This window comes from Triticum urartu, chromosome 2A (genome assembly GCF_056163025.1).
Source record: "Triticum urartu cultivar PI428250 chromosome 2A, HENAU_Tu73, whole genome shotgun sequence".
Taxonomy (NCBI): Eukaryota; Viridiplantae; Streptophyta; class Magnoliopsida; order Poales; family Poaceae; genus Triticum; species Triticum urartu.
In genome coordinates this window covers 245,554,697-245,626,785 of record NC_141874.1, presented here as the reverse complement: position 1 = coordinate 245,626,785, position 72,089 = coordinate 245,554,697, and the positions used below count along the sequence as shown (strand labels likewise).

At 47.4% G+C, this 72,089-nt stretch overlaps 1 pseudogene; it reads right to left on the bottom strand.

Moving 5' to 3' along the window:
- Nucleotides 1–31,924: 31,924 nt before the first annotated feature.
- On the bottom strand, nucleotides 31,925–32,939 carry LOC147984707 (uncharacterized; annotated as a pseudogene).
- Between the last annotated feature and the right edge of the window lie 39,150 nt (nucleotides 32,940–72,089).

Here is a 72,089-nt window from a genome sequence, read left to right as displayed (position 1 = left end):
TATAAAGCTTATTTTCTCCACACTAATAGATCGTACATATTTAGATATCAATTTTTATTGCTTGCAACAATGACAACTTACTTGAAGGATCTTACTCAATCCATCGGTAGATATGGTGGACTCTCATGGCAAAACTGGGTTTAAGGATATTTGGAAGCACAAGTAGTATCTCTACTTGGTGCAAAGAATTTGGCTAACATGAGGGGGGAAAGGCAAGCTCAACATGTTGGATGATCCATGACAATATAATTTATTCTGGATATAAGAAAACATAACCCATTACATTGTCTTCCTTGTCCAACATCAAATTTTTAGCATGTCATATTTTAATGAGTGCTCACAATCATAAAAGATGTCCAAAATAGTATATTTATATGTGAAAACCTCTCTTTCTTTATTACTTCCTATTAATTGCAACGATGACCAGAACTAGGTTTGTCAACTCTCAACAACTATTATTCATCATACTTTTTATATGTGAAGTCATTACTCTCCATAAGATGAATATGATCTCTTTATTTCTTTTTATTCTTTCTTTTATTCCCTCAATATCATAGCAAGGTAACCAAGCCCTCGACTCAAAACTAATCTTTATTATATATAGCTCACGGACTCGATTACATAGAAGGATCATAAAGAAAAACTCAAAACTAGATCATACTAAAACTTTATTCTACTAGATCAAGATATTACCAACAGGATCAAACTAAGAAAAACTATAAAGATAAAAGTGTGATGGTGATACGATACCGGGGCACTCCCCCAAGCTTGGCAGTTGCCAAGGGGAGTGCCCATACCCGATACTCAGTTCGCCTTTGGTGGTGAAGAAGAGATCGTTGATGATGTAGGCTTGTCGTCCAACATCGAGCGCAGGAGGTGCTCCAACTTATGAATAATGCCCTTGAGTGCGGTGATATGCTCTTGCAACAGAATATTCTCATGAGTTCGATACTTGTTCTGCACCCGAACTATTTCAATCATCTTGAAAGCTTTAATTTCAGTAGGGGTAAGAAGATTGTAATGAGGTTGAAGGATTTCTTCTTCTGCTACCGGAGCTTGATCCTCTGTGGTCTTCTTGATCGCATCATCCTTGTTGATCTCCACGGGTTCTTCTCTCTTCAGCTCTATCTTCATTAGCCAAGCATCGTCGCCCTCATTGTTGGAGCAGGGGGATGACATGATGCCTGGCCTTGACAACGCTGGCATAAAATAGCTCGAAAAAAACAAAGGATAATTGTGTGGTATGGTGGTCAAAACCTTCGGGAGATTATATAATGAATTTTTACCAACCAAAAGAAGTACCGTGCAAGAAAACGGAGTCTGGAGGGCACACGAGGTGCCCTGAGGCAGGGGGCGCGCCCAGGGGGTAGGGCACGCCCTCCACCCTCGTGGATGCCTCGTGTCCTTTCCAGACTACTCTAACTTTCCTATTTTCTTAAATATTCCAAAACGGAGAAAAAATGCTATTAGAACTATTTTGGAGTCGGTTTACTTACCGTACCACATACCTCTTGCTTTTCGGAGGCTGAAACATTATGGAAGGTGTCCCTTATATACTCCTCTGGGGTTACGATTTCAATAACATTAGTTTCGACATTTATAAGATTACCTGAGATATAATGTTTGATTCTTTGACCGTTCACCACCCTCGGATTTGCGCCTTTGAAGTTGTTGATTTTTATGGCACCAGAATGATAGACCTCCTCGATAACGTAAGGACCTTCCCATTTAGAGAGGAGTTTTCCTGCAAAGAAACTTAAAACAAGAGTTGTATAACAATACATAATCGCCTACATTAAACTCACATTTTTCTTTAAACAGTTTGGCATTTTCATAGGCCTGGGTTCTCCACTCATCAAGTGAGCTAATGTCAAATAGTCTCTTCTCACCGGCAAGTTTGAAATCGTAATTGAGCTCTTTAATAGCCCAATATGCCTTATGTTCTAGTTCGAGAGGTAAGTGACATGCTTTTCCACAAACCATCTTATACGGAGACATACCCATAGGATTTTTATATGCAGTTCTATAGGCCCATAATGCATCATCAAGTTTCTTGGACCAATTCTTTCTAGATCTATTAACAGTCTTTTGCAAAATTAATTTAAGCTCTCTATTACTCAGTTCTACTTGACCACTAGATTGTGGATGATATGGAGATGGAATTCTATGATTAACATCATACTTAACAAGCATTTTATGAAAGGCACCACGAATAAAATGTGAACCACCATCAGTTATTAAATATCCAAGGACTCCAAACCTTGGAAAAGTAACTTCTTTAAGCATCTTAATAGCGGTGTTATGATCAACACTACTAGTTGGAATAGCTTCTACCCACTTAGTAATGTAATCAATAGCAACTAAAATATGTGTATTCCCATTAGAGGAAGGAAACGGTCCCATATAATCAAAGCCCAAAACATCAAATGGTTCAATAACAAGTGAATAAGTCATAGGCATTTCTTGACATCTACTAATATTACCAATTCTTTGACATTCATCACAAGACAAGACGAACTTACGGGCATCCTTGAAGAGAGTAGGCCAATAAAAACCGGATTGCAATACCTTATGTGCAGTTCTATCTCCATCATGGTGTCCTCCATAAACCTTGGAGAGACACTTGCATAGGATCTATTCCTGTTCATGCTCAGGTACACAACGTCTAATAACACCATCTACTCATTCTTTATAAAGGGGTGGGTCATCCCAGAAGTAATGTCTTAAATCATAGAAAAACCTTTTCTTTTGCTGGTATGTGAAACTAGGTGGTATAAATTTAGCAACAATGTAATTAGCATAATTAGCATACCATGGAGTAGCACGAGAAGCATTTATGACAGCTAATTGTTCATCAGGAAAGCTATCATCTATAGGTGGTCATCAAGAACATTCTTTAACCTAGACAAGTTGTCTGCAAAGGGGTTCTCAGCCCCCTTTCTATCAATAATATGCAAATTAAATTCTTGTAGTAGGAGAACCCATCTAATAAGTCTAGGTTTAGCATATTTCTTTTCCATAAGGTCTGAACTTATCACAAGCAAACACAACTGCTAAAAATTCTTTTTCAGTAGTAGCATAATTTCTTTGGGCACTATCTAGAGTTTTACTAGCATATTTGATAACATTTAATTTCTTATCAACTCTTTGTCCTAGAACAGCACCTACAGCATAATCACTAGCATCACACATAATTTCAAAGGGTAAATTCCAATCAGGAGGCTGAACAATAGGTGCAGAAATCAAGGCTTTCTTAAGTATTTCAAATGCTTCTACACAATCATCATCAAAGACAAAAGGAACATCTTTTTGTAGAAGTTTAGTCAGAGGCCTAGAGATTTTTGATATGTCTTTAGTGAACCTCCTATAAAAACCGGCATGACCAAGGGAACTTCTTATACCTTTAGTGTCCATAGGACACGACATCTTTTCTATAGCATCAACTTTAGCTTTATCAACTTCAATACCTCTTTCAGAAATTTTATGCCCCAAGACAATACCTTCATTAACCATAAAGTGGCACTTCTCCCAATTCAAGACAAGATTAGTTTCTTCACATCTTTGAAAAACTCGATCAAGGTTGATTAAGCAATCATCAAAAGAAGTTCCATATACGGAAAAATCATCCATGAAAACCTCAACAATCTTTTCAGAAAAGTCAGAGAATATAGCAGTCATACATCTTTGAAAGGTAGCAGGTGCATTACATAAACCAAAAGGCATACGTCTATAAGCAAAGGTACCAAAAGGGCAAGTAAAGGTGGTCTTTTCTTGATCCTCTTTTGACACATGTATTTGAGAGAAACTAGAATAACTGTCTAGAAAGCAAAAATGCGTATGTTTTGATAATCTTTCTAGCATTTGATCGATAAAAGGTAGATGGTAATGATCCTTTTTAGTAGCTTTATTTAGTTTGCGGAAATCAATTACCGTTCTATAACCTATAACAATTCTTTGTGGGATCAATTCATCTTTATCATTAGGAACAACAATAATACCTCCTTTCTTAGGGACAGAATGGACAGGACTTACCCACTGACTATCAGCAACAGGATAAATTATACCTGCCTCCAAAAGCTTTAGTATTTCTTCTCTTACCACTTCTTTCATCTTAGGATTTAGCCGTCGTTGGTGATCAACAACCGGTTTAGCGTCTTTCTCCAATTTTATTTTGTGCTGGCATAGAGTGGGACTAATGCCCTTAAGATCATCAAGAGTATATCCAATAGCAGCACGGTGCTTCTTTAGAGTTTTCAATAATTTCTCTTCTTCTTGCTCTGAAAGGTTAGCACTAATAATAACAGGATATATATTCTTTTCATCAAGATAAGCATATTTAAGAGTATCAGGTAATGGTTTAAGCTCAAACACGGGATCACCCTTGGGTGGAGGAGGATCCCCTAGAATTTTGACAGGCAAGTTGTGTTTCAAAATAGGTCCCTGTTTAAAGAATACTTCATCTATTTCCCTTCTTTCATTCATAAACATATCATTTTCATGGTCTAGCAAATATTGTTCTAAAGGATCATTAGGAGGCACGACAATAGAAGCAAGACCAATAGTTTCACCTTTACTAGGCAATTCTTTATCATGGGGTTGTCTACGAAATTTAGCAAAATTAAAATCATGAGACATATCCCCTAAACCAACAGAAACAATATCCTTTTTGCAGTCTATCTTAGCATTAACAGTATTCAAGAAGGGTCTACCAATAATGGGAAAAAGTTTTCTTGCGGGGAAGCAGGAACAAGAAAATCAGTATGATATTTAACCTTCCCACACAAGACTTCAACCTCTCTAACAATCCCAATCGGTGAAATAATATCTCTATTGGCAAGCTTAATTGTAACATCAATACCTTCTAACTCAGCAGGTGCAATATCATGCATAATTTCTTCATATAAAGAATGAGTTATTGCACTCGCACTAGCACCCATATCACATAAGCCATGATAGCAATGATATCCTATTTTAACAGAAATAACAGGCATGCCTACAACATGTCTATGTTTATTTTTAGTATCGGGTCTAGCAATTCTAGAAGCTTCATCACAGAAGTAAATAACATGCCCATCAATATTATCAACCAAGAGATCTTTAACCATAGCAATACTAGGTTCAACTTTAATTTTCTCGGATGGTTTGGGTGTTCTAATATTACTCTTACGAACCACAGTTGAAGCTTTAGCATGATCCTTTATTCTAGCAGGGAAAGGTGGTTCCTCAATATAAAAAGTAGGAACAATAGGATCAACATTATAAGTGATAGTCTTTTCTTCAATAGGTTCAACTACTTTTACTTCAATGGGAGGATGATATTTAAGCCACTCCTCCTTAGGGAGATCAGCATGAGTAGCGAATGATTCACAGAAAGAAGCTACTATCTCAGAGTCAAGTCCATATTTAGTGCTAAATTCACGGAAAACATTGGTATCCTTAAAAGATTTAACACAATCAAACTTAGGTGTTATACCTGACTCCTTACCTTCGTCGAGTTCCCAATCTTCAGAGTTGCGTTTAATTCTTTCCAATAACTCCCATCTGAATTCAATAGTCTTCATCATAAAAGAACCAGTACAAGAAGTATCGAGCATGGAGTGATTATTAAGAGAAAGCCGAGCATAAATTTTTTGAATAATAATTTCTCTTGAGAGCTCATAATTGGGGCAAGAATATAACATTGAATTAAGCCTCCCCCAAGCTTGAGCGATGCTTTCTTCTTTGCGAGGCCAAAAATTATATATATAATTACGATCACGATGAACCAGATGCATAGGATAAAACTTCTAATGAAATTCCAATTTCAATCGGTTGTAGTTCCATGATCCAATATCATCACATAGCCTAAACCATGTCAATGTCTTTCACTTCAAAGATAAAGGGAAGACCTTCTTCTTGATAACATCCTTGGGCATACCTGCAAGCTTAAATAATCCACAAACTTCATCCACATAGATTAGGTGCAAATCGGGATGCAATGTTCCATCTCCTGTAAAAGGATTGCTAGTAGTTTCTCTATCATACCCAAAGGAATTTCAAAGTAAACATTTTCAGTAGGTTGAGGAGAAACTCTTTGCTCTACTGGTCGGGTTGAAGATATCCCGAACAAGCCCCTCAAAGGATTACTTTCCATAGTAACAAGTGACAGTAAATTTCAGCACACTATAAATTTTTCCTTACCAAATTCCACCTACCAAAGGCTCTTCACTACCCGGCAATGGCGCCATAAAAGAGTCTTGATGACCCACAAGTATAGGGGATCTATCATAGTCCTTTTGATAAGTAAGAGTGTCGTACCCAACGAGGAGCAGAAGGAAATGATAAGCACTTTTCAGTAAGGTATTCTCTGCCAGCACTGACATTATCGGTAACAGATAGTTTTGTGATAACATAATTTGTAATGGGTAACAAGTAATAAAAGTAAATAAGGTGCAGCAAGATGGTCCAATCCTTTTTGTAGCAAAGGACAAGCCTGGATAAACTCTTATATAAAGGAAAGCACTCCCGAGGACACATGGGAATTATCGTCAAGCTAATTTTCATCACGCTCATATGATTCACGTTCGTTACTTTGATTATTTGATATGTGGGTGGACCGGTGCTTGGGTACTGCCCTTCCTTGGACAAGTATTAAGGTAAACCTAACCATAGCATGAAACATGTGGATCCAAATCAGCCCCTTATGAAGCAACACATAAACTAGGGTTTAAGCTTCTGTCACTCTAGCAACCCATAATATACTTATTACTTGCCAATGCCTTCCCCCTAGGATGAAATAATGGTGAAGTGTCATGTAGTCGACTTTCACATGATACCACTAGAGGAGAGACAACATACATCTGATCAAAATATCGAACGAATACCAAATTCACATGACTACTTATAGCAAGACTTCTCCCATGTCCTCAGGAACAAACGTAACTACTCACAAATCATATTCACGTTCATAATTAGAGGGGCATTAATATGCATAAAGGATCTGAACATATGATCTTCCACAAAATAAACCAACTAGCATCAACTACAGGGAGTAATCAACACTACTAGCAACCCACAGGTACCAATCTAAGGATTTGAAACAAAGATCGGATACAAGAGATGAACTAGGGTTTGAGAGGAGATAGTGTTGGTGAAGATGTTGATGGAGATTGATCCCCTCCCGATGAGAGGATCTATGGTGATGACGATGGTGACAATTTCCCCCTCCCGGAGGGATGTTTCCCCGGCAGAACAGCTCTGTCGGTGCCCTAGATTGGTTATGCGAAGGTTCCGCCTCAAGACGGCGGTGCTTCGCCCCGAAAGCTTCCTTCCTATTTTTCCAGGATGAAAGACTTCATATAGCAAAATATGGGCACCGGAGGCCTACCTGGGGCCCACGAGACAGGGGGCGCGCCCAGGGGGGTAGAGCGCGCCCCCACCCTCGTGGATGGTGGTTGGCCCCCCTCTGGTGCTTTCTTCATCCAATATTTTTTATATATTCTAAAACAGACTTCCGTGGAGTTTCAGGACTTTTGTAGTTGGGCAGAATAGGTCTCTAATATTTGCTCCTTTTCAAGCCCAGAATTCCAGCTGCCAACATTCTCCCTCTTCGTGCAAACCTTGTAAAATAAGAGAGAATAGGCATAAGTATTGTGACATAATGTGTAATAACAGCCCATAATGCAATAAATATCGATATAAAAGCATGATGCAAAATGGACGTATCAAACATACCCTTTGAAATTATGTGTGATGCTAGTGATTAAGTTGTTGGTGATGTTCTTGGACAAAGATTTGATAAGAAATTAAATGTTATCCATTATGCTAGTAAAACTCTAGACAATGCTCAAAGAAATTATGCTACTACTGAAAAATATTTTTTAGCACTTGTGTTTGCTTGTGATAAATTCAGATCTTATATTGTTGATTCCAAAGTGATTGTTCACACCGATCATGCTTCTATTAAATACCTCATGGAAAATAAAGATGCTAAACCTAGACTCATTAGGTGGGTTCTCTTGCTACAATAATTTGATTGGCATATTACTGATAGGAATGGAGTTGTGAACCCTATAGCAGTTAACTTGTCTAGTTTAGAAAATATTCTTGATGACCCACTAGCTATTGATGATAGCTTTCCTGATGAACAGTTAGTTGTTGTAAATGCTTCGCGTAGTACTCCTTGGTATGCCGAATATGCAAATTATATTGTTGCTAAATTTATACCACCTAGTTTTACGTACCAACAAAAGAAAAAGTTTTTCTATGACTTAGGACATTACTTTTGGGATGACCCACACCGTTATAAAGGAGTAGATGGTGATATTAGGCGCTGTGTACCTGAGCATGAACATGGACAAATCCTACACAAGTGTTACTCTGAGGCTTACGGAGTACACCATGCTGGAGATAGAACTACACATAAGGTATTGCAATCTGGTTTTATTGGCCTACTCTCTTCAAAGATGCTCGCAAGTTTGTCTTGTCTTGTGATGAATGTCAAAGAATTGGTAATACAAGTAGACATCGGGAAATGCCTATGAATTATTCACTTGTTATTGAACCATTTGATGTTTGGGGATTTGATTATATGGTACCTTTTCCATCCTCTAATGGGTATACTCATATTTTAGTTGCTGTTGATTACGTTACTAAGTGGGTAGAAGCTATTCCAACTAGTAGTGCTGATCACGACACTTCTATTAAAATAGTTAAAAATTTATATTTCCAAGGTTTGGAGTCCCTAGATATTTGATGACTGATGGTGGTTCACACTTTATTCATGGCGCTTTCCGTAAATTGATTGCTAAGTATGTGTTAACCATAGAATTGCATATCCACATCATCCTCACTCTAGTGTTCAAGTAGAAATGAGTAACAAAGAAATAAAATTGATCTTGCAAAAGACTGTTAATAGATCTAGGAAGAATTGGTCTAAGAAACTTGATGATGCACTATGGGCTTATAGAACTGCTTATAAAAATCCTATGGGTATGTCCTCCATATAAAATGGTTTATGGGAAAACATGTCACTTACCTCTTGATTTAGAACATAAAGCTTATTGGGCAATCAAGGAACTCAACTATGATTTCAAGCTTGTCGGTGAGAAGAGGTTATTTGACATTAGCTCACTCGATGAATGGAGAACCCAAGCCTATGAAAATGCCAAATTATCCAAAGAAAAAGTGAAAAGATGGCATGATAAAAGGATACAAATGCATGAACTAAATGTAGGTGATCATGTCTTGTCATACAATTCTCGTTTAAGATTTTTTGTAGGAAAACTTCTCTCTAAATAGGAAGGGCCTTACATTATCAAGGAAGTTTATCGTTCTAGTGCAATCAAGATCAACAATGCCGAGGGCAACAACCCGAAGGTGGTGAATGGGTAAAGAATCAAACATTATATCTTAGGTACTCCCATAAATGTTGAAACTAATATAATTCATACCATAACACCAGAGGAGTACATAAGGGAAACCTTCCAGAATTCTCCGTAACCATGAAAAGGAATAGGTACGTGATACGGTAAGTAAACCGACTCCAAAAGTTTTCCAATGGCAATTTTACTTTGTTTTGGAATATTTAAAAAATTAGAAAAATAAGAAGTAGTCCGAATAGCGCATGAGGAGGCGACAAGCCGTGGGGGAACGCCCTACGCCCTAGGCGCGCCTCTGAGGCTTGTGGCCACCTCGTGTGCCCTCCGGAATCCATTTTCTCCCAGATTACTTGTTTTGCACGGTAAAAATTCATTATATAATCTCCCAAAGGTTTTGACCACCGTATCACAACAATATCCTCTGTTCTTGTTTCGAGTTGTTTTTCTGACATATCTAGATCGCCATGACATCTCCAAGCGCTCCCTAGGACAAGTTCTACGAGAAGGTCATCAACCCATACCTTTCGGAGGTGCTACAACACCATCAAACCATTGAGATGCGTGAGGGGATGCTTGACATCCGGGGTGTTCAACGGCCAAGGAGGACCGGAAGCATGGAGGCCAGGCTCGAAGCGATGGAGCAGGAAGTCTTCAAGTGCCAAGGGATGGTGGAATGCGGACTCAAGCCAACCACTCCATGATCACATAATTCACCCGTGACCACAAGCTGGACACTAAGGATATTCGAGAGGCCACCTTCAAGCTTTATGAAAAAAACGAGCATCTCCAAGCCCAGATCTATGACCTGCAAAACCAAAACTGTGAGTATGAATACTGATTTAAGAGGATGAGTTTGGCAGTAGATTTGAGGATTCCGGAGACTCGTTCATCCTTTTACGATGGTGAGCCTATGCCTTGGAAGACGGAGTACAAGCCTTCCACATCATCAACCTCATCATCACCACCTCCGAACAAGGAGACTTAACTACATGTGTATGGGACTCCCATTGTCTTGTGCCAAGCTTGGGGGAGGTGCCCCAATATCGTATCACCATAACATCTTTATCTTTACCGTTTATCTTAGTTCGATCCTTTTGGTTTTATCATCATCTAGTAGAATAAAAGTTTTAGTATGATTAGTCTTTGAGTTTTGCTTTTTGATCTATCTATGTAACCGAGTCCGAGAGTTATATAATAAATAGTAGTTTTGAGTTGAGGGATTTGCTTTCTTGCCTTGATCTTGGAAAATAAAAGAATAAAGAAGTAAAAATATTATATAATGATCTTATGGAGAGTGATGACTTCACATATAAAGAGTATGCTGAATAAAATTTGTTGAGAGTTGACAAACATATAGTATTGGTCATTGTTGCAATTAATAGGAAGTAGTAAAGAAAGAGAGGTTTCACATATAAATACACTACCTTGGACATCTTTCATGATTGTGAGAACTCATGAAATATTATATGCTAATAAGTTGATGCTGGACAAGGAAGACAACATAATGAGTTATGTTTTCTTATATCCGAATAGAAGTTATATTGTCATGTATCCTCCAACATGTTGAGCTTGCTTCTCATCTCATGCTAGCCAAATCTTTTGCACCAAGTACAGATACTACTTGTGCATCCAACATCCATTAACCTAGTTTTGCCATGCGAGTCCAATATATCTACCTATTGATTGAGCAAGATCCTTCAAGTAAGTTGCCATCGGTGCAAGCAATAAAAATTGTTCTCTAAATATGTATGATATTTTAGTGTGAAGAAAATAAACTTTATACGAACTTGTGATATGGAAGAAATAAAAGCGATGAAGTGCATAATAAAGTTCTTTATCACAGGCGGCAATATAAAGTGACGTTCTTGTGCACTAAGATTTCGTGCATCCAACCATAAAAGAACATGACAACCTCTACTTCCCTCTGCGAAGGGCCTATCTTTTATTTTTATCTCCTACCTTTATACAAGAGTCATGGTGATCTTCACCCTTCCTTTTTACAATTTTCATTTTTGGTAAGCACTATGTGTTGGGGAAAGATCCAGACATGTATATCCAATCGGATGTAGGTGATCATAAACTATTATTGTTGATGTTACCCCTGAGGTAAAAGGTTGGGAGGTGAAACTATAAGCCCCTATCTTTCTCTGTGTTCGATTCAGGCTTTGATCTCATAAATACCGCGTGAGTGTTAGCAATTATGAAAGACTAAAAGATGGTTGAGTATGTGGACTTGCTACATGAAAGCTATTACATTGACTCTTTCCGATATCATGATAAATTGCAATTGCTTTAATGACTGAGATAATAGTTTGTTAGTTTTCAATAAAGCTAATGCTTCATACTTTACCTTGTGAATGATTTATCACTTCATGTTGTTTTTCTAAAGACGATCATGATTCCCTCATGTCTGTATTTTATTTTTATCGACACCTCTATCTCTAAACATGTGGTCATGATTATCGATTTTGGCTTTCGCTTGAGGACAAGAGAGGCCTAAGCTTGGGGGAGTTGATACGTCCATTTTTCATCATGCTTTTATCTTGATATTTATTGCATTATGGGTTGTTATTTCACATTATGGTACAATACTTATGCCTTTTCTCTCTTATTTTACAAGATTTACATGAAGAGGGAGAATGCCAGCAGCTGGAATTCTGGACCGGAAAGGGGCAAATATGAGAGACCTATTATACAAAACTCCAAATATCTACTTAATGAAACATAAGTCTGAAACATTTGAAAAGTTCAAAGGATTTCAGAGTGAAGTGGAAAATCATCGTAACAAGAAAACAAAGTTTCTATGATCTGATCATGGAGGTGAATATTTGAGTTATGGGGTTGGTCTTCATTTGAAACAATGTGGAATAGTTTCGCAACTCATGCCACCTAGAACATCATAGCGTAATAGTGTGCCCCAACGTCGTAACCATACTTTATTAGATATGGGGCGATCTATGATGTCTCTTACTGATTTACCGCTATCATTTTTGGGTTATGCTTTATAGACGGCTACATTCACGTTAAATAGGGCACCATCTAAATCCGTTGAGACGATACCATATGAACTGTGGTTTGGCAAGAAACCTAAGCTGTCATTTTTTCTAGTTTGGGGCTGCGATACTTATGTGAAAAAGCTTCAACCTGATAAGCTCGAACCCAAATCGGAGAAATGTGTCTTCATAGGATACCCAAAGGAGACTGTTGGGTACACCTTCTATCAAAGATCCAAAGGCAAGATATTCGTTGCTAAGAATGGATCCTTTCTAGAGAAGGAGTTTCTCTCGAAAGAAGTGAGTGGGAGGAAAGTAGAACTCGATGAGGTAATTGTACATTCTCCCTTATTGGAAAGTAGTCCATCATAGAAATCAGTTCTATTGATTCCTACACCAATCAGTGAGGAAGCTAATGATGATGATCATGAAACTTCTGATCAAGTTATTACTGAACCTCGTAGGTCAACCAGAGTACGATCCGCACCAGAGTGGTATGGTAATCCTGTTCTGGAGGTCATGTTACTTGAACATGACGAACCTACGAACTATGAGGAAGCGATGATGAGCCCAGATTCTGCAAAATGGGTTGAGGCCATGAAATCTGAGACGAGATCCATGTATGAGAACAAAGTGTGGACTTTGGTTGACTTGCCTGTTGATGGGCAAGCCATAGAGAATAAATGGATCTTCAAGAAGAAGACTGACGCTGATGGTAATTTTACTATCTACAAAGCTCGACTTGTTGAGAAAGCTTTTCGACATGTTCAAGGATTTGACTACGGTGATACCTTCTCACCCATAGTGATGCTTAAGTTTGTCCGAATCATGTTAGCAATTGCCACATTTTATGATTATAAAATTTGGCAAATGGATGCCAAAACTGCATGCCTTAATGGATATATTAAAGAAGAGTTGTATATGATGCAACCACAAGGTTTTGTCGATCCTAAAGGTGCTAACAAAGTGTGTAAGCTCTAGTGATCCATTTATGGATTGGTGCAAGCCTCTCAGAGTTGGAATATACACTTTGATAGTGTGATCAAAGCAAATGGTTTTATACAGACTTTTGGAGAAGCCTGTATTTATAAGAAGGTGACTGGGAGCTCTGTAGCATTTCTAATATTATATGTGGATGACATATTGTTGATGGAAATAATACAGAATTTCTGGATAGCATAAAAAGATACTTGAATAAGAAATTTCAATGAAAGACCTCGGTGAAGCTACTTATATATTGGGCATCAAGATCTTTAGAGATAGATCAAGATGTTTAATTGGACTTTCCCAAAGCACATATTGTCGGATTTCGGGTTCCAGCAGACCCTTGAGGTTCGAACACTAGGTTGCACGCGGAGATCTCTCCCCTACCGATCTACGTCCAATCTCCTCACGTGATATAAGCTGGAAACAACGAACAACACAAGGGACACGAGGTTTATACTGGTTCAGGCCACCGTTGTGGTGTAATACCCTACTCCAGTGTGTGGTGTGGTGGATTGCCTCAGGGGCTGACGATGAACAGTACAAGGGAAGAACAGCCTCACGAGAGGTGTTCTTGAGCTGGTGCGATGAACTGCTTGGGTGAGTTCAGTCACCTCTCTCTCTGTCTCTGCTAGGGTCCTATCAGATCTCCCCCCTTTGGTAGGGTTCTATCAAATCACTCTCTCTCTCCCCTCTCCTTTCTTCTCCCTTCCTCTCCTTTCTCTGTGGTGGCTAGCTCTATTTATAGAGGCCCTGGGCCTCTCCCCAAATAATGAGCGGGAAGGGCGTCAACAATTGGCCATTTTGAAGGGGAACATCTAGTACAAGTTATCCTGACCAAAGGTGGTCTTCGGCTGCCAAAAGCACTGGTGATGATGCCGTCTTGGGCTCCACGGTGACCTCCATCTTGCCGCTCTGCTGGTCTTGGTCTTGTTGCATCGGAATGGTAACCTTTGCCCGATGCCTTGGCCTGTGCTTGCCCCCTTTGCACCAAAGGGGAAACAAGGACACTGCGCGGCCGGCGCCCGCCTGGCGCCCGCCTGGTCTTGATCGTCATGGCTTGCGTCACGGGCTCCTTGCGAGGTACCCCTGCCTTGATCTCTCCACCTCCTCGCGAGCCTGCCTGATGAGGCTGCCTCTGAGGAAGCTTTCTGTCGTCCGCCCCGCGAGGCTTGGCCCCTCGCGAGGGTCTTGAGCTTGAGCTGATGAGGATGGGCCGCGCTGGGCCCCCACTTGAGCCATGCCGCAGGCCGCAGACAGGCAAGTCCGGGGACCCCCATTCCCAGAACACCGACAGCAGCCCCCGGTTCCAAGGCGTGCCCGGGCTTGGCCTAGCAGGGAAGCGAAGGGGCGAGCGCGAAGCGCCGTGGGCCTCAACAGCCTGCGGCCTTGGGCGCCGTGTGGCGATTGATTGGACGTGGGTGTATGCGCTTCCCCATGATGCCTCGGCGACCGCACGACTTGACAAGTCCCTGCATGCAGAGAAACCGGTCATGATTACCTGTGATCGTGGTGCTCGGCGGTTGGCCTCCTCCGGCTATAAGTACGGGGCAACGCGAGCCCCTTCAGTCCATCCCTTCCTGCTGCTCCTTTCCTTCTTCTTCCTTGTTCTTGCTCCTCCTTACGCCAATGGCACCAATCCGCCGGTTTTCTGCAGAAGAGAAGGGAAAGTCCCCCCGAGAGGGTCCTGACCCACTTCCGCGGAAGAAGCGACTGGTCCTCTGGCACCGAGATGAGGGTGCTCAGTAGGATGCATCGAGGCCCTGGTACGAGCGGCCGCCGCCTGGGTTTCCGCTACCCTTGTACGCCCGTGTCGTGGGTCCTAGGGGAGAAGGCGTCGAGCGACATCGACGGTGCCGCCGTCGACGCCGGCGAGTCACTATGGTGCGCGTCATTCCTCCTGGAGTCCACGCCGAGCGCTCGTCTCGTGAGCTCGTGCTCCACGCCGCCATGCCTCCAAGCTCTTGGATTCGCCTTCCTCCTTGCTTCGCCTTCGATATGCCGCCGAGCGGGGCTCTGGAGCTCTGGCTGCAGCACGCTGACTACAGTACCCTTGCAACCGGAGCGGAGGTTGCGGTCGTCGCTCCGGGCAAGGTCTTCATGACCCGGGGCTGGGGCGAAATCACCCAGGTCTGCCGGACGGTAGGTGCCCTCGTAATTCATCTTGAATACGATGGCGCCTCCCTGATGTTCTTCAAGGTCTTCAATGCTGAAGGACACCGGCTGGAGTGCTGCCCCAGGAAGAGCGGCAGGGGCAACGAACTGGCGAGGACTTGGCCCGCCCATCGGTCCTCCAGCAGCTCTTCAGGCAGCAGTGGAGGAGCTGGGGAATCCAGCGGCTCCCCCGAGCTCCTCGCGACTCCGGAGACGAGCGACGACAGCTACGAGCCCCCGAGCTCGCGCCGTGCTCGGAGCGGGGCAGCTCCGTCCAGCCGCCGACGCCACTAATCTGGATGGGGTTGGCGCCGATGTTGGGCAGCCCACTGTTGATGATGGCGTCCCTTGCGGAGGTGAGGGCGATTAGCGTTCCTTAGGATTAGTACTTTTGTTCCCTGCGAGGAATCGAAGCAACACCCCGTGGGGGTATGTAAGGCGCCTGCCATGTCTTTTGTGAACATTATATCCTTAATATGAATCAATGCGAGGTGCTTGTCCTGTCTCGGCTCGGCTCCCCCTTTCTATCCTTACGAGGACTTGGCGCTCTACGCTAACAGGTCCCAGTCCCCAGGCAGGCTTCAGCCGTCGCTGGTATGCCAGGTCGCGATGCCGTGGTCAAGGCCAGGAGGTGAGCGGCCCGAGGTCCGGTAAGAGCCCCCGAGTCGCGATGCTCGGGAGGTCCCCTTTAGCGCTCAAGCAGCCCTCGCTGGGCGAGAAAGGTAGGCAATGTCGCCATGACAGAGCCGCACTGGGAGAGGGTTTGGCGCTGGGTTGGTCCAACTCCTGTAAGGGCGTGACTTATCTCTTGAGTTTGGTGTAGTTCCTCGATGAAGCGCCCGGCCCGAGTGGTGGCAGCTGAGGCACTGCTGGGTTAGGTCCTCACGAGCTTCTTCCCACTCCCCCGCACTTTCCTTAATGCTCTATGTCCTCAGGTCCTGGGCCTCGAGTGAGCTCAGCCGCCGCTGGTATGACAGGTCGCGATGCCGTGGGTCAAGGCTAGGGGGTGAGGGCTGGAGAGCCAGTAGGAGCCCATGAGTCACGATGCTCAGGCGCCCCCCTTTTAACGTGCAAGCGGTCCGTGCCGGAGAGAGGGAAAGACAGCTCGCGACGTCCCTAGCGTTGCTCCAGGAGTAGGTCTTGCACACCAATCATGAAGAGAAACAAGACCTGTCGTTATGGTTGCCAGCCAACCTTTTGTCGCTCCGGGGAAGTGATTGGGGCACTGAGGGCCTGGTGAGGTGGCGCCTTGCGGGTCTGCCGCGGCCAGAGCTCGACCACTCAGATTTATCGGCATTGCAGGGATGGACCCGTGCACAAATGCCGTGCCAGAGCGAGCGGCTCCGTAGGTAGGCGTCAATCGAGCAGGCGATTAGGTCGAGTACGTTAAGCACGCAGGAGGAAATTCATTTTAAGTAGACGCGGGAAAAGCAAACACCGCTGGGCCAGGCCCGAGCAACTCGGGGTTGATGCAGCCTGAGGGGCACCCCCAACAAGATAAGTAAAGAGCATAAGCAAAACGGATACATGCCACAGGGACGGACCCATGCGACCTAGGAATGATGTAGCCCTATGGGCGCTCCCAGCTAAAAACGGAACTTAGAAAGATGTCACCTGGTGCCGTTGAAGATGAAGTGATGTTGAAGAAGTGGGCGATGCACGATGATGACGTCGACCCTCACGAGCCCCCAGGCCCAGGAGCCTCGAGAGGCTCCGGAGGCGCAGGTGGGTCTCCGAGGGCCATCTCCATCTCCGCCAGGACCGCACGATGCCTGACCTCCTGGGCCTCTAGAATGCTCCTCAGCAGGCGCTGATGAGCGGCGACCGCGTTCGGCTGGCCGAAAGGCATGCGAACATAGCTGTGAGGCGGACCCTCGCAACACCCCACGCGCGAAGGCCAGAAGCACTCCTGAGACGCGGCTCGGTTGAGCCTTGGCACGTCAACGCAGATGTGCAGCCCACCATCCTCGCCTGGATGTGGGGCTACGGTGGGCAAGCGGCGGCTACCGCGCATGACTCTCGACTCCTGTAGCTCCTGGGTGTTTCTTGCGATGAACTCCTGAGGGTTTGGTCTTCCTTGCCTTGTACCTTCCTAAGGGAAACGTGCTTGGAAGCACCCCTCCAAGTGGTGCCCGAGCGCCTCCCTCGCGACCTTGGCAAGGTCGGTGGCTCCCCAAGAAAGAGCCCCTGAGCCCTGCCTGAGGAGGGCGCCGGGCACGCCTTCCTATGTGAGAGAGGGTGGCGCTCCCTGATTGGGCGCAGATCCTGACGCAACACCTCTGGAGGCGCCTGCCTCCTTATGGCTTGGGCCAGGCGAAACCTTCTTCTTCTTAAGGGTCGCCTCAGGAAGTCTTCCGTTCCTGTGGTCCGGGTCTTCGATTGCTGCGGTTTGGAATGCGCGCTCAAGTGAACACACTGCGTCCCTTTCTTCACAGGTTACGGTGATGACTCCATCGCTTCCTGGCATCTTGAGGACATTGTATCCATGGTGAGTCACTGCCATGAACTTGGCCAGGGCTCAGTACCCGAGGATGGCGTTGTATGGCAGACGGATGTGGGCGACGTTGAAGTCGATGAGCTCGGTGCGGTAGTTGTTCCGCTGCCCGAAGGTGACTGGAAGGCGAACCTGCCCTATTTGAACAGTGGAACCTTTAGTGACTCCTAAGAAGGGCTTGGTTGGCTGAAGATGATCGTACGGCACTTGGAGATTGTCGAATGTCTCGACGGACATGACGTTGAGTCCTGCTCCGCCGTTAATGAGGGTCTTGGTGACCTGCACGTTGCTGATGACCGGGAGCAAATCATCGGGAGAACTCTGGCCGTTGTCGCGCACTTGAGCTGATCCGCTGAGCTGAATGTGATAGCGCACGCAGACCACCTGAGAGGGCGCGTGGCCTCAAGCTTGGGGAGGACTGCATTCACCTTGTGAGCAAACTGCTTGAAGATGCGCTGTGAGGCTGGGGCCTGCGCGCCACCCAAGATGCAAGCGATCGCGGGCGGCTCCTGGAAGACCCCAGCCCCCTTGTCTTGATGTTGGCCTTCGTTCCTCCTTGGCGGTGGCGGCAGAGGAGGAAGGCCTGCGTCACCGTGCGGGCGATCCTCACGAGGTTGATCTCTCCAGCCTCCCTCGCGAGGCTGGTCCTGCTAGTGATCCTCGCAAGGTCGGTCACGCCACCCTTGGCGAGGGCCTCGGTCTTCCCATAGTCCGCCACCTCTTCCTCCTCCTCGGCCATAGCCCCTGTCATTGCGCTCGGGGCATCGACCGACACGTCCATCTCTCATGACCTGAGCTCTTGACATTCGTTGGTGTTGTGCGTGTGGAGGTCGTGGTACACGCAGTACCGGGTGCCCTTGGATGACTCAGGCTGATCTCTGCCTCGCTTGGTGTCTGGTTCCGCTGCAAGCAAGGCAGCCCCCTTGAGCTTCACGTCCTTGGCCTTGGGCTTCTTCTCTTCTGGGTCAGCAGCCGGAAGTTCGAGGAGGGAAAGGCGCCCTTCCTCAGCCCTGGCGCACTTGGTCGCCAAGTTGAACAGCTCTAGGGATGTGCACAGATCTTCATGGATTGCTAGCTCCTCCTTCATCTTGATGTCGCGTACGCCATCGGAGAAGGCCGAGATGATGGCTTCTTCAGTCACCTCGGGGATCTTGAGGCGAGCATTGTTGAAGCGCTGGATGTATTTCTGCAGGGTTTCCCCTTGCTGCTTCTTGATGCGGCGCAGATCCCTCACGGCCGGGGGCCGGTCGCGAGTGCCCTGGAAGTTGGCGATGAAGCGAGTGCGCATCCCGTCCCAGGAGGAGATTGTGCCAGGAGCCAGGTTCAGGAGCCAGGTGCGGGCCCCGTCCTTGAGCGCCATGGGGAACCAGTTCGCCATGACCCTTTCATCTCCGTTGGCGGCTTCGATGCATAGCTCATAGAGCTGTAGGAACTCCGCGGGGTCCTTCGTGCCATCGTAGCGAGGGGCAGGTCAGGCTTGAACTTGCCAGGCCATGCGATGCCGCGTAGCTCGGGAGTGAGGGCGCGGCAGCCTGCTGTGGCCACCGGTTCCTTTTGCTGGTGCTGGGCTTGTTCCTGGGGATTACCGTGCGCCGCTGCTTGGAGCAGCGCGGGGTCTTGGCGTGGAGGTGCAGGGACGCGATCTTGGCGCGCCGGCGCTGGGAGCGCGCGAGCACCTCCTTGGGGACGAGGGATTTCTTGGTAGCTCCTTTCTTGCTGCGCAGGCGCCAGATGTGGAGGGTCTCGCCCTGGGGCTGCGCGCCTTGGTGCCAGGGCGCCTTCTTGGGGAGGAGGTGGTGGAGGCACCTCCTGATCCTCGCCTCCTGCGCAGAATGGAGGGCGAGATAGCGAGAAGGACGGCAAGGGGGAGCCCCCTGCGACGCTGACGAGCTCGGTGATGTGGGTGAGCCAGTCCTCGTAGAGGTCGTTGACGGGGCGGTAGTACAAGAGCTCTCTTGCCAGGAGCAGCGCGGCATGCGCGTCCGTGGGGGCGCGACGGGCGTGGGACGACGAAGCAGCTGGAGTCTGCGACGGTGTAGCGGTGCGGCCCTCCTGCCGTACTGAAGGATGCTGGGACGAGGCCTGCTTCTCGTTCCCTGCCGGGCCGGTGGCGGCGTTGGCGGCAGGCGATGGGGAACGACGAGGGCATCCGCCGATGGGCACCGTCTGGGCGACGCGGGTGGCGAGAGCATCCCGGCGCTCGGCGCGAGCCCGACGAGCATCAGCCATGGACACGACGGAAGATCACACGCGAACAGCGGAAGAAAGATTCCGGCGCACCCCTACCTAGCGCGCCAAATGTCGGATTTCGGGTTCCGTCACACCCTTGAGGTTCGAACACTGGGGTGCGCGCGGAGATCTCTCCCCTACCAAGCTACGTCCAATCTCCTCACATGATATAAGCTGGAAACAATGAACAACACAAGGGACACGAGGTTTATACTGGTTCGGGCCACCGTTGTGGTGTAATACCCTACTCCAGTGTGTGGTGTGGTGGATTGCCTCAGGGGCTGACGATGAACAGTACAAGGGAAGAACAGCCTCGCGAGAGGTGTTCTTGAGGTGGTGCGATGAACTGCTTGGGTGAGTTCAGTCACCTCTCTCTCTCTCTACTAGGGTTCTATCAGATCTCGCCCCCTTTGGTAGGGTTCTATCAGATCTCTCTCTCTCCCTCTCCTTTCTTCTCCCTTCCTCTCCTTTCTCTGTGGTGGCTAGCTCTATTTATAGAGGCCCTGGGCCTCTCCCCAAATAATGAGCGGGAAGGGCGCCAACAATTGGCCATTTTGAAGGGGAACATCTAGTACAAGTTATCCTGACCAAAGGTGGTCTTCGGCTGCCAAAAGCACTGGTGATGACGCCGTCTTGGGCTCCACGGTGACCTCCGTCCTACCGCTCTGCTGGTCTTGGTCTTGTTGCACCGAAGTGGTAACCTTTGCCCGATGCCTTGGCCTGTGCTTGCCCCCTTTGCACCAAAGGGGAAACAAGGACACTGCTGTAACACCCTCGATGCGACTATAGCTCCCAAGTGTCGAGGCACGACTTAGAGACATAATCGCATTGAAGGCATATGTCGCAAGTTAGGGAATCTTCACAACGTCCCATGTAATATGATAATAAAAAGGGAGATAACATAGTTGGCTTACACTCGCCACGTCAATCAAGTACATAAATAACATTACATCATCCAAAACACTCATGGCCCGACTACGGCGCCAAAATAAAGAGAACCCAAAATGCGAAAACGGTCCCAATCACCCCCAACTGGGCACCACTACTGATCATCGGGAAAGGAAACATAGTATCATTGAGAGTCTTCGTCGAACTCCCACTTGAGCTCGTACGCGTCTCCTGGAGCGGAATCATCAGGCCCTGCATCTGGGGTAATGGTAATCTGTGAACCACAGGGACTCAGCAATCTCGCACCCTCGCGATCAAGACTATTTAAGCTTATAGGCATGGCAAGATGAAATATGAGTGGAGCTGCAGCAAGCGACTAGCAAGTATGGTGGCTAACTTATTCGCAAAAGAGAGCGAGAAGAGGAGGCAAAGCACGAGCGAGAAGCTAGAGAACAACCTGCGCAAACATTACTCCAACACCGTGTCCACTTCCCGGACTCCGCCGAGAAGAGGCCATCACGTTAACACACTCAGTTGGTTCATTTTAATTAATTAAGGTTCAAGTTGTCTACAACCGGACATTAACAAATTCCCATCTGCCCATAACTGCGGGCACGGCTTTCGAAAGTTCAATCCCTGCAGGGGAGTCCCAACTTAGCCCATGACAAGCTCTCACGGTCAGCGAAGGAATAGACCTCCTCCCAAGATGTTCCGATCAGACTCGGTGTCTCGGTAACTCAAGACACTTCGACAGGTTAAAACAAGACCAACAACACCGCCCGAATGTGCCGACAAATCCCGATAGGAGCTGCACATATCTCTTTCTCAGGGCACACTCAGATGAGACATCCTACGAGTAAAACCAACCCTCGAGTTTCCCCGAGGTGGCCCCGCAGTCTACTCGGTCGGACCAACACTCAGAGAAGCACTGGCCCGGGGGGTTTAAATAAGATGACCCTTGGGCTCCGGAAACCCGAGGGAAAAAGAGGCTAGGTGGCAAATGGTAAGACCAAGGTTGGGCATTTCTGGAAAAGCTTTAATCAAGGCGAAATATCAAGGGGTTCCCATTATAACCCAACCGCGTAAGGAACGCAAAATCCGGGAACATAACACCGATATGACAGAAACTAGGGCGGCAAGATTGGAACAAAACACTAGGCAAGAGGCCGAGCCTTCCACCCTTTACCAAGTATATAGATGCATTAAGATAACATAGCAATATAATGATATCCCAACAAGTAAATAAAGGTTCCAACAAGGAACGGCCTCCAATCTTCACCTGCAACTAGCAACGCTATAAGAGGGGCTGAGCAAAGCGGTAACATAGCCAATCAATGGTTTGCTAGGATAATGGTGGGTTGGAGGTTTGACATGGCAATTTAGGAGGCTTGCAAGCAAGTGGTAGGCATCATAGCAATGGCATAGCAAAAGAGCGAGCAAACTAGCATAGCAAAGATAGTAGTGATCGGGTATGATCATCTTGCCTGCACGGTTGTCAGAGTTGACTGGATCCTCAAAAGCAAACTCAACGGGATCCTCGTTAGCGAACTCGTCTCCCGGCTCTACCCAAACAAGACAAACAAGCAACAAGTATACAATCAACCACGTGCAAACTCAGACAACACGATGCAAAGATGATATGCTATGCGGGATGCGATGCGGGATGCAAAATGCAAGATATGACAGGAAATGCATGACCCTGGCCTCAACTTGGAATTCCAAGTGTGCCACTGGAAAGATGAGATGAAATCTCTTGAAAACGATATAAAGAACGCCGGAATCGGAGTTACGGTTTGGAAATGGCAAGCGTTTCAAAATTGGCACCGGTCTGCGATTTACAGCAAGTAGGCATCTAAATGCAATGATATGAACATGCTACAGCACTCAAACATGGCAACACAATACATGGAAGGGATGCACACAAGATGCTTAACAAAAGTCTAGCACTGAGCTACGGCCAATTCATCCATTAATAGGTTCAAACAAGCATGGCAAAAACGCAAATGGTAAACAGATCTCAGACTTGGTGAAATTAACACTTGTCTGGAATTTCAGATCATATAGCCCTCTTCGGAGCAACAAAACAACATGCTACAGGACCTGAACATGTCAAAGAAAGACATGGCATGGAGATACTCAACAAGCTTAACAAAAGTCCCTTAGTGACCTTGAGCCAAAAGGGATCACAAAATATACTAACAAGCACATGAACATAGCAAAAACATAATCAGTTTTCAGACTTAGTGAAAACTGGGAGATGCTGAAGCATAACTCACGAAGGCATGCTTACGAGCTCGATGCACTCACCACGGTGCAAGTCATGGCAAGACAAGCCTACATCCCTCAAGAAGGCACAAAATAGAAGCTAGACATGGCAAGAACAATGGCATAGCATGCACGGATCAACTACAATAACATCGGCAAAATCGCAAACAAGTTGACGATCTGCCCAGATTCACAACGAAGCAAAGCTGGAGCTCGATTGACTCAAGCTAGGGTCCTCCATAATTGTAAACAAAGACATGGATGTATAGAGCACTACAAGGTTAACAAAACTCCCTTACTGATCATCCTCAAAAGGGCACGGATCACTAGGAAACAACAAGAACATATGGCATCATGAACTAAACAATCCCAGGACTTAGTGAAAAACACTAAGTCCCTGAAAACAGAATTAGCAAGTGCACCACTTTGCAAGCTTGCACAAGTCACCACACACATCCTAAAAATACATGGGTTGCACCTCTGGAAAGATGACAAAACCCTTAACAAAACATATGAAGGACTCACAGGCATATCATGCACACAATAATCATGGCAAAAATGAGAAAAGTCTAAGATGAACTAGCAGATCTGACAATTAACTCACGAAGCCTCCTTCTAACAGCATTTCGGGCATCAGGATGAACTCAAATGAAAATGATGCAATGTAATGAAATGATGTGCTCGTCGAGACGAACACTTTGATATACTATATGTCCAAAACGGAGCTACGGATGCGAAGATATAGCCGGTCAAAGTTAGCACAAAAATTAGGGTTCGGAGGAGAAAAGTCAACCGTCAAATTTCAGATCTCAGATCTGCATGCTTCCCGAGGCTCGCCGGCACGCACTGTTCACCGGAGCACGGAAGTCGAGGTTCGTCGGAGAGGAAGAAGACCGGGGCGGCGCCGGGGAGGTCGGAGGAGGCCGGAGCGGCCGGACGGAGGAGGCGGCGGCGGCCGGCGCGGTGGCGCGTGGCGGCGGCGGCGGCGGTGGCCCGCGGCGGCGGCGCCCACCGGAGCTGAGGGAGGCGGCGGCGACCGAGGCGAGGAGGCGCGGGGGCGGCTCGGGCTCGCGGGGGCCCGATCTGGGCCTCCCGGGCCGCGGCGGCGGCGAGGTGGCGATGCCACGTGGAGGCGAGCCACTGGCTGCGGGCGGCGGCGGGCATCGGGTCGGAAAAGTCCGGCGCGGGTCGGACACGTCCGGCGCGGTGGAGAGGGATTTAGGGTTTCGGGGAGAGGGAGAGATCCGAAATTCGGGGGGTCCTATTTATAGGCATAAGTGGAGCTAGGAGAGTCCAAATGAGGTGTGGTTTTCGGCCACGCGATCGTGATCGAACGCTCTAGGACATGGAGCAGAGTTTGGTGGGTTTTGGGCCAAATTGGAGGGGTGTTGGGCTGCAACACACACGAGGCCTTTTCGGTCCCTCGGTTAACCGTTGGGGTACCAAACGAAGTCCAAATGGTACGAAACTTGACAGGCGGTCTACCGGTAGTAAAGCAAGGCCGCTTGGCAAGTCTCGGTCCAATCCGGAAATGTTTAATCCCCACACACGAAAGAAAGCTAGAAATGGCCACCGGAGGAGAACGAAGCGCCGGAATGCAAAACGGACAATGGGGAAAATGCTCAAATGCATGAGACGAACACGTATGCCAATGCAATGCACATGATGACATGATATGATATGCATGACAACAATAACAACACACGGAGACAAAGACCCAAACCCGAGAAAATAAATATAACTTAACGCTGGAAACGGCAAGAGTTGGAGTACAAATTGGGAAAATTACATCCGGGGTGTTACAACTGCGCAGGCCGGCGCCCGCCAGGTCTCGATCGTCATGGCTTGCGTCACGGGCTCCTCGCGAGGTACCCCTGCCTTGATATCTCCGCCTCCTCGTGAGCTTGCCTGATGAGGCTGCCTCTGAGGAAGCTTTCTGTCGTCCACCCCGCAAGGCTTGGCCCCTCGCGAGGGTCTTGAGCTTGAGCTGATGAGGATGGGCCGCGCTTGGCCCCCACTTGAGCCATGCCGTAGGCCGCACGCAGGAAAGTCTAGGGACCCCCGTTCCCAGAACGCCGACACATACCTTGATAAAGTTTTGAAGAAGTTCGAAATGGATCAGTCAAAGAAAGGATTCTTGCCTGTGTTACAAGGTGTGAAGTTGAGTCAGACTCAATGCCCGACCACTTCAGAACATAGAGAGAAGATGAAAGTCATTCCCTATGCCTCAGCCATAGGTCCTATCATGTATGCAATGCTGTGTACTAGACCTGATGTGTTCCTTGCTATAAGTTTAGCTGGGAGGTACCAAAGTAATCCAGGAGTGGATCACTCGACAGCGGTCAAGAACATCCTGAAATACCTGAAAAGGACTAAGGATATGTTTCTCGTTTATGGAGGTGACAAAGAGCTCGTCCTAAATGGTTACGTCGATGCAAGATTTGACATTGATCCGGATGACTCTAAATCACAAACCGGATACATATTTATATTGAATGGTGGAGCTGTCAGTTGGGGCAGTTCCAAGTATTGCGTCGTGGCGGGTTCTACGTGTGAAGCGGAGTACATAGCTGCTTCGGAAGTAGCAAATGAAGGAGTCTGGATGCAGGAGTTCATATCCGATCTAGGTGTAATACCTAGTGCATCGGGTCCAATGAAAAACTTTTGTGACAATACTGGAGCAATTGCCTTGGCGAAGGAATCCAGATTTCACAAGAGAACGAAACACATCAAGAGACGCTTCAATTCCATGTGCGATCAAGTCAAGGTGGGAGACATAGAAATTTGTAAGACACATACGTATCTGAATGTTGCAAACCCATTGACTAAGCCTCTCTCACGAGCAAAACATGATCAGCACCAAGACTCCATGGGTGTTAGAATCATTACTATGTAATCTAGATTATTCACTCTAGTGCAAGTGGGAGACTGAAGGAAATATGCCCTAGAGGCAATAATAAAGTTGTTATTTATATTTCCTTATGTCATGATAAATGTTTATTATTCATGCTAGAATTGTATTAACCGGAAACTTAGTACATGTGTGAATACATAAATAAACAGAGTGTCCCTAGTATGCCCCTACTAGACTAGCTCGTGAATCAAAGATGGTTAAGTTTCCTGACCATAGTCATGTGTTGTCATTTTATGAACGGGATCACATCATTAGAGAATGCTGTGAGGGACAATACCCATCCGTTGTCTTAGCATAATGATCGTTTAGTTTTATTTCTATTGCTTTCTTCATGACTTATACATATTCCTCTGACTATGAGATTATGCAACTCCCGAATACCGGAGGAACACTTTGTGTGCTATCAAAGGTCACAACGTAACTGGGTGATTATAAAGATGCTCTACAGGTGTCTCCGATGGTGTTTGTTGAGTTGGCATAGATCGAGATTATCGGAGAGGTATCTCTGGGCACTCTCGGTAATGCACATCACTATAAGCCTTGCAAGCAATGTGAATAATGAGTTAGTTGCGGGATGATGCAATACGGAACGAGTAAAGAGACTTGCCAGTAACGAGATTGAAATAGGTATGATGATGCCGACGATCGAATCTCGGGCAAGTAACATACCGATGACAAAGGGGATGATGTGTGTTGTTATGCGGTTTGACCGATAAAGATCTTCGTAGAATATGTAGGAGCCAATATGAGCATCCAGGTTCCGCTATTGGTTATTCACCGGAGATATGTCTCGGTCATGTCTACATAGTTCTCGAACCCGCAGGGTCCACACGCTTAACGTTCGATGATGATTTGTATTATGAGTTATGTGATTTTATGACCAAAGTTTGTTTGAAGTCCTGGATGAGATCACAGACATGACAAGGAGACTCGAAATGTCCTATAGGTAAAGATTCATATATTGGAAGGTTACATTCGGACACCGGAATGGTTTCGGGAAGTTTCGGTAAGTTTCGGAGTACCAGCATGGGCCTTAGTGGAGGAGAGAGGCCGGCCATAGGAGGTGGCGCATGCCCCCCTTGCCAATCTGAATTGGACAAGGGGTGGGGGCGCCCCCCTTTCCCTCTCCTACTCCTTCTCTCTTTCCCCCTTTGCTACTCCAGAAAAGGAAAAAAAGGAGAGGGGAATTTTACTAGGACTAGGGAGTCCTAGTAGGACTCCCCACACTTGGCGCGCCCCTAGAGGGCCAGCCTCCTCCTCCTCCCCCCTTTATATACAGAGGTGGGGGGCACCCCAAAGGCACAATAGACATCTCTTAGCCGTGTGCGGTGCCCTCCTCCATAGTTTACCACCTTGGTCATATCGTCATAGTGCTGAGGCGAAGCCCTGCGCCGGTAACATCATCATCACCGTCGCCACGCCTTCGTGATGACGGAACTCTCCCTCGTCCTCAACTTGATCAAGAGCTCGAGGGACGTCATCATGCTAAACACAGAGGTGCCGTATATTCGGTGCTAGGATCAGTGGGATTGTGAAGATGTTTGACTACATCAACCGCATTACTAAATGCTTCTGCTTTCGGTCAAGGAGGGTACGTAGACACACTCTCCCCTCTCGTTGCTATGCATCTCCTAGATAGGTCTTGCGTGATCGTAGGAATTTTTTTTGAAATTCTGCGTTCCCCAACATCGAGCTGCTCAACTGGGTCTGCTGCATTGTGCTGAATTTGGTATTTGTTCGATATTTTGATGAGATGTATGTTGTATTTCCTCTAGTGGTGTTATGTGAATGTAGACTACATGACACTTCACAATGATTTGGGCCTAGGGGAAGGCATTGGTTTCTAGAGTGACAAAAGCTTAAACCCTAGTTTATGCGTTACTTCGCAAGGGGCTGATTTGGATCCACATGTTTCATGCAATGGTTAGATTTATCTTAATTCTTCTTTCGTAGTTGTGGATACTTGCGAACGAGGTTAATCATAAGTGGGATGCTTGTCAAGGACAGCACCCAAGCACGGGTCCACCCACATATCGAATTATCAAAGTAACAAACGCGAATCATATGAGCATCATGAAAACTAACTTGATAGTAATTCCCATGTGTCCTCGGGAGCGCTTTGCTTTATATAAGAGTTCATCTAGGCTTATCCTTTGCGACAGAAAGTATTGGGACACCTTGCTTCACCTTTTCTACACTTGTTACTTGTACCCGTTACAAATTATCTTACCACAAAACTATCTGTTATGATAATTTCAGTGCCTACAAGTCATTTCCTTCCGCTCCTCGTTGGGTTCGACACTTGTACTTATCGAAAGGACTATGATTTATCCCCTATACTTGTGGTTCATCAACTCGGCATCATCAATGCCACAAACAGGGATGGCGGTGAAGTCGAACTTGGGAGCGTCATCTTGGAGCTTGTCTGGCTTGGACATCTTGGTGGTACTATCCTCATGCTCGTTGTCATGGAGCTTGGTCGCCGTTAAGTGTTCTTGGGGTGGAGAAGTCTTGGACTTCATGAGTTCTGGTTCCGCCTTGAGAGCAGAAATGTAGTTGTCATCGAGCGACTTGTAGTTCTCGAGGAAGATAGTCTTGGAGATGCCGTTGTTCAATCTCATCATGAAGTGGAACTTGATCGAAATGGGGTCGTGCACGCTGGCTCATCGCAAGGCTTTCTTCATCCACTTGAAGTACGCGTCGATGGACTTGGATCCTTGCATGGTGTTCTCCAATTGGCGTTGAAGATGTTCCGTGTAGGTGGAAGGAAAAAACTCTTGCCGCACAACTCTCTTCGTCTTGGGCCAACTCATGTTGAAAGTCTTTGAAGGTGTGTGAAGCCACCATGTCGATGCATAGTCGTGGAAGTTACTTGTGGCGTACTTCACTTGATCTTCAGTAGGGACTTGAAGTAGCTTGAAGTAGTCGTCCATCTTGTGCTCCCACTCGAGATACTCCTCGGGGTCTTCAGTTCCATAGAAAGGAATCTCATGGTCGGTGTCAAGGTCATAGTAGCTCGTGGAAGTCGCGGACTTGAGCTTGGGGAGCTTCTCTTGAGCGTAATATTGAGGTGCTTGTTGGCGAAGATGCCTTGAAGTCGCTTGGGTAGATGCCAAGGTAGATGGTGAAGTTGTAGAGCGGTGGTTGGTGTTGATCTCTTGACCTTCACGTTCTCGTCGGTGATGATGTCGATGCCGATGAGACCTCGTAGAAGATGGTAGCTTGGAAGCATGTGCACTTGAGTGTCTTCTCGAAGATGAGGAAGACCTCTTGGCAGACTTGATGATGGCTTTGATCTCCTCCATTTGAGAATCCATCTTGGCATCCAAGTTATTTTTCATGGCACCAAACTCGTTGTTGTTGTTGTTGTTGTTGTTGTTGTTGTCGTAGACCAAAGTAGATGTGCTTTGCCTATCCATCACAAGACTCGAGCAAATGTGAGTGGGAGAAAGAGAAGAACTAGACCAAATGTACCTTGTCTAATGTTGAAGATGGATCAATGATCACTCAATAATGTATTATGGAAATAGCACAATTGGTATCGGATCTTGTCAATTCTCACACCTACACAAATAAGGCTTATGAAGTAGTTTGGTGAGGATACACTACTGCAGGATGCTGCTAATGCGACAGTATGATCAGAGACCCTTTGATGAAAATGTGTGCGATGCATTAATCGCCAACGGTGATGTAAAAACCATAAAAAAGATGAAAAACGTTTGCGAAGGCAGATACATCGAGCATGGTTTAGATTTTAGTTGCGTGTGCGATGCGGGGCATACAGTCTAGTTCAATGAACTATTTGCGATGAGGCAGAATAATAGAACGGGCAGCCAAATGCAGGCTTGTGCGATATACATCATACAGTTCCGTCAGATTAACTATTTGTGATGAGGCGAAACAATAGAAACGGGTAGCCATCTGAAGGTGTGTGCGATATACGGCATACAGTTCACTCGGATGAACTGTTTGTGATTAGGCAACACAACTGAAACGGTCAGCCAGATTAAGGTGTGTGCGATATGCGATAAACAAGTTCCTAATCAGAAATGTGTGCGAAGACCCATAATAACATAGACAATTTCTGCTAATAATCCATGTGCGTTATGGGCAAACGCTTGCTAGTATACGATTGTCAGCAATTGATGAATTCATCAGCAAGGGGTTTCCTTGTATGGTCTGTGTGCGTTGTCATTGCATACATAACAACAATATATATATATATACTTATAAGGACTTGATTCCATAACCAAATTGAACATCCAATTACATAGGTGGCTAGTAGACACATGACCTTTGCACACACCAAATATGTTAAAAAATGCCTAGAAAACTCAAATGTTGTATAAAAAAGCAAAATGAACGCTGAATAATTTCATATTTTTAGGACGACAGTCCTATAGTTGCATGTTGCCTCTCAAAATAAATCAAGGCGGCAAGAGACAACATATGTTGTTTCACACAAATATAGGTGACAAGTTCCCTCTCAGAACCATGAGGCTTCTTTAGAGAAGCTCTAGTTTGTAAGAAGTTTATACCAAAACTTGTCCTGAATTGGACTATTTTTTAACACATCATGTTTGTGCCATGTCATAACACCATGCCATGTTTCATGATTTTTGAGGTGAGTTTTGGATTTACAGTAATTTTAAAACCAAGTTTCTCAATGTTTACTGTCGAGTCGGCACTGCCCTGGATAGGCTTTTTCATCATGGGTCCCAAATGTCAGAATCCAAATCTGTCACTACCATGCAGCTTTTACTATTATGGATTACATCCCATTTGGTGTGCTACCTGAAAATAAGTTTGGCGGGTGCTCGCGGGTGCTAAGGACTTGGGGGTTCTGTAATGAACAAAGATCAAAGCCTAGTATGAAAGAAAATATGGGTCAAACCCTAGTTGAAAAGGGCAACTCCAGCTTACAAAAGGTACAAAAGCATGAGGATTAATTGTTCATCAGGTTTACACATAACCCGGATTGAACAGGGCGATAACATCTAACTCAACCAAAGTTTTTGGTAGTCACAATCAAATGGATTGGTCCGATCCATAAAATTAAGATCCTGGTAAAAAAGATCTACTGGTCCATGATGATGACAAGTTGTTGTAAATATAAGCCGAGCATGATCAGAAGCCCTTAGGTCCACCTGGAACTTCTTTTTATGTTGTTCAACATATAGTTCCGTGAGAAATTTCTTGTTGAAAAACTTAATCCTCACGGACAGTAGTGCCCCCGCATTCCTCATGAAGAATGTGACAACGCTATTGTTTATATGGTTGGATGAATATCCTTCCACCGTTATCGTCTTCAAATGAATGTCAAGAGATCTGAGAAAATCCTTGTGCTTCCTCTGCAATCGATTGGTTAGACCTTTTTATCGAAGTCCTAGTACCTAAATAGAAATGAAGATTGAAAACAGTTAATGTCTAAAATAGGGTATGTCGAAGGAGCGACAACTAAATGGTTAATTCTAGTACATTATATATGGGTTTTCAGTGTGTGTGAAATCATCACCTTTATATACAAATTCTCTATACATGGAAAGCACCGCAGCAAGCCAATAGTGGTGTTCAGATCAAGACCTATATAAATATATAAGGTCTTGACAGAATCCCCCTGATATACCATCCATGGACAAGCTCTTCATTCAGCATAGAACATAATATTAGCACCAAAAGTGTACTCCAAGATGATATTTAACTTATACGCACAAATGAAAAATGCAGATTACTAAAGTGTACATGGATAACATACATTACCTGAATAAGTGTGGAGCCAACCACCAACTTGTACCCTTCAATGTATAAGGAAATACACCCAAGGTCTCTAGTTTAGGTGCAGAGACAACAGTTATTTGCAAAGGTTTATAACAACAATCAAGGAGCAACCTTTGAACTGAAGGGGCATCTTCGATGATGAGCTCTTGTCCAGCAAAATGAATTCCAATGCTTACAAGGTGAGGCGACTTTATTTTGAGACAAGGGATATGGATTACTATTCCAAAAACAAGCACCAAACGCTCTAGTGCAGGGCAGCTGGAGTGGATGATGCTGTGCAGTGAGGCCACCGACAGATCGACCAACACAAGCGCAAGTTTTTTTAGTAGTGGGAGTCGAAGCATTTGTACCAGATTGCCTGCTAGATGGCACCGGGTCAAGGTGGCAGTGTGGAGATAGGAGGAAAACCATGAGATGGGCATCGGTGGTGAGGGCACATATGCAACTCTGAGTGGTAGCCTATCGCTATAGTCATGGTAGAACTCAAGCTGCTGGAGTTTCTCAAATTGACGGGATGTCAGCCAGGCAGCCACTGTGCAGGGTATGTCGAGCAGGTAGCATGCCGGGATGCAGATGTGTTGAGCGGAGCCCTAGTGGGAGGAGATGATGGCTTCGGGGAGTTCAGAATCATCATCGACAGATAGCTGACGACAGTCGAGATTAAGAGGCGCGGTGCGCCACCGAGATGCGATGACTTGTGTGCGGCAGCCATCCTTGGTGGGGAGAAGGTAGATGATCTCCCCAAGGATGGCGTCCGGGAGATCGCTGACGCAGTCCGCCGGAGATTCTACTGGTTCCACAGGTCCAGGGGGCGTGGCCGCTTCTGGCTGCACACCGGGTCCAAGATCTACATCCGGCGGCGGCGCTAGCCGGAGCCTCATCTATGTACATATCAATCTGAAAGAAAAAAATGGTAGAAACATACATTTAGGACATTCAAAATCAATTTTCAAGATCTGGAAGAAAAGGAGGCACAAACATATATGTAGGACATTAAAAATCAATTCTCAAGATCTGGCCATGAATTATTAGCACGCGCGCTAACCCTAGTCGGATTATTAGCACAAGCCATTTGTAGAGAACAAACAATTAATCACTAACCCTATACGAATACCATTCAAACAATCTATACACTACATGCATCTATCGGATCTTAATTACTCTAATTTCATGGACTGAGAGAACATAACCATAGGATTTGTATTCCAAAAAAATTAGAGAGAGGGGGGAGTAACCAGAGAAAACACATAATATGTTGTTGCACAAATGAGTATATAGATGACTAACTGGTTTTCCGTCGGAGTCGCAGTCGTTGCCGGAGTTGCTGTTGACCTCCGACTCCGGCTGGGGGGCACGATGGCACCGACGAAGTCAAGGTCGTGCTGCTTCCTGCGCGAGACCTCGTCGATGGCGACACAAACCTTTGTGCCCAGATTCACGCGTTGCGCGGGTGCTTCGGCAGCATCCTCATACACTCCGGAGTCTAGACGTTGGTGACCACTGTGGATTCGGGCAACGGCCGCTTATTATGGCCGGCGGATCGGGCGCGCCATTAATACAGACCAGTGGGAGCGAGGCGGGTGGTAGTCAACGGATGTTTAGCCTCCTGGTGAGCATGCGCGGCGGACTTCTAGCATTCATACCATCATTTCACACAGCTACTCGCACGCCTCCCGATGACACTGCGCAGTGAAAACGCATCCCGTCAATTCACACACCTGCATGCATTCCTCCCGGTCTACCTCAATGGACTGTTCGCGTGTGACCCGTCAACTCACGCCTGCTCGCACGACCCACAGGGCACATGTCAGCACGTATGTTTTTTGATGATTCATTATGCTGCTTTACTGCTTAACCGAAGCATGGCACGGTCTAATGCACACAGTCCGAATAAATAATCCGTATGCGATATTGATTGCTAGTTATTAACAATCTCCCGTTTGTAAGAAGATTATATCAAAACGTGTCTCAAATTCGACGAAAAAAATAAAATATCATAGTCTACCGGTGTCCATACATGACACCACGATAAGTTTCATGAATTTCAACTAAGTTTTGGATTTACTGAAATTTAAAACTCTATATTCTCAATGTTTTGAAATCTTTTGCATGGGGAAACATTCACCCAGGGACACACATATGATTTTGCAATCCATTTTGGTGCACATCTAGCTCAAATTTGATTTTTGCACATTAAATCCCTAGGAAATCAATCAATGTATAAAAATGGTCAAATGATCTATGTTTTTTTTCAAATTTTAACACGACACTCCTTTGGTCACATGTTCACTGCATAAAAAGTCTGACGTGCCTTAGAGTGGCTATGGTGGTGCGGGATGTGTGTGTCTCTCTATGTGTGTGTGGGGGGGGGTAGTACACTACGAGTCATTAGCCTCCGTGTGGGATTATTGATCATTTTGTGATTCATATATGCCACATCAAAGTTGTGAATTGGTTGTTTAAAGCATTACACAACTTCCATATATACATGTTCAGGCCACATGCATACATTGGTGGTCCTCTCGGACACTCCCTCGGGCGGTTATCAACGATGTGCCCATTCGTTAGCCCACAAAGGTTTTCAGTTTTCACTGACAACGAGAGGCATTTGACCAAAGGTGGATTCATCTTGGCATTTTGTGGTGTGGATCATGGTTAGATTCCATATCAAAGTTCGAGGACATGCGTACACATGAGTCCCGTCCACCGGCTTGAACTAAGGGGGCTACGCATCATGGTGTAGTGCATTTCTGTTTTGCGAAGCATGTGCCATGCCAAAGCTGTGCATTGAGTATTCAAACATCACATAACACACGGGCACATGAACGCGGTGGTTTTGTCCTATGATACTCACTCGCATGTGACACTCTCTGTGGTTTTTATGTTTGATATCACACGATTAGTATGCGTGGACCGTGTGCGATGTCTATTACTCCCATCTGCTTCAATCCCTTGATTCAAATTTTCAGTAGACCCGCCATGTTACTCCCGCCTCTGCATCCCTCACAATCTCAAAAATATCTGCCCGCCTTTGAACCAAATTTTCAGTAGCCCCGGCATTTTACTCCCGCCTCTTCATGCCTCACAATCTCAAAAATATCTGCATGCCCTTGATCCAAATTTTCAGTAGCCCGACATTTTACTCCCACCTAGTAAAATTTTCACTTGCCGTGGTATTTCCTCAAGCACCACCTCGCCCCCTCCACACACACCCCAAAACATCCGCTGACACATCCCTCCCTCGTTCAAAACCATCGTCGCCGCCGCCTCCATCCTCAACCTCTGCTTGTGTGCCGGGGAGCTCCAGGAGCTAATGGCCCAAAAGAAGTTTATCATGGCCTCTTCGCCCGACGCCTGCGAGGTGGCCGCCGAGGTGTCCCCATCATCCTCCACGGGCTCTCTATCGATCCGCCATTGCGGGTCGCCCGATTCGCCCGCTGTCGTGCCCCTACACCAGTTCGAGGACTTCCCCATCCTCCCTCGGGCCCGACCACCGACGAGGTCCTACCTCAGGGTCCGGCAGTGTTGGTGGGGGACGTGGGTCGCCGAAATTACGGATCGGGAGACCCAGACCTGCCGGTGGCTCGGTAGTTTCCACACGGACGAGCTTGCGACCGTGGAGTACGACCGCTGGCAGGTCCACTACCACGGCGCGGCGGCTAGGCTCAATTTCCCCTTCTGCACATGTCTAGCCGACCTCGTCTCGCTGGAGCCAAAGGTGGTGAGCTCGGCTATGGAACGGGAGGATTGCCAGGCGTGGGAGCGCCTCGAGGCCGAGGCCGCCGACGAGGCGTACATGCAAGAGCTCCACCAGCGGCACCCGGAGCTCGTGGAGGCGGAGCAGATGATCTTTGCTGGCACGGAGGGTGGTGAGGTTATCATGCTCTCCTCCAATGATGAGGTCGAAGGCGGTGAGGTTGGCAACACGGAGGGCGTTGAGGTGGGCGGCGAGGACGACGAGATCGGCGTCGATGAGTGGAGGAGTGTCTTCCCCAACGACCCCGACGACGGCACCAGCCTAGACCCGGCTCGCGGCACACCGTACCTGACAAGGAAGGATTGGCTCGACCTTCACTTCGACTGAAAGTAGTTTAGTTAAATTAAAATTTATGTTTTATGTTCTATTATGCAAAACTATCTATGTTTATGTTTGAATGCATGCTACTTTCAGTTGAACCTGCTTTAAACTTGATCAAATTGAAGTTTACAATGTTAATTTTAGGGGATCGACTAGAAACAGCCAAAAATTCCTGGAGTATATATATACTCCACAAAGAGTTTTAGTCCATTAACTTTTAGGAGATCGACTAGAAATGGCCTTATGCCTTGTTTATTTCAGTTCTTCACAATGTGATGCTCTATATGTGCAACTACTTGTTGTGTAGTTCAATTCCATCAATAACAGTTTCAACAATACCACTATGAATTACGATATTTGGTTATTGTTAAGGATGTTGCAGTGAACACACATTTTCATTTTTTAACAATAACTAGTGTACTTTAGACCTGCACAATACTAGTTTGAATGACTATATTTGCTTGGTTTTAAATGTTATGCCTGTTGCGGTTAACACACCTTTCCACTCCTTGTTTTGCTTAAATAGCATGCTTAAACCTGCACACTGAAGCTATCATTTGTAGATTATGTTGTATACCTGGATATATTTGGTTGATGTTTAGCCTGTTGTCCTTAACATGCCTTTATATGTACTCACAGAGGACAATATTGAGAACAACTGTTGTTATCCATCGAGGTTAGTTTCATCGCATTGCTTATACATACTCACTGGTCAGGATATTGGTAGCTAGTACCATATAGCTTGGGGGCTGATAAGGGATTAATCATCGAATCGAACATTTCACTGAATATATCTTTAACTCATTTATCGGTAGATTAACTAGGGCAATATTTAATATATCTGAGGCTACATAGCAACATGCATTGTACTGAATGACTAAATATGCAATCCCAGGCTACATAGCGACAAGGAAGAGTGTTACCTTAATGTTATTATGATGTCTAGATATACATGTAATAAGATCTTATATGATGGGATGGAGGGAGTCTTGTACTACATTATTTTTGCAATTGTTGTTTGGCTTCTAATATTAACTTGGTGCTGTTAGGTACATATGTCATTGCCAAAGATCCACACTTTGACCATTTCTGCGTATGGGGCAATGAGATATTCATGAACCAGTATTAAGTGAGGAAAGTGATAAAGATTGTTATTAAAATGGGTCAAAAGATGTCAATCAAACTATTTGTTTAGACTTTACGCAAGACAACAGTGAACTGCAGAATGGTAGTTAAGAACTTTGTAGCCTTCTTTTTACTGCCCGTAATGAGTTGTGTTAGATGACAATGCCTAAATATTTTTCCTTTGCAGTGGATCCTGAAGCAGTTTACTAAAGATTACCTCTCAAACTACATGATTGGCAGCCGACCATCACAAGGGGTTGGACTAGAGTCGTGCGTGCCTTCTGCATCGAGGAGAGCACAATAGGGCCATTCCGCTTCACCATGTTCAACAACTAGAATGTCTCTCACCTCTTTCTTTACCATATCTAATAGTACAAGTATACAACCCTGGTTCATCATTCTTTATTTGGTTCTTATGTAATTCTCGAACATATGTACCTGTGAATCGAATAATGCATTGGTTGTTTGAACTTGATGGATATCGATCAAGTTATAGCCTATTTTCAAATTCAAATTAGGTACAATTTTAAATAGCAGCAACTAAATTAGTGTGAAATTACGCTCTGGAGGTCATTACGGTGCACACGGTCTATAAAGCACAGTGTGTGTGATATACATCATAATCCGACATGGTTCACGAAGAGGAAACATGTGTAACCATGCACATAGTTACCATTTGCAAAGCGTATGTGATGTGAAACAATATGACAAACGGTGCGGGAAAACGAAATGTGTGTGATTGTCGACCTATCGTACACGGTTTACAATCTTGAACTCTTTGTGATGTGCCAGGCATCATAAACGTAGAGCCAGTATGGTACGTGCCTGGAAAAATCCCGTGCCTGGAATGTGCTTGGACTGCGCCTGGTTTTAGGTAAAACAACAGAAGTCTGACTACGATGGCAATGCAAGCACAACGAGTTGCAAGGATGAAGCGTTTGAGATATTCGAGATATCAGAAACAGTTTTATAAGGACAACTGTATGCATCAAGGCTCCCTATCCCCGATGGTTTCTGATTCATGTGGGAAGGACCCCCCCTATCACACACACTCCTTGGCGATGGTTCAAAATGCCGTTGTGGAAAGGGGTTAAAAACTGTTTGTATAGCACCTCGCTATACCAGCGATAGTGGCACAAAAAGTTGATGCAATTTTTAGCAAGAGTCAATAATGTTGTAAGAGATTCACAAATTCGCAAGTGAAACAAGTAGACCAATAGCAATGAATGGCACACGGAAACACACACATAGATAGATAAATGGTGTCGTGCAACCAAGGAATGAGCTCAAAATGTGGAATCCACAAAAAATGCACTTGTTGCACAACTCTAGAGAGACGCTAGCACGATTGCTCAATAGGCATATACGACACTTTTGCACAACCTATATGATTCTCGGTGTTTCGCACACGATGATCCAAGATGATCAATAATCGTATATGATACGCAATGTGGCGATGCTATGGCTATTTCTTATAAGCTCTTTGTTTTTCTCTTTGCCTAAAAGCTTTTGACAAAAGAGATAGCAATTGTGTATAGCAATTGTGTATATGCAGGAACAATCTTGTGACAAAAGAGATGATATGATGATACCAAGATGAGGTATGTATGCAATGGTAGGTTCATATCGATGATCAGTAAAGTGCACAAGTAGCATGGCCCGGCAATACTCAAATGGCTAGTCTCGATAGGCAAGTGACACAAAAATGGGCTAGGGGTTAACAATGCAATGTCAAGAATGAATGTACAATGGTGGGATACCACGATATTTATAATGCCTCTCGTAATTTATAATGTTTTTATGTTTTATAACACTTTATGGAGTAATTCTAATGCCTCTCGTAATATGCAAGGTTTACTCCCAGAGGGAGAATAACAGCAGCTGGAATTCTAAACTTGAAAAAGCTATGCTAGAGATACCTATTCTGCACATATCCAAATGAGCTGAAATTTTACGGAGAATTATTTCGAAATATATAATAAATATCGGAGAAAAGAACTACCAGAGGGGGGCTTCCATGTGCCCACAAGACAGCAGGGCGCGCCCTGGTGGGTTGTGGGCACCTTGGCCCACCTCCAATGCCAATCTTCTGGTATATAATGTATTTTTCCTAGAAACAAAAATAAGGAGAGGAATTTCGGGACAGAGCACCGCCGTCTCGAGGTGGAACTTGGGCAGGAGCACTTTTGCCCTCCGGCGGAGCGATCTGCCGGGGGAACTTTCCTCCCAGAGGGGGAAATCGAAGCCATCATCATCACCAACAACCCTCTCATCTTTGGGAGGCAAATCTTCATCAACATCTTCAACAACACCATCTCCTCTCAAACCCTAGTTCATTTCTTGTGTTCAATCTTTGTAGGAACCTCAGATTGGTACATGTGGCTCACTAGTAGTGTTGATTACATCTTGTAGTTGATGCTAGATGGTTTATTTGGTGGAAGATTATATGTTCAAATCCATTATGCTATTTAATATCCCTCTAATCTTGACCATGAATATTATTTGTGAGTATTTGCCTTTGTTCTTGAGTCCACGGGAGAAGTCATGTTGCAAGTACTCATGTGAATTTGATATTCGTTCGATATTTTGATGATATGTATGTTGTCATTCCCTTAGTGGTGTTATGTGAACGTCGACTACATGACACTACACCATCTTTGAGCCTAAGGGAATGCATTGTGGAGTACTTATTATATGATGGGTTGCTAGAGTGACAGAAGCTTAAAGCCTAGTTTATGCGTTATTTCGTAAGGGGCTGATTTGGATCCATATGTTTAATGCTATGGTTAGATTTTATTTTAATACTTTTCTCATAGTTGTGGATCCTTGCGAAGGGGTTACTCATAAGTGGGAGGATTATTCAAGGAAGAAAAATTCCCAAGAACCGGTCCACCCACATATCAAATTATCAAAGTAGCGAACGCAAATCAAACCAACATGATGAAAGTGACTAGATGAAATTCCTGTGTGCCATCAAGAACGCTTTCCTTATTACCTGAGACCGTTCCGGCCTGTCCTTTGCCATCAAAAGGATTAGGATACCTTGCAGCACTTATTGTTACTATTGTTACTTGTTACTTGTTACAAATTATCTTGCTATCAAACTACCTATTATCGACTATTTCAGTGCTTGCAGAAATTACCTTTCTGTGAACCACTTGTCATTTTCTTCCGCTCCTCGTTGGGTTCGACACTCTTACTTATCAAAAGGACTATGATTGATACCCTATACTTGTGGGTCATCAAGACTCTTTTCTGGTGCCATTGCTGGGAGTGAAGCTCTTTTGGTAAGTGGAAATCGGTAAGGAAAAAATTATACTACGTGATGAAATTTATGTTACTATGGAAAACAATCCTTTGAGGGGTTTGTTCGGGGTATCTTCACCTCGACCGGAAACACAAAGAGTTTCCACTAAACCTACTACACCTACTTAAAATAGTAGTTATGAAATTCCTTCGGGTATGATAGAACAACTACTAGCTAATCCTTTTGCAGGAGTTGGAATGGAACATCTTGATATGCATTTGATACATGTGGATGAAATTTGTGGATTATTTAAGCTTGCAGGTTTACCCGGAGATGAAGTTAAGAAGAGGGCTTTACCTTTATCTTTGAAGGGAAAATCATTGACCTGGTATAGGATATGCAATGATATTGGATCTTGGAATAGGAATCGATTGAAATTGGAATTTCACCAAAATTTTTATCCTATGCATCTAGTTCATCTTGATCGGAATTATATATATATATATATATATATATATATATTGGCCTTGTGAAGGATAAAGTGTCACTCTAGCTTGGGGGAGGCTTAAGTCAATGTTATATTCATGCCCTAATGATGAGCTCTCAAGAGAAGTTATTATTTAGAAATTTTATGCTTGGCTTTCTCGTAATGATCAATCCATGCTCGATACTTCTTGTGCTAGTTCTGTTGGATTCAGGGCTCCTCAGACCCAATAAGGTTCGAACTCTGGGGCGTGTGCGAAGATCTCTACCTCTCAAGCTTCAATCTCGTTGCCTCACAGCCTAGCCTTGATGTATTCACGTGAACGGGGAAGACGACGAACACGACAGTTTACCCAAGTTCGGGCCACCCTGTGGTGTAAAACCCTACTCCTACTTTGGGGTAGATTGGCCTCACGAGGGGCTGAGGATGAACAAGTACATTGGATGAATAGTCTAACGAGGGCTATGGTGGTGAGGGTGGAAAGGGTTGCATCGGATTCGGATCCCTTCTACGCTGGTGGCTAAGCTATATTTATAGTGGCCTCGGTCCTCTTCCCTTGAAAGTTAGGCGGGAAGGGATCCCACAACGGGCAATTTGAAAGGGGACAAGTAGTACATCTAATCCGGACGAAAGGTAGTCTTCACCTACAAAGCTTCTGGTCGTGACGCAGCGGTGGGCTCGGTGATCACATCTGGCTTGCCGAGCCCGTGGTCTTGGTCTCGTAGCACCGGAATGGAAAGCTTTGGGGGATTCATCGGGACCCACTGCTGTCCTTGCCTCCATAGCACCAAAGAGGAAACTTCCTCCTCTGTGCCTGCCGGCGCCCGCCTGGCCTTGGTCATCATGGCTCACATCATCACAGCCTTCTGAGGCTGGGTACCTGCATAGAAATCTTCGCTCCTTGGAAGGCCGCCTGTGGAGGCCGCTCCCTCTGGAGGTCTTGGTGTCATCCGCCTCATGAGGCCAGGGACCTCGCGAGGGTCTTGTCTTTGTGGTCTTGCAGATGGGCCGTACCAGGCCGCCGAGGGAGCCGCACCATGGGCCGCAAGCAGGCAAGTCTAGGTACCTCGGTTCCCAAAACACCGACAGTAGCCCCCGGGCCCAAGGCGCGCTTGGGCTGGCTTCGAGGCGAAGCCAAGGGGCAAGGGAGAAGTGCCGGGAGCCCCAATTGCCTATGGGCCAGGCTGACGCGAACCGCAAGTCTGCTTCCCCATGTTGCCTCGGCAACCGTTCTGTGTTGATAGCAGCCCGGTGCATGCAGTAGGGCCATCATCAGTCGGAACATGGAGGCACACCGGTTATCCTTCTCCCGCCTATAAATGAGCGAGGGGGCGGAGCCCCCTAGCCCGTTGTCGTCTTCTTGTCTTCCCGTCCTCCTATCTTCGTCGCATCTCCCACCTTGCTGAAGCGACCATGGCGCTAGCAGGGAGGTTCTCGGCCAAAGAGAAGGGCAAGGCCTCTCAGGTAGGATCGGAGGCACCTCCACCCAAGAGGAGACACAACCGTACTGGCGACCTCTTCACGGGGGTGCGGGCGTCCACCTATAGTGGCTTGCAACGGCTCCAATAGCTGGGAGAGGGGCCTCCCCCGTGGGGGTGGTCACAGGGTCCCTAGCAACCATGGCCAAGGGGGAAGGCGTGTCAGGGCCAGCCGACCACCGCGCCCGTGCGCCTGCTCGAGCGATTCAATGTGCAAGTTTGTCGGGCAGGTTGAGGTCCCTCCGAGCACTTGGCTTCTGCTTCCAAGCTCCTTTGCGGAGGTGCTGCCGGTGGCGAGACACGTTGGGCTGCGGCTGCAGCCTAATGGCTGCTACAATGGGTCCTCGTGGGTGGAGGTCGAGGTAAACTCCATCGGCCATGTCTTCGTGACCCGCGGATAACAGTCGTTTGCCTGTGCCCGCGGTCTAAAGGGGAGGCGCACCCTCCACTTCAAGTATGACAGGGCGACAACGCTCTTTGTCAGGGTCTTCGGGCGACGACAACAGGGACCACCCTTCGGACAACGACAGCGACCACCCTTCGGATGACGACGGCCATGCCATCTTGTCCCCACTCAGCGGGATGCCGAGCCACCTCACCACCACATCCCTGTCAAGCAGGAGGAGGACTCCGACTAAACGTTGGTGGCGACGGAGCCAAGCCTTAGGAGCAGCGGTCCTCAGGAGGCCGCTTCTTTTGCTTCAATTTTTTTAATTTCCTACATCAAGATTTTGCGAAGAGCTCCGCGGGGGCGTGTAATGAAATGTGGTGGTTGCACCTTTATATTAGTGTTTCTTTCTCAAACTTCATGATTATATTACCATTAATTGAAAGGTTCCTGCCTGGCGTGACTAGGGTAACTTAGCTTGGTGCCCTTGTGGCCCTTGGCGGGTCCCCTCGTCGTGGGGGCACGCTTCCTCGGAGCTTCTCCTGGTGAAGGTGTGGTTAGAGTGCCAGAGCGACCTAGGGAGGCCCCTTGACGGGCTCTGGATCCTTGAATGGTGTGCCACCCGCGAGGCCTCCGGGGAACCCACGAGGGTCCAGAGCCTCCGGGGTGCAATTTGCGTAGGCGTCTGGAGCCCCCGAGCGAGGGCCGACCATCATTAGCGTGACAGGCGTGATGCCTGGCAGGGCCAGGAGGCGAGCACTCCTGAGGCTAAGGGGCCGGTGGCTCGCTGAAGTGCGTCGAGTGAGGATTTTGCCAAGGTCTTGGAGAGGTGTATGTATGAGCAAGCCTACTACTAGCGCAGCCTAGGCGAGTTCAAATATATACACCATGCCCAGCCCCCGCTCACGGAACACGATAGAGGGAGCCACGGGCAGCCGCCGCACTTCTTAAAGACAAAACTCAAGAGAGGAAACAATGCTAGAAGAAGAAAGAAAAGGAAACTCCCCCCTTTTCGAATAAAGATGCGAGAAATTCTAGTTTCATTCCAAGAAGTAGCAAATGGGTTACAAGAGCAAAGCAAAAGGAACAACCGCGTCCGGCACCTACGCTATTCTTCTAGTCTTCCCGCCAGTGCGGAGCATGGGGCTTCCACTAGGCGTGGGCATAGTAGTTAATTGATCATGTCATCCGCCAGCGTGGATCATGGGGCTTCCACTTGCGCGTGGGTGGGAGCCCTCGTGAGGCCCAGGGGCGGCACTCAGGAGACTTCGGGGTGTGTACAGCCCCACTCATTATTACGTGAGTGTCATGGGTAGAACCTCCAGAGGTGTTGGATGTTCCAAGCATTCTAGATGGGGACCCTGTCCTGCGTCTCCAAGCATATGACGCCATGCCCGGAGACGCGGGCGACCCTGAACGGGCCCTCCCACATAGGCGAGAGCTTGTGAAGGCCCTCGCCTTAGGATGAGGTCTCCCACCTCGAGGGTCTGGGAGCAAAGTCTGCGGCAGTGGTAACACTGCAGCGCCTGCTAGTACCTCGCTGCACAGAGCGAGGCTTGGCGGTGGGCTTCCTCCCCGAGCACGAGGTCTATCCCCCGCGAGGCATCCTGACGTGCCTGATCGAATGCCAGGACCCGTGAGGAGCGATGCCTAACATCGTGAGGGAGGACCGCCTCAGTCCCGTAGAAGAGGAAGAACGGGGTATCGCCGGTGGGCTTAGTCGTTGTGGTGCGGATAGACCACAACACAGACTAAAGCTCACAGGACCAACTCCTGCCTCAAGCCTCAAGCTTCTTCTCGAAGCTCCTTGCCTTGAGGCCCTTCAGGACCTCCGTGTTGGCACGCTGGGCCTGGCTGTTGCTTGATGGGTGCGCCATTGAAGTGTAGCATATCTATGTTCCAAGGTTATCGCAGTACGTCATGAAGAGGTTGCTCGTGAATTGTGAGCCATTGTCAGTAATGATACGATTAGGAACACCGAAACGGCTCACGAGGCCCTTAATGAACTTGATGCCTGAGCCAGCAGGGAAGGTGCGTACTGGCTCCACTTCCGCCCACTTGGTGAACTTGTCGATGCCGACGTAGAGGTAGAGGTATTCGCCGGCCGCCCGAGGGAACGGCCCAGGATATCCATCCCCCAGACTATGAATGGCCACAATAGTAGGATGGTCTGGAGACCTTGCGTGGGCTGGTGAATCTGCTTGGTGTGGAATTGGCAGGCCTCGCGGGATTGCACCAGCTCGGTGGCGTCGTTGAGCGCCGCCGGCCAGTAGAAACCTCTACGGGACACCTGTGACGCCCCTGATTCAATCGTACACTAATCATACACGCAAACATGTACGATCAAGATCAGGGACTCACGGGAAGATATCACAACACAACTCTACCAATAAAATAAGTCATACAAGCCTCATATTACAAGCCAGGGGCCTCGAGGGCTCGAATACAAGAGCTCGATTATAGACGAGTCAGCGGAAGCAACAATATCTGAGTACAAACATAAGTTAAACAAGTTTTCCTTAAGAAGGCTAGCACAAACTAGGATACAGATCAAAAGAGGCGCATGCCTCCTGCCTGGGATCCTCCTAAACTACTCCTGGTCGTCGTCAGCGGGCTGCACGTAGTAGTAGGCACCTCCCAAGTAGTAGTAGTCGTTGTCAACGGTGGCGTTTGGCTCCTGGACTCCAACATCTGGTCGCAGCAATCGGGTATAGAAGGGGAAAAGGGGGAGAAAAGCAACCGTGAGTACTCATCCAAAGTACTCGCAAGCAAGGAGCTACACTACATATGTATGCATTGGTATCAAATGGAATAAGGGTATCATATGTGGACTGAACTGCAGAATGCCGGAATAAGAGGGGGATAGCTAGTCCTTTCGAAGACTACGCTTCTGGTAACCTCCATCTTGCAGCAGGAGAAGAGAGTAGATGATAAGTTCACCAAGTAGCATCGTGTAGCATAATCCTAACCGATGATCCTCCCTTCGTTGCCCTGTGAGAGAGCAATCACCGGTTGTATCTGGCACTTGGAAGGGTGTGTTTTATTAAGTATCCCGTTCTAGTTGTCATAAGCTCAAGGTACAACTCCAAGTCGTCCTGTTACCGAAGATCACGGCTATTCGAATAGATTAACTTCCCTGTAGGGGTGCTCCACATAATCCAACATGCTCGATCCCATTTGGCCGGACACACTTTCCTGGGTCATGCCCGGCCTCGGAAGATCAACACGTCGCAGCCCTACCTAGGCACAACAGAGAGGTCAGCACGCCGGTCTAAATCCTATGGCGGAGGGGTCTGGGCCCATCGCCCATTGCACACCTGCACGTTGCGTACACGGCCGGTGAGTAGACCTAGCAACCTCCATTACAAAGGAAGTTGCGTTACGCGGTCCAACCCGGCGCGCGCCGCTCAGTCGCGGACGTCACGAAGGCTTCGGCTGATACCATGACGTCGAGTGCCCATAACTGTCCCCGCGTAGATGGTTAGTGCGTATAGGCCAGTGGCTAGACTCAGATCAAATACCAAGATCTCGTTAAGCGTGTTATTTTGAAATAACCACGGACGCCGACCAGGGCCAGGCCCACCTCTCTCCTAGGTGGTCTCAACCTGCCCTGTCGCTCCGTGACAAAGTAACAGTCGGGGGCCTTCGGGAACTCAGGCTCACCTCTACCGGGATGGAGCCACCTGCCCCTTCAGCCCCCAACATCGGAATCACTCGCGGGTACTCCTACGAGCCGACCTGACTTTAATCACCACAAGTATCATATATTATGTATAAGTATATACCCGTGACCACCTCCCAAGTGATCACGGCCCGATAGTATAGCATGGCAGACAGACAAGAATGTAGGGCCACTGATGGTAAACTAGCATCCTATACTAAGCATTTAGGATTGCAGGTAAGGTATCAACAGCTGGAGCAACAATGACAGGCTATGCAACAGAATAGGATTAACGGAAAGCAGTAACATGCTACACTACTCTAATGCAAGCAGTAGAGAGAAGAGTAGGCGATATCTGGTGATCAAAGGGGGGGCTTGCCTGGTTGCTCTAGCAAGAGAGAGGGGTCGTCAACACCGTAGTCGTACTGGGTAGCAGTGGGGTCGGTCTCGATGTCTAGCGAGAGAAGAGGGGGAAGAAATAATAAATATAATGCAAACAAATGCATGATGATGCATGACATGACAAAGCGCGATGCTAGGGGTGCGCTAACGCGGTACGAGGTGGTACCGGTGAAGGGGGAAAACATCCGGGAAAGTATTCCCAATGTTTCGCATTTTCGGACAGATGAACCGGAGGGGGAAAGTTGCATGTTCGGTATGCTAGGGATTCGTGGCGGACGAACGGGTTGCGTATCCAGATTCGTCTCGTCGTTCTGAGCAACTTTCATGTAGAAAGTATTTTCATCCGAGTTACGGATTAAAAGATATGATTTTCTAAAGATTTAAATCATTTTCTGATTTTAATTAGTCATTTAATTCTAACATTATCCAAAACAGTGAATGATGACGTAGGCATGACATCAGAGTGATGTCAGTAGGTCAACTGGTCGGTCGACCAGTCAAACCAGACAGGTGGGTCCAGGGAGACCCACATGTCATTGACAGGACACTAACAGGGGGGTTTAGACTAATTAATTGGGTCAATTAGCAGGTGGGGGCCCAATAGTCAGTGAGAGATTAGGTTTTAATTAATTCAATTAATTAGCAGTTTATCTATTTCTTTTTATTCGTTTTTTTGGCATGGGGCCCGCATGTCAGTGGCAGTAGCTGCCACGTCAGCGTAGTTGCCTTCGGTCAACGTGGCCAGTTGGGGCCCCCAGGCCCACAGGCAGTGACCCAGGGTGGGGCCCCAGGGCTAGCCACGTCAGCGGCGTCGGTGTTTAGCTGCCGGCGGCCACAAACGCGGCGGCGGCGCACGGGAGGCCGCAGGATTTGGCTACAGGCCACCAAATTTGACGCGGGTGGTTGCGTTCGAACGGGGAGTCGGTGTCGCGTCTACTAGGACCGGTGGAGTCGCCGGAGTTCACCGAAGCTGATGGCGGTGAGCACCGAGGCGGATGCCGGAGCTCGGGCATGGGCGGCTACGGTGAGGAGAGGCATAGCCGGGGACAGTGATAGGTGCATTGGGGCCCTGGAGACGTGCTGAGAACGACGACGCGGTCAGACGCGAGCCACGCTTGCGGTGGCCGCGACGGAGAGCTCGACCGTGGCGGTGGGAGGGTGAGCGCGACGGGGGAGCGAGCTACGGGATGCGATGAGCTACGAGGGGAGGATGAGGAGGTTCAGGGGCTCACGGCCGTTGCAGAGAGGGCCCGGTGAAGACTCGATGTGCTCGTGGTGGCGCGGATTCCTGTGATGGCGACGATGGAGCAGAGGAGGGAGACGATGTCACCGCGGTCGCTGCAGTGGCTCCGAGTTCCAGCCCGAGGTGGCGGGAGGCGTAGGGGACAACGGCGGGGCTGTTGAGCACATCGACGAGGTGAGGGAGGGTCGGTGGCCGCGTCGACGGCGAGCAGCGGCAACGAGCTTGAGCAACCGAGGTCGGGATCGAGCGTGAGGAGAGGGGAGAGGTGAGGTGGATCAGATGGGAGGGGGAGATCTGGCAGGGGCGAGTGGGAGGAGGGATCGAGGAGGCAAAGGTGTGGCGGCCTTATCCTCGCCTCGTCGCCGACGAGAGGGTGCGGCGGGGATGCGCCCCTGTTCTGTCCCTGGTCGGGGAAACAGGGAAGGGGAGGGAGCGACCGAGCGAGGTGGGTCAGGCCGGCCGGATGGCCTGGTGGGCGGAAGCCCAAGGGGCCGGGGGTTCTTTTCTTTTATTTTTACTTTCTGTTTTGTTTCCTTTCCTTTTTCTTTTAGTTATTTTCTTTTACTGTTTTATTTAATTTAGGGCATTTAGGCATTTTATAAAATTGTGACTTCTACACCATAATTACCTATGTCATTTTTGGCACTGTCCGAACATTTTTGTTTCAACTTTTAAAAACTTTTGTTGTTTGCCATTTTTTTGAATTGATTTTTGAAACGGTTTGAACTAACGAAAGTTTAGCAACGGTAATCAAAGATGACATGGCATCATTAGGAGAGTTTTACTGTAGCCTAATTATCCGGGCGTTACAACACCTTTCCCACGAGGGTGCCCAACGAGGAGTGGTGCTCGCAGTTCCCGTCGTGGATATCAGCTAGCAACTTGCACCCTTGTTCTTCGGATATGCACCGCAGTGAGACATCGTTGGGGCATCGCCGGTACAGCTCGTTGTCCTACAAGCAATAGGTAGTGGCCTGGCGGACCACATGTTCCGCGTCCTCCTCCTTCTCTGGCAAGGTGACACGGAGCAGGTACACCTTGAAATCCTTGGTCCAGCAGCCCGCCTAAGGTCCCAGCGCCAGGACTAAGCGAGCTCCTGAGGTCGGGCCACAAGCCGGGGCTCCTAAGGTCGGGGCCGGCGACAGCTACTACCTGAGAAACGCCAAGCCTACGGCCAGGGGGCCGTTGACGGCCTGTGTAGCCTCTCCTCAAAGAAGACAGGTGAGGGAGTCCTGGACTAAGGGGTCCTCGGGCGTCCGGCCTGTTCTCCATGGGTTGGGCTGATGGGCTGTGAAGACATGAAGGCCGAAGACTGCACCGTGTCCAGATTGGACTCTACTTGGCGTGGAAGGCAAGCTTGGCGACCGAAGGTTCCTTCTTATGTAACCGACTCCATGTAAACCCTAGATCCCCTCGGTATCTATATAATCTGAAGGGGATAGTCCGGAAAGGACACCACATATACTCATTACCATATTCATAGGCTAGACTTGTAGGGTTTAGCCATTACCATCTCGTGCTAGATCAACTCTTGTAATACTCATATTCATCAAGATCAATCAACCAGGAAGTAGGGTATTATCTCCATAGTGAGGGCCTGAACCTGGGTAATCATCGGGTCCCCCGTCTCCTGTTACCATCGATCCTAGACACACAGTTCAGGACCCCCTACCCGAGATCCGCCGGTTTTGACACCAACATTGGTGCTTTCATTGAGAGTTTGACTGTGTCATCGATGAAAGGCTCAATGGCTCGCCTTGTCATTAAAGACAACATTACAGCAGGGGTAGTTTTGGCCTCAGGCCAAACCCTCCGGCTGGGCGACTTTACTATGATCGCCCGTTCGGCCGCGGAGCCGATGATGACGTCTCGGGCCATCGAAAATCCCCTTCACATCAACTCCGAGCACTCCAAGCAGATGGATCTGGTTGAATTTTTGTCCTTAAACAAGCTCCTAGATCGCATCGCCGCTTTGGGAATCATCCCAGATCACGATCAGATCGGGCCTAAAACCGATCAGGGAGAAACTGAAACTACACCGGTCACCCACCAGATCGCGGCAGTCCTAGAGCAGGACGACAAGTCTTCTTCTATATTGAATACAGACTATGTTCAGGTCGCCGTTCATGAAGAGCCGGATACTCACCCACGAAAGGACGCAACCAGCCCTCCGAACATAGCATCGGACGGCGGTTCCAAACAATCAAAAGATATTCCGGAACCCGGACTGTCTAGTCCGGAAGGTTGTCGGACTCTGGACAACCGGTTAGGTCGGGGTTCGGATTTAAGTCCACCCACCCACCCGGACATAGAGGCTCTCATGAGCATCAAACAAGAATCTCAGGAGAAGGTCCACCACTTTTATGCCACACTACAAAAAAATACACTTCCGTGATGATACATGGTTGTCACAGTAGGTCGCGTTTTCTGTCATGCATGTACATCCATGACAAATTTATGAAAGAATCAAGATAGCCATACATGTGCTGTCGTAGAAGTGTTCCATGACATTGACAAAATTATCATCATGGAAGTGTCCACTTCCATGACGATAAATCGCGTGTCACAGAAGTGCTTTCGTCAAGGGTGACTGACACGTGGCATCCACCGTAACGGAACGCCGTTAAGCTATCAGGTCGGATTTTGGATACGATAACCCGTTAACAGCCACGACCAATGCCGATTTTCCACGTGTAAAATTCTCATTGGCTGACGGATCCACGCGTCAGCTCCGCGTTGGCACAGGTGTCACTCATCCAACGGTCGAGATGGGCCTATGATATGTTGACACGTGGACCAGCCCAAAAGTGGCCCACAAATATTAAATGGGTCGGCCCAACCGAAGGCCCATAAGATTTAGCGGACCATAATGGGCCGGCCCAGCTAAAGGCCCACAAAATTTAGCGGGACATAATGGGCCGGCCCAGCTAAAGGCCCACACGATTTTGCAGACCATAATGGGCCGGCCCAGCTAAAGGCCCATAAGATTTTGCGGACCACAATGGGCCGGCCCAGCTAAAGGCCCACAAGATTCTGCCGACCATAATGGGCCGGCCCAGCTAAAGGCCCAACATTCTCTGTCAAATCAGCCCGTCAACGGCCTGTCCTAAACTTGTCATCAATGCGGCCCATGATCACTTCTGGCCCGTTAACAGTCTGCTAAGTAATTGGGCCGAATTATGGCCTGGTGTATTTCCGGCCTGTTAAAGGTCCAGCTTCATTTGGGCCCATTTACAGGCCATCAAAACTTTCGGCCCATATACGACCGTGAAGGATTTGGGTCATATTCGGCCATGTCTGACATTCGGCCTGTTAGAGGCCCACTATATCTTTGGGCCACTTTCGGCCTGTTGTCATTTTCGGCCTGTTAACGCCGGACGTAAACCATGGGCCATATGTGGCCCAGCGTCATATCGAGCCCAATAATGGCCCATATAAAAATGATGATAATCTAGCCCGACCGAAGTTCCGGCCTATTAAAGGCCCGTGTATTAGGTCGGCGCATTTACGGCCCGTCCGAATTTCGTCCTGTTAAAGTCCAGTGGGTTATTTGGCACAATCAGGGCCCAATCTCACTTTCGGTCTATTAAAGGCCCATGTATTTTATGGGCTCAAGATTTTTACACCGGTAAACGGCCTATTTTTACTGAGGGCCCAAATTATGTTTAGGCCTGTTAAAGGCCCACTATGGGCACAGGCCTACCAGAAAAATATGAAAGCTTATGCTGATTTAGGTCCAGATATTTTTAGTGGGCTACATGCCAATTTTGGCCCGTAATCATTTTTAGCCCAATTGGAATGGGACCGCCGAATGTTGGCATGTTGGGGTCCTACGAAGGTTTCGGCCGAATACATTACTAAGATAAACCTACACTATACAAAAATAGCATCGTAATTACTGCAGCCCGAGGCTGCATTATAAATGTTGTATCACAACAAAATAAATTCCAACCATACAACAAAAGGCCTGTTGGCATAAAGTTTACAGTCCTTCTAGATAAAAGCACCATCAGATGTATAGAAGCACAGATCATTTGACTTGAGTGCTAATGTTTCAGGCTGTAGAATCTGATGGAGCAGCACGATCTCCACCCTTTTTCTGCCATTGCTCTTGAACAACGAAGCGAATGTCTGATAGTCTGGTTTCAAAACCATTCATATCTTGGCAACATTTCTCAACCACTATTCTTGTTTCTAAAACAATGTCCATTAGGGATTGGACTTGTGTCTGGAGCACATATATATCACTCTGTCTAGCAGGAAGATTTTGTTCAATGGGCGATCTGGACGAGGTTACCTTGACAACCAACCCAGAATTACGAAGGAAGGTGCTTTTTGCATTGTTAGTGAAGAGATACTGACACACTGCAGCAAGAGGTGACATTGTGCCTGTAGTAGCCTCGTCACCTTCAGGTGGTTGTGGCTATTCAATCATTTGTTCCATAGCTTCCTGAAAGTTTGAACTTGTAGATTAGTGTACCAGATAAGTTACTAATGAGACAAAAACAAACAAAGTAGGTTAAACGTTTATACATAACTTATTTGGGTGAACTACTGTAATACATTAGCATGTATTGTAGTGCCAACTACATAATAAAATCACTTTTGGAACATATGTCCATGTAGCATGCCTACTGTATTGTCTATTTCCTCACATTCGTTGACATCTAAGGATAAAGAGACATGGTTTAAAGTAAGATGAACATAGTATGACATCATTCATATCATGGGCAAACAGATATAAAACAAACATGCTATTTTATCATTGTGTGCGCACGTGAACATAACAACTAGATTACAGATCAAGACCAAAAGAATATCCTTCATCTCTTTTACACCATGTAAGGTGAAATGATACGTTAAGACAACTATGAATAAAAGTGAACAGAGTAACTGACATTGGCTGCAAACCAAGTAGTTAAATGAACACATCACAGTACCAATCAGTTCAAGGCAGGAGGAGTAAGGACTTACAACAGCGGCTTGAACTAGTGTGCTCATGCCCTTCATCTTGCCGGTGTGGCAATCCTTGAAGATTTGCACTGCATTCAGTTCAGGTTCTTTTTGGTCCACACGTGATTTCCTCTGTATTTGGAACAAGTCAATATAGATACGATAATATGGCACAAAAAAAGAAGGAAGTAGCAGCTATTTACAAGAGCCTCGCAGTGTGCAATATAGCTACGAGATCCTGTGGTCTATTGGAATTTCACTTTAGAATGGTTGGTTTTGTTCTTCAAACAGTTAGCCTAGAAGAAGATACACTTGTAAGGCAGATACATAAATACAAGTTCAATATGTGGTCTGATCAAATACATATAGCCTACCTGATACTTTGGATCAGACTAGTGTTTAACGAGGGCTGTCCAGTCTTCATCTATAATATATTCCACTGGAGATGTTTGGGCGATTGCATTGTTAGCCTTGCCTTCAAAGTGAGATATTCTAAGGTGGTACCCATACTGTCGCAGAGCAGACTGAAAAACATGCGTGCATGCTTGTCTAGTTGCATCATCTTTTGGATCCAACTTGAACCTCATCTATTGAAAAAAGAATGTGAGTATTATTAGGAGGAAGCTAGAAAGTATGGGACAGAGCAAGACAATATTACTAATTGCGATGAATAACATTACTTACGGATAAATGGTTAAGGAAGGTGTTAAACTGGGTATTGTCTTTCTCATTCCTGTACTGGATCCACGTTGGGAGGATACGTGCATGATACCTAACGGCAATAGCTGCCTCTGATACTAACTTGGCTGACTCTGTAGCATCACGTGGCCTTTTTAAACCTTCCTCAAAATGGATCTCCATTCTTCCTCCTTTAGATTTTGTTAATCTGTCAAGCATTATCCCTGATGTTTGTTTCCGCTTGCACCGTGGTGCTAGTTCAACAACGAATATGGAAAGTGTTTGTGTACATCAAACTGTGAGAGTACATATAAAGGAGCATGCAACTGCAACTTGACTCAGTCAGGTACCGTCTTGGTCTTGATGCTCATGAGGTTCATCTGATATTGCCAAGTCCTGTTGTGTCAGCAGTGCTTTGGAAGTAGTGTTAGGTGTGAAGGCAGCTTGGGAACTGGCCCGTTCCGGAGCAAACGAACGAGTAACTGGTTGAGATGCTGGTACAGTTGAAGCGGATGCTGTAGCTGGTGGAGCAGGTGATACTGTGTTTGTAGATTTAGCCGGTGGACTTGGACCTTCTACTGCACTATAAGTACCAGCAGAATCTCAATGGCAGAACCTATTCCGTTTCACCCGACGAGTAACAACACTCCCTACTATATTATTTTCCTTGCTCTTTTTTGACTTCGCCATGTCAAGCTGTACCCAAAACACAAAAGAATAAAATCACTCTTCAGAACTCATTGATGCATGATATAGACAAGCAATACTTTGATGTAAGACAACCGTATGAGGATGGAATATGTAAGAAAAACAGGACGGCATGACATATTCATAGCTACGATGTGCAAACTAAGCAGAAGGATTTTCAAGAAAATAGAAGTAATGCAAGCTAGACACCATATGAAAGATGCAACCAATATTACTCTGCCAAGTTAAAAGTGTCTTGTCATAAGTGGAAATTCAAAAAATTAGAAGAAGTACAACATAGAAATCAATGCAAGATGCAACCACTATCAAACTGACATGTTAAAAGCGTCCAATCATGAGTGACTGATGCGGGATACACAACATCAGTACTTTGATGTAAGAACATGGTATGATAGATAGATGCAGTGTATTCTAGACACAGAAAGCCATGTCATATGCACATGTATAATGTATAAACTCAGCAGGTGCTATTTAATCAAAATAGAAGAAATACAGGCTAGTCAACATATGCAACATGAAACCAATTATCACACTTTCAACTTAGAGCAAGCGCCTGCGATGGTGGAGTATGGGAGATGAACTCATCATGTAGACTTGGGACTTCAACTTCATTAGCAGTAGCAGTGGCAAATCTAGAGAGTCTTTGTTTGCATCGGTGCGGAGGACCACCAACATCCCCTAACTTACTCTTTTCCTTCCTATTTTCTGATATTGCCTTATGAAGTCAAAACCACAAGAATATGAATAAAATTAGCTCTGCATAACTTGTTGATGCATGATACAGACGAACACTACTTTGATGTAAGGCAAGCGCAGAATAGGAGGATGGAATATATACAAAAAAAGAGAGCGTTTCATATTCACACGTACGATAGGAGGATGGAATATGTATGAAAAAACAGTAAGCGGAAGGCATTTCAACAAAATTAGAAGAAATGAAAGCTAGGAACCATATGAACATGCAACCAATATCACTCTATCAGGTAAAAAGTGTCCCGTCGTAAGTGCCATTTCAAGAAATTAGAAGCAGTACTTGCTAGAAGACAATGCAAGATGCAACCTACATCACAGTCCCAAGTTAAATGTGTCTTATGAGTAAGTGATCGTTGCAGGTATAAGTTGTAAGCTACGCAGATGCAATTCAACATAATAAGAAGTAATGCAAACTAGACATCATACGGAAAACGCAACCACGTATAAAAGTTCCAAGTAAGAGCAAGCACCTATGATGGTGGAGTAGGGGAGATGTGCTCATCATGTACACGTATGTTCTAGAAACAGGAACACGTGTCATATTCACAGGCATTATGTGTAAAGTAAGCAGATGCAATTCAAGTTAGAAGCAATACAAGCTAGACATCATACGCAACATGCAACCACATATAATAGTGTCAAGTTAGAGCAAGCACCTGTGATGGTGGAGTAGGGGAGATGTGCTCATCATCTACACAGCTACGTTGAGTGTCCAGCCTTGTGTTGTCTGGCGAATCTTGTTGGGAGGATGGCGGAGTAGAATTTGTAGAGACCCCCTGTTTGAGTTGCTCCGAAGGACCCCCATCATCCACTGCCAGACTAATTTCCTTCAGTTGTAATGATTTTGCATTGTGAAGTCAAACCGATAAGAAAAAGGAATAAAATTGGCTCTTCAGAACTCATTCGTGCATGATACTGACGAACACTACTCGGATGAAAGGCAAACACATGATGCGAGGATGGAATATTTATGAAAAATAGGATGGTGTGACATATTCACACCTATGATGTGGTAACTAAGCAGAAGGCATTTCAACAAATTAGAAGCACTGCAAGCTAGACACCATATGAATGATGCAACCAATATCACTCTGCCAAGTTCAAACTGTATGGCGTTTCAACAAATTAGAAGCAGTACATGCTAGAAATCATGTGCAAGACACAACCAATATCACAATGGCGACTTAAAGGTGCCTTATCATAAGATATAGTATGTACCAAAAATAGGAAAGCATGTCATATTCACATGTATCATGTGTAAGCTATGCAGATGTAGTTTACACTAATTAGGAGCAATACGAGCTAGACACCATATGCAACATGCAACCAGATATCACACTGCCAAGTTAGAGCAAGCACCTTGGATGGTGGAGTAGGGGAGCGGAGACTTGGACCTTGTAATGCACTATTAGTACAAGGAGAATCAGTACAAATGCTCCGTTTATGTTGCTGCAGAGTACCACCATCATCGCCTTCCTTACTCTTTTCCTTCCTCTTTCTTGATTTTGCCTTGTCAAGTCAAACCCACAAGAAAAATGAATAAAATTTGCTCTTCAGAACTCATTGATGCATGATACTGACGAACACTACTTTCATGTAAGACGAACACTACATATCACACTGCCAAGTAAGAGCAAGCACCTGCGATGGTGGTGTGGGGGAATTGCGGTGATCAACTAGAGAGCTAGGTTGACTATCTTCATTTAGCCTTGCTGTTTCTTGAGAATCATGTGGGGAGGATGACATTGCACTCTTTAAACGAGTATGGCGTCTCACAGAAACCCACCTGGGTGACTGTCTCCTCATAAGTGATTGACGAGGGATACAAAAGAGCATTAGTTTGATGTACGAACATGGTTAATAGACATATGTAGTATGTATCAAAAAGAGGAAGGCATGTCATTATCAAAGGTATAATGTGTAAAGTAAGCAGATGCAATTTAACCAAATTGGAAGCAATACAAGCTAGACACCATATGCAACATGCAACCACATTTGACAGCGCGAAGTTAAAGCAAGCACCTGGGATGGTTGTGTGTGGCAATTGAGATCATCAACTACAGAGCTAAGTTTGTTGTCTCCAACTGCTGACACTGCACCCGTTAGAGCGCTGGAACGCTTAGTGCTTATCTTCGAATTACACTGGAGCGACTTCTGTCTTATCTTTTCTGCATTCATCAACATTGTGTCAGAGTCTGAAATACCCATGCATAAAAAAAATAGTGTGAGTATGGGTGAAATGTGTGCACAATTTGCACAGTGTAAAGGTAGCAGATAGCAGGTCGGTGAGAAATAAATGACGGGAGACATATGATAGCTCTACAACATGCATGGCACACTAAATTACTACATGATTCTCAAGAAACGCCAGCGACCACTGGCCCAGTATTCCTCCCCTGCCTGCGCCCTCCCCTTGACCTCACCGCACCGCCGTGCTTGACACCGCCCCCCGGCCATCCATTCAAGCCCCGTCGACCTCCAGATCGGGCGCAAGCAGCTCCTGCACCCCACACCCCTATGTTAGACACCGATGCGCCGATTCCCCGGGGAACAGGCGGACTAGGTGCTCCGCGCGCCTAAGTGGGTGCTGCTTCTTTTAATTGCGGTTCGACTGACCCTGAATTGAAATCCAGGCGGGCTAGTGACCTCTAGCAAAGGTAAAATAGTAAAAGGGAGGAAACCTTGTGCATTTAGTATCACGAAGAAGATGCAGTAAGAAGCGCTCAACTAGTTTCTTTCGTGGGATGAATACGGTGTGAGCGGAGACGTAAGATTTGCATGAATAAGGGAAGAGGAGTACCTCTTTCTGCTGATAGTGTTGTGTCCTCCTTCTGTTTTTCCGACGATCTTCTTGTTGTTCGCCGGAAACTAGAAGTTGTGGAGGATGGTGCAGCCTTGGACGAACCCATGGTCAAGTTGTTGAGTGTGGTGCGGTGGCCGTCTGTTGGCGGCAGGGAAGCAGATCCGAGGCGGCGAACGACGGCGTAGCGGGAACAGCTCCGGTGCGGTGGACGGTTGCAACAGTGGAGCCGCAAAAGTGTGGCGTAGGACGGCGTGGTCGGAGTGGTTTTGGTACGGCGCACGTCGGCGTCGGCGTCGTGGAGGCAGCTCTGCCTCGGCTTCAGCTGCTAAGTCCTTGAGGGCGTTGCGGTTGCGGTTGCGGTTGCGTTGGACGGCGACGTCGGGGTACCAGTTCCGTCGTGATGGAGGAGGGCGGCAGGGGATTGGCCGCTATGGGTTGGAGGACGGAGGAGGTTGGGGTTTCGCGGCTGGTGGAGAGGGCATTTTTGCGCCCACGGAGTATGAATGGGGAAACGGAGGGAGGCGGGGAACTAAGGGGGAACAATGTTTCGGTTTGAGACGTGCTTGTTTGAAATTTGGTGAAAGTTACAAACTTTCCCCCATCTAAAATTTCGGACATATTGCGGGTTGGGGGTAGGACAGTCATGTCAGGTGTCCCAAATGTGGGTGGGATAGATTTCGGCCAAGCGCATGGGTAGGCGCCCACGGCGTATGAATGCTTGTCTGGCATCTTGGTGAAGTAACAAACCTACCCCAGTTTAGACCTTTGGACATCGAGGACTGCCGCGAGGAAGACGCAATCTCAATCTTTTGCAATAATTGCACGGACAAGGGAATCCTCAACGCCACAAGTCGTCGTGATCTTACACGCTTCGCTGACTTGGCGTCCATAGTACAAAAGTACTGTGCGATGGAAAGCGCCCAGAAAAACGAAACTAAATTTTGGGACAATCCGGCCCTGAATAGAAATCTCGTCCGAAATAAAAGGGTGCATCATCATCAGACACCCGGGTTAAAAACCAAAAAACCAAAACCCTCTACAGCGCATGGAACCATACTGGAGGGATGGCTTAATGGACCCTGTAAAATTCATAGTACAGAGGACGCCACACCAACTCATAGCCTTAGAGCATGTTGGATACTCTGGCAGGTGGCCAAAAGGGGCGAAGATCTCCTAATTCCGGAGGCCGTAGAAAGCCACCTCAGGGACTCCAGTACAGTCTTAACAGTCTTCGAGACTTTCGCATCAAATAATGTGCGAAAAAGAATACTCTGCAGCCTCGCCGAAGTCTATCAAGTAGCAACAATAAACCCATGGAGTGACACGGCTATTACTTTTAATACCAGTGATGAACCTAAATTGCGAACAGCTCGAGCACCAGCCGCATTGGTACTCGGTCCTATAGTGGACAGCTTTCGCCTCACCAAGGTACTCATGGACGCAGGCAGCGGATTGAACCTCATTTATGAGGAAACCCTTCAAAAAATGGAAATAGACTGGAACCGCATTGAGCGAAGCAGCACAACCTTTAGAGGAATAATCCCCAGTCGGGAAGCGCGCTGTGCAAGAAAAATCACACTAGATGTGGTGTTCGGCACGCCGGATAATTATAGGTCCGAAGAGGTCACATTCCAGGTGGCCGCGTTCAGTAGTGGATACCATGCTCTGCTGGGGCGGGAAGCCTTTACAATCTTCCAAGCAATACCCCATTACGGGTACATGAAGCTCAAGATGCCCGGGCCGAACAGAATCATCACTCTCGCTAGTGATCCGGACATAGCACTCCGCGCCGAAAACAAGACAGCCGCATTGGCCCTTGAGGCACTGTCCGAAGCCCTAGCGGCTGAGGAACTGACTACGCTGCGCTCCATGGTAAATAGGGACGATGTGATACTTGACAAAAGATCCAAGTCCACCTCCTTTAAACCAGCGGATGAAATATTCAAATTCCAGGTCCATCCAACGGACCCCAATAAAACAGCTTCCATCGGGGCACGATTAAACCCCGATGTAGACGCCGCACTGCGAGAATTCCTACAGGAGAACTGGGACATTTTTGCCTGGCACCCTTCAGACATGCCAGGAATCCCACGCAGGCTGGCCGAACACAGTTTTAATATCCTAAAAGGATTCAAACCTATCAAACAAGCCCTTCGGCGTTTCTCTGAGCCTAAGAGACAGGCAATGGGAGAGGAGCTAGCCAAACTATTGGAGGCCGGATTCATCAGAGATATAAAACATCCGGACTGGCTAGCAAACTTGGTGATGGTACCAAAGAAGGACAAATCCTGGCGCCTGTGCGTTGACTTCAAAGACCTTAACAAGGCTTGCCCAAAGGATCCCTTCCCCCTCCCCCGCATCGATCAAATTATCGACGCCACTGTAGGAGACAATTCACTGTGCTTCCTCGACGCATACTCCGGTTACCATCAAATTAAGATGGCCGAGTCAGACCAAGACGCAATAGCATTCATCACCCCATACGGCCCATTCTGCTTCAACACAATGCCTTTCGGGCTCAAAAACGCCGGCGCAACATATCAGCGCATGATTCAGACATGTCTGGCAAACCAGATCGGCAAAACAGTAGAGGCATACGTGGATGATGTGGTCGTAAAAACAAGACATGTCGAATCTCTAGTAGACGACTTGAGGCTTACATTTGACAACCTCCGGGCATATGACATTAAGCTAAATCCGGAAAAATGCGTTTTCGGCATTCCAGCCGGAAAGCTCTTGGGCTTCATTGTATCCGGTAGAGGAATCGAAGCAAATCCAGCCAAGATCCGAGCTTTGTCACAATTGGATATCCTAAAGGACCTCAAATAAATACAAAAATTAACCGGATGCGTGGCGGCTCTAAGTCGGTTTATCTCCCGTTTGGGAGAAAAGGTGCTACCCATCTATCGCCTCCTTCGGCGCACCGAACACTTCGAGTGGACGGATGCCGCCATGGCCGGACTCGAGGAAATAAAAGCCATATTGGCAACAAACCCTGTCCTGGCCGCGCCAAACATCGGCGAACCAATGCTATTGTACATTGCAGCAACCCATCAAGTTGTCAGCGCAGTACTCGTCGTCGAGCAGGAAACGAACAGACACAAACTCCCCCTTCAAAAGCCGGTTTACTATGTGTCCACTGTCCTCACCCCATGCAAATCACGGTACCCACATTATCAAAAGATTGCATATGCAGTATTCATGGCATCCCGGAAGCTACGACACTACTTTCAAGAGTGTTCAATCACAATAGCATCAGAAGTACCACTCAACGATATTATAAACAACCGTGACGCAACGGGCCGGATTGCAAAATGGGCCATCGAGCTCCTCCCGTTCGACATAACTTATAGGCCATGGCGAGCTATCAAGTCACAAGTTTTGGCCGACTTCGTCGCAGAATGGACGAAGGCCGAACTCCCTAAAGAGTACGGCACATATTCAAACTGGATCATGCACTTCGACGGTTCCAAAATGTTGGCCGGACTAGGGGCCGGCGTCATTTTGATATCCCCCACAGGAGACACGGTTCAATATTTACTCCAGATTATGTACACAGACTCCAACAATGTAGCCGAATATGAGGCCCTTTTACATGGTCTCCGGATGGCAGTACCCATGGGCATTCAACGCCTAGAGGTGCGCAGGGATTCGAACCTCGCGATATCCCAAATAAATGGAGACTTCGATGCCAAGGATCCAAAAATGGCAGCTTACCGCAACGCCGTCATCAAAATGTCAGCTCGGTTTGAGGGGCTCGAATTTCACCATATAGCCCGAGAAAACAATCAGGCGGCAGACGTCCTGGCACGCATCGGTGCAAAACGCGATGCGGTCCCCCCCAACATCTTCCTGGAAAGGCTGCTCAAGCCATCCGTAGTATGGGAAGGGGAACATGGCAATATTAGCCCGGACCCAACCACACTGTCCGACGCCGAACAATTTGACATAATCGGAGATTCTACGAATGAAATCACAACCTCAGCCCACGTACTAATGGCCGTTGTCGCCCCGTGGACAGAACCATTCCTAGCCTACCTTACTAGGCAGGAACTCCCAGAGGACCAAAACGAGGCACACTGTATAGTGCGGCGATCTAGAGCCTATAAAGTCCATGAGGAAGAACTTTATAAGAAAAGCACTACCGGAGTCCTTCAAAGGTGCATCTCCGAAGAGGAAGGGCGGAACCTGCTGGCTGAAATTCATGCTGGACTCGGTGGCCATCACGCCGCAGCCCGGTCCCTTGTAAGCAAGGCTTTCTGTACAGGCTTTTATTGGCCAACGGCCCGGGCGGACGCTCAGGACTTGGTCCAAAAATGCGTCGGTTGCCAGCTTTTTGCAAACCAAAGCCATATGCCACCCACCGTCCTCCAAACTATCCCCCATCACTTGGCCTTTCGCGGTCTGGGGGCTTGACATGGTGGGACCCCTTAAAGGCGAAACCCACAAGAAAAAATACTTACTGGTCATGGTGGATAAGTTCACCAAATGGATAGAAGCCAAGCCTGTTAAGACGGCTGAATCCGGACATGTGATAGACTTTATATCCGGGGTCGTACACCGTTATGGCATCCCCCACAGCATCATCACCGATAACAGCACAAACTTTACGGCCGATGAGGTAAAACTCTGGTGCAAAAACATGGGCATAAAGCTCAATTACACTTCCGTCTATCACCCACAAACTAACGGTCAGGTCGAACGTGCAAATGGTCTCATCATGAGCGGCATCAAACCCAGAATAGTGCGGTCCCTCAAGGAATCTAACACGCACTGGGTAGAGGAGCTCAACTCCGTACTCTGGGGCTGCGGACCACGCCGAATCGCACCACCGGATACACACCATTTTTTATGGTGTACGGTGCAGAGGCAGTCTTGCCCTGCGACATAATTCATGACTCACCTCGAGTGCGCATGTACGAAGAAAGGGAAGTCGAGCTCGATCGGCAGGACAGTTTGGACGCCTTAGAGGAGGAGCGCGATGTGGCAAAAGCCCGTTCCGCATTCTATCAACAGCAAGCTCAAAGATATCAAAGCAGAGAAGTGCGGGCCAAAAACTACAACATTGGCGAATTAGTTCTACGCCTGCCGGACAAGAAAAAGGACAAGCTGAAGCCCAAGTGGGAAGGTCCCTTCATAATCGACCAAGTCCTGACTGGTGGAGCATACCACCTGCGAGATGCGTCGGATAACCGACTCGAGCCGAACCCATGGAACGCAGCCCGTCTCCGAAGATTCTATGCCTAGCGCCGGACTCTGTGTTTGTCTCCTTCCTCTATCCATTTTTTACATTTTATGTCTTACATTTCTCTCCTTCCCCTCTTTTCTTTTATAGCCCTTAAAGGCTCCTCAAGTGATGTGCTACTTGCGCTCATTAAACCTGCGGGCTTCTTTAACAGAAGCTTATTTACTCGGGCTTCACGCCCACCACATGTGTCAAACTTCCGCATGTACCTTTCCTTCACCATTATATGCATCGATATGATTTAAGTTTGGCCAAGCTGGGTTGCCTGGCTCCTGTGCTTACCACTACGTTCCCGATTGTTCGGCTAGGTGGTAAAGGGAGCACCTCTGCGATTGTTACTGCCGGATCAGCCGGATGTGTACCTCAGACTGGGTGAAGCCGAAAGCTAGCGTTCTTAAGGGAATATTCGGTCGGTGAACTAAAATATGACCTTTTTTACTTATTTATATATATGCCCCCAAATGATTTTCCTGCGTTTGCAATCCAGACATGCACTTTAGGGCATGCCTCCCAGAGAAAGGAACCCCTAACGGAACTATTCTCTCTGGAAGATGTTTCTTACTAACCATGTAATATAACATAACTAGTTGGGCACTTGTCTGATAAAGCACTAATGACCCGTACGCCTGGTCTCCATGCATACCCCGGTTCTTACATAACAGGTATGGTATTCGGACACACTCCGGACCGTCAGGTCCTGAGGTTGAAGCGAAAAGGTCGGCAACGACAAACGATCTACAATCCGGCTAGAAGGCATTACACATGTCAATTAAAAATTACATAGTCACTCTGACTGATTGTATTCCTCTTTAATACCATCTAACAGGATGTCTAACTTACAGTCTTGCTGGGAATACTTTGCGGCCAATTCTACTTGGTCGTACATTAAGCTTAAAAGGATCTCCTTCCCGTCAGGCCCCACAGGTCCGACCTCAGCCATGTGGTTTGGGTCAGACTTCGTGTACCGCGTCTTCACCATGGCCCAGGCCTCCCTAGCGCCTTGTCGGCAGGCCGATATCTTCCACAACCGGAAGCGCCGCCGAGCTCCCTTAAGCTTCTACGAAAGCTCTCCAAGGCCCTCGGGCATGGAGTGGGAAGGCCATAAGGCTTGGGCAACACCTCGCATCGCCTGCCAAACTCGCTCGTGCAGTTGCGAGAGCTCGGGAAGAAGGTCACCCGTAGAACCGGGCATCTCCTCTGCAGGACGACGCGTTAGCATACCTACAGACATTACTCTGTTAGTCGACTTCCTCGCCGAACTCTTTTCTTTCAAAGATTCGCTTAAGCACTTACTAAATATGCCGCGTCGAAGCCGCTAATTCTCCTTAGTGGAGTCCGACAGCTAGCCACGAACATCTTTAAGTTCAACGTCCAGCTTGGTGTTGGTGTCCTGAAGATCATTCTTCTCCTGCATCACCCTTGTCAGCATACTCTCACCGGCCTTCATCTGGTGTAAGAGTTGTTGCCTCTCCGGATCGAGTCCGGCACCATCTACAATATGATTTGTCAGATTTACACCCACGCCGCACTTTGCAAGATACTAATCTTTCGAAGTGTATCTTACCAGAGGTGGTCTCTTTGGGCTCCCCTGCCGCGGCTAGTGCGGCCTCCAGTTGGGCTTTGCACTCTTCCAGCTCCTGGGACAGTACGGTATTCTTCTCTGTAAGAACCTGCATAACAAATGATCCTTAAATCAGTTACTCTAACTGTTTCAAGTCTCGGGGGCTACTGGTATATATATATTTACCAAAATTTTCTTACCCGTATGTCTTTTACATATTGCTCCGTGGCTCTGGCTAAACCATTTTGAGCGGCATGGAGGTATGCATCTCCCGAATTGAAGGCATCTAATGCCTCTTGGGAGAAACAAGCATCGCGAAGAACTGTCCGGCGATGCCTGTGGTTCATGGCACTCTCCACCTCGGAATTGGTGGCAGACAGCCTGTCCGCATCCTCTGTCGGAGGAGCGTCCGGTGCGCGCCTTGTGTTCGCTTCTGCTTCCGGGCCAGGCATTGGAGCCTGGCTGGTGGAGGCGCGATTGGCAACCTCTCCGTATGTAGTCCGGCGAGGTCTCTTTGTCCTGAAGATAGCATGAACGTTAATATGCCCTGAAGGAATCACACCAGGGAAAAAGAGGGTGCGCTATACCTTTGCGCCGGCGTCTCAGTCTGGACTACATTCCTTTTTACCCCACAGGGCCCTGCGGCCCCTCGTTGGCTAGCCGCCGCAGGTTCGGCCTCCCGCCTCGGAAACCTCCCCTACAAAACACGGTCGTTGTCAGGAAAACTGAAATGCGTGAGAATGGATTCCTTCTCAAGGGGATGAGACTCCGCTCTCTGTTACCTGGGAGGCCGGGATTAACCCTGGGTAATCAGCTGTAATGGCCACCAAGGTATCATCCTTGCTTAGCTGATGAAACGCCCCGTCAATCAGCTCCACCGATATGTCCGGATCCTCTTCGGAGTCCGGATCGAGGGACCGTCCTGGATCCTCGGGCTATGGGGGACGGCTATTTATATCCTTTACTTCCTGACGCAGTTCCTACGTTGAAATCGTTAGACTACATATTTAATCATGGGAATGTAAAACGGATGGGCAAGCACAATTGTCCACTTACCCAACTCGGAGGGTTGTACATAGTAAATCCGCCCTGTGGGTTGACGCAGAGGAATTCCTCCTCTTCTCCCTTGTACAAAGAGGATATGATCTTTACTAGAGAGGCAGCTGAGGCTGGCCCCTTACAACCGTAACGGGTGGCGTCATCCTCCCCGTTAAAATCCCACATGGGGTGGCCTCTATATTGAAGTGGCTGCACCCCCCGCATAATGCATGCGGCCATGACTCCAATCATGGTTAGTCCGGAATGAGCCAATAGTCTTATCTGACCCATCAGGTGAAGGACGTCCCTGTCACCTTCTCTCTGAGGGCTCTGCGGATGCCAGCTTAGGAGTTTCTTTAAGGGAGCATTGTTGAATTCGGGGAGACCGACCCAGATAGGATCCGGCAGCGGGACATCATCTATATAAAACCATTCCGAAGGCCAGTCCTCGGACGCCTTCTTCGGGGTTCCGGATAGATATCCGGTCCCGGCGATAGGCCACACTTCGGCTCCGCCCACTTGATATATAGACCCCTCTTGAGAGCGGGGCACCAGGCAGAATAACCTCTTCCACAGTGCGAAATGAGCCTCAACACCCAGGAATAGCTCGCAAAGGGCGACGAAGCCCGCGATATGCAATATAGAGTCGGGCGTGAGATTGTGCAGCTGGAGGCCATAGAACTCCAGAAGCCCGCGGAGAAATGGATGAATTGGAAATCCAAGTCCTCTTATGAGATAAGGGACGAGGCACACCCGCTCTCCTCTGGAGGGATTGGGGGTGCTCTCCGCTTGCTCTCCTCCATTATAGGTGGCGAGTCCGGCTCGGACTGGGACCATATAGGCCTGAGGGAGAAATCCCTTGGCCTGAAGCGACACTAGCTCGCTGTGCGGGATGGAGCACCTCTCCCAGTCTCCAGGTTTAGGACTGGAAGGGCGAGAGGAGGAGCTGTGACGGCTGGCCATGTTGGAATGGACCTTTGCTGGAGGCGCTCTGATGATTACTCGTGGAGAGGAGAAGGTGTGGTTTGGATCTGAATCCCCATCCCATTAAATAGGTGGCTCGTTTATGCAGCTAGGGGTGTGAATATAAAAATACCCCGACTTTTCGCATTCGTTTGATACGTGGAAGACGGCCATTATTGGGCGTGGAAGCCAAGGTGCGCTACATTACGAAAATCGGACATTATTCAGCAGGTACACGGAATTTGGAGAAGAACCCGCCTTGCAATGCCAAAGACAATCTGCGTGCTGGACTCGTCGTCATTGAAGCCTGGTTCGGGGGCTACTGAGGGAGTCCTGGTTTAGGGGGTGTTCGGGTGCCGGACTATACCTTCAGCCGGACTCCAGGACTATGAAGATACAAGATTGAAGACTTCGTCCCGTGACCGGATGGGAGTTTCCTTGGCGTGGAAGGCAAGCTTGGCGATGCGGATATTCAAGATCTCCTACCATTGTAACCGACTTTGTGTAACCCTAACCCTCTCCGGTGTCTATATAAACCGGAGGGTTTTAGTCCGTAGGACAACTTCATTATACAACAATCATACCATAGGCTAGCTTCTAGGGTTTAGCCTCCTTGATCTCGTGGTAGATCTACTCTTGTACTACCCATATCATCAATATTAATCGAGCAGGACGTAGGGTTTTACCTCCATCAAGAGGTCCCGAACCTGGGTAAAACATTGTGTCCCTTGTCTCCTGTTACCATCCGCCTACACGCACAGTTCGGGACCCCCTACCTGAGATCCGCCGGTTTTAATACCGACAACCAGGCATTGTGCGTGTGTGTATACTATCGGTGAACTAGCCCCAAGCTTGTATAACATACTAAGGGCCTAGGGTTACAAATCATATATAGTCGGCTTATCACCAGTGGGGATAGAGTCCTCCGCGACTCTGGTAGCTTCGTGTTGTACGCCGAGTCCTCCACATGGGTCTTCGTATAACACGTCTCGGTCCAACCTATATGTGGCGCAGGATGGAACCGACCCATGAGTCTTCATGTTGACCCACCACAACTAGAAATGATGTGCCCACCACACCACACACGCAATTGGCCACTAATAAAATAAGCATATACAATAGTACAACGGTATCTAGCTCACGATACGTCTCCATATTTTGTTGATGACACTGACGGACTTTGCATTTGATGCGTGCTCCGTATTTTTTTGACGACACTTACGGTCATTGTGTTTGAAGCGAAAGCACGATATGGTCACTGGACTTCAGAATAAGCTCATCACGGTCACCACATACATTTTGTCGTGCTAACCAACATGTGGTTGGATGGTTAGAGGACAGTGGTTTCTCGAGCCCACCAAGGTTAAAGTCCCGGTGCTCGCATTTATCTTGTGTTAATTTCAGTATTTTCCGGCGACGTACGTTCAGTGGGAGGAGACGTTCCACTCAACTACGAGGCACCTATGGTGACTTTGTAAAATCTCAAGATCATATATGCTGGCCAACTCTCTCGAAGGTGCTCATAGGGGTAGGGTTCGCGTGTGTACGCTTATAGCAGTGAGTGCTTGCGCGTATATATGTGCCCTTGCATTTGTACCATGTTAAACAAATACATATCATGATTATACGGTCACTGGCTCACCCGTACAACTCCGTATTTTGTTGATGACACAATCAATTGACCAGTCAAACGTTCCACGCGGCGCAACTAGTGTTGCACCATCGGGGTGCATAACCATGGGGCCCACCTGTCATCCCGTATATGAAAGAAAGAAATGGTAGTTTGAGTCTGTACTGTGTTAATAAAATAGGAGTACATTTTAGGGTGATCATAGGGTCACTGGCTCACCATACAGCTCCGTAATTTGTTGATAACACGATCAATTGACCAGTCAAACGGTCCCATTCAGTAGCGCACATTACCATAGGGTCCACCCGTCAGCGCGTATATGAAGGACATAAATGGTAATAAATTAGTGGTCGATGGGTATTCGAAGTCGTGAGACCTCTGGTTGGCAGTCGCCAGCAGTTGGGGGGCGTTCATTGGGCGGTGGGGTGGGGATCCCCAGACAAAAAGCTCGTCGGGGGGGGGGGGGGGTAGAGGAATGGCCAGTGCGGCAGCGGACCGACAGTGGGAAGTGGTTTTAGGGAGGACGGGCCGGCCGCGGGCGGCCGCGGGCGGCGGGGGCTGGCGGTTCGGCAAGTGGTGGCTGGCGGCTCAGGGGGGTGGAGTTTGATGATAAACTCGAGGCCCTTGATTTCGTATCCAACGGCTAGACAATCGAATGACCAGAGATGAAAAAGTCAGTCGACTGACGTGTAGCCTCACCCCGCACATACACATGCACGCACGCAAGACACGCACGCATGTAGGCGTGCAACACTGACACGTACACACGCACACATGCCAGCATGCAACACTGACACATAGACATGCACTCATGAACAAACGCACGTACGCACCCATGCATGCAACATTGAAACATACCCTTGCACGCACGCAACACTCGCACGCCTGCATGCACACAACACACGATGCAAGACACATGTTCAACCTATACATGCATGCACCCTTTGTTAAGGACATGGATTGTTACAGGTATTAATCAATCTTATCTGTGATAAGCAGAACATTGATGTTTGCAGCGGTCTTTATGAATCACAACGTATCGAATGGGCTATCAACATAGTAGGCTTATCTACATGAAAAAGATGAGGTCACACTCAATGAACAATCATCGGTTTATGAAATGCTCACTTCTGACCGCCCTGGCCCACCAAAGGTTCCTCTGATGTGCACTGCCTGCGTTGGGTCACTGACATGCATGCCATGCACCCAAAGAGCCCACATGTCAGTGGAAGAACGGTGCGGTGTCCTAGGTCAGAGTCGAGGGCGCCACTCGCGGCACGCCCGGCTGAACACACCTCCGTGCCGCATTCAAACGCCTCCATGAAACCCGCCCGTGTGGAAGCTGAGAAACCCACTCTGGACACACGTCCGTTCATGACCGGTCCGCTCCCCTATCTCCTCCATCATTTTGTCCACTCTTACAATGGCTTACGAAAAGTAGTTATTCTGCATCCAAGCCGGCTGGGTAGCCCGCCGGATATGAGCTATGCAGCTCGCTGATCCACCTCCCTCCCCTCGCCCGACGGAGCCAGTTGCCGCCCCAAGCCGGCGCGCGGTTCAGCAACTTGCCGCTCCAGGCCAGCTCGACGAAGAGCGGCTCACGGGCGTTGTTGCTGCCGTCCACGCTGCCGCCTCGTACCGCGTCTCCCGTTTCTGTGGCCGAGACTCCCATGCCGGCGGCCGTGCCATGCAAGCAGCGACAGAAGCCGGGTGCACGGAGAGCCACGAGTCGGTGGCCAGCGCCTCCGCGTCCGCCGCCATCATTGAGGAGAAGTAGAACATGGGAGGCCGCAGCCGCTTGGGTCCCATGAAGGCCACCGTGGAGGCGACGCCGGCGTACACAGCAGGTGTCTTGCCGGATCCTTTTTTTTTTGTGAGGACCTTCGTCGACCCCGCATGGGCTCCACGGAAGAGGGGAATGTTAGGATGAACTCGAGCCGGTGCCGGCCATGGCGAAGTAGTGGCCGGTGATGAACTCGAACTGGTGCCGGCCACCATCATCTTCGGCACCAGCCAATGATATCAGTTGGGCAGTGTGGAAGCGAGCCGTCCTTTGCGCTGAAGCATATACCTCCGGGGCTCCCGGCAGTCCGGTGATCGTGCTGCCGGACATGAGGAACACAAATCGATCGGTGGGCGACCATTTGGGCCAGCTATTATATACCTGTGCTGTCTAGAACTAGCATCGCATAGTTCATTTGAATGTAATGAAATCCATCATGTTTGTATGAAAATCCGATATTTTATACGATTTCCGTCGTTGTTTATATGAAATATCAGTTTGTCTACGTGTTTGCGTGAGTTTTGTCCGGTTGGTTGAGTTGCTTTCATAATGTGTGCGGCTATGGTTGTATGGCGTAATTTGCGGGTCGCCGGTCGGTCTGCGGACGGCTCGGGCGGCGTTGTGGGACAAAAAAACACAACGTGCGCGGTGGAGGATGCATGACAGCATGAGCACCCGAGCCATTCCTCGTTCATCGGTGGCAAAGGCAAGGTGGACAAAAGGGTCGCCAATATTTTGGCTACCCCGGGCAAGATCCAAACAGCCCCTCCCAATAGATTCAAATCCCTCGTTTGCCGTGGAATTTGCCATGTGGTGTTTTCATGGACTAGCAAGATGCCCTTGCATTGCACGGAACATCAAGATGCATTTTTTTACAAACTCCCGCATGCATGCAAGGGATAATTAATGTCCTCCTTTGCAAGTACCACGAGGCAAACACCATTAATATTGCATCGATTAATATTAGTGGCCTTGTATATCTGCAAATTGTAATTTTGATAGTGGCCCCTTGTATATAAAAATGGAGGGAGAAAGATGAGAGATAAGGTGAGGAGGAGTGGGGCGTGGTGGTGACTGGTGGTCGGACTAGGCGGAGGCATGGGGATGGACGTCGCATTATGTCTAGGTTTGCATCTCTCTCACACACACCCACGTAGGTGGGGGACGTGCACGAAGAGAAGAGGTGCACGCATGGCGCACGTACTCCCGTCTCTTTCCCAACCACACCTGCGTGGGTACACGGTGGAGCTCATTTCTGTACGAAAAAGGCAGCCCACGTGGTAATTTGGCATGTGTACTGGTTGTCCACTTGGTGGAGGGAGGATCGTCTACCACGGGTGAACAAACAAATTGCGACTTGACGCGTTATGTTATATTAAAAAAAGAGGCAAACCATGTGGGGCCTGCCTTAGAGGCAAGGCTCTATACACTGGAGTACTTTTGATGTGTCCCGTCAACTCGCAGAACGAGGAGAAGCTTGCTTAGTACGCCGTCTCCCCCGCCCACGGGCGCGGTGGCTCGCAGGATGAGGTGAAGCTTGCTTACTACTTCTAACACCCGCTCCCTCGCCCACGCGCGCGGTGGCTCGCAACACGAGGAGAAAATTTTACTACTCCCTCCATTTACTCCTCGTCCCTAATACGTACTTTGGTTAGTACCCCCTCGATTTACTTATACAATGCCACTATAAAAAATACATTTTGTATCTATACAAGACAACAAATAGTAATCGAGACAAAAGTTACTACTCCCTCCTTTCCAGTTTATGGCTCAATTTCAAAATCTCTCCATCCAAGGTAGACGGTGAGTG